Genomic DNA, 66485 nt, shown 5'->3' with positions numbered 1-66485 from the left:
CCCCCCCCCCCCCCCGCAATAGCTTCCCTGAGCTACAGGCTGGAGGGACAAGCTGAGCCTGGTTGCAGTGTTCTGCCTGGCTAGAATCCAGCTGTCTGAAGTTACTGTAATAGTCACTCTGTTTTAGAGTGGTGATGTTGGTGGTTATGTGCCATGGAGTCAGTTCTGACTCACAGCAACCTATACAGGGTTTCCGAGCCTGTAAATCTTTACGGGAGCAGAAAGCCTCATCTTTCTCCCGCAGAACAGCTGGTAGTTTCCAACTGCTGACCTTGAGGTTCACAGTCTGATTCATAACCACTACGCTACCAGAGCTCCTTTAGAGTGGTAGGCATTGGCTAAGTGCTTGGCTGCTAACCAAATAGTCATCAGCTTGAACCCAACCAGCAGCTCCATGGGAAAAAAGACCTGGTGATCTGCTCCTGTAGAGATTGTTGTTGTTGTTGTTGTTAAGTGCCGTAGAGTCGGTTCCGACTCATAGAGACCCTGTACAGGGTTTCCGGACCTGTAAATCTTTACGGGAGCAGAAAGCCTCATCTTTCTCCTGCAGAACAGCTGACCTTAAAGTTCGCAGCCTGATTTGTAACCACTACGCTACCAGAGCTCCTATAGAGAATACAGCCTAGGAAACCATGCAGGCCAGCTCTGCTCAGTTATAGGGAGTTCAAATGAATCGGAATCGACTTGATGGTACTCAATGACAACAACAGACTTTGGAAGGGAGGTAGTCAGTTGTTCAAGGGGCTAAGCATACAAGGCAACCTGTTTCAGAGATTGGCACCCCATTTCAGAGGTTCAAACCCCCTTGGCCAGTGTTTCTCAAATGCCCCTCCCCCCCTTTTTTCCTGCCAAGTTAAACTCAGATGCAAAGAAAGAAGAGAGTATGCTCTGAAGCAGAAAGCCTGCAAAACACAAAGGGCAAGAAGCAGAAAGTGCCTCTTGACATAAAATGTCAACAATTGTGACTTGGAGAAGAGAAAGACCCCTAGTCCAATGTGGGCCATGCTGAGCTGGAAGATGGTGTGCCTATCTAGCTGGTGATGTCCAAGGACAGGTTGGCTATGATAATAGCCAATGTATATGATGTGATTAACATGTGCCCAATATTTAAACATATGAGCTCATTTCAATAGTCTCAGAGCATATCAAAGGTAAAGCAAGGGATCTCCCTCCACAACAAGTCCAACGTTGTCAGGACAGCAAGACTGAAAACGGAATTAGCCACAAGGTCAGTGGGGATTTTGGTGAAAGACTTTTTTAATTGAAGGCCTCTGGGGCATCTGAGGAAGTTCCTGAATTGAAAGAGGGACACAGTAGATGTTTTTTCAAGGTCATATATATTGCTGGTTTGGAGTTCCTGGGTGTTGAAAATGGCTAATGCACTCAGCTGCTAACCAAAATGTTGATAGTTCAAGTCCATCTACAGGCTCCTTGAAAGACAAATTAAATGGCTGATTACTTCTGGAAAATCAGCCATTGAAAACCCTGTGGAAATAGGTTAGCTTCAGATTTTTAAAAAAAAAGCATGTCCTGAACATTATGTTGTTTGAAAGAACTAGAATCAGTATGGGATCAAATTGACAATAGCAGCTTCCAATAGTAGACTGGAAGCTCCTAGGGGGCAGAAACTTTGTGTTGATGGAGGAGGAACAATTCAGAAAAGGAGTGTGAGAATGATTGCACACTTGAAGAATGCCAACAATGTCACTGAATTGTACAAGTAGACATCAATGAATCGGTGTATAGTGGCTGTATATATTTTCAACAACAACAACAAAAATCAAATTGATTTTAAAAAAGGAATCTCTCAATAAAGTGTTTATTTAAAATAATAATCTTAATAAAGAATACCTTATGGAGAACAGTTCTATTATGACACACCTGGGGACACCATGAGTTCGAATCCGTTTAGTTTGCTATTATTGTTAGTTTAAATGTTCAGAATCAGTTCAGGATTCAAATCAATTAGGTGGCCCCTTACATACTGGTGGATTACCCTAATAAACTACTGTGAATAAAAAGGCTACACATACACACACACACACACACAAAGGCTATACCCTACAGGCTAAATGAAATTTACTGAAGTTGCTTAAGCAGTTGTTGTTGTTAGGTGCTGTTGAGTCAGTTCTGACTGTTGACCTTACGTACAACAAAACAAAATGGTACCCAGTCCTGTGCCATCCTCACAATCATTGTTACACTTGAGCCCATGGCTGCTGTCACCGTGCCAGTCCACACTGGGGGTCTTCCTCTTTTTCACTGACCCTCCACTTTACCAAGCATGATGTCCTTTTCCAAGAACTGGTCCCTCCTGATAATATGCCCAAGTATGAGAGACAAAGTCTCACCATCCTGGCTTCTAACAAGCACTCTGGCTGCACTTCTTCCGACACAGATTTGCTTGTTTTTCTGGCAGTCCATGATACTTTTAATATTCTTCTCCAACACCATAACTCAAATGCATCAATTCTTCTACGGTCTTCCTTATTCATTGTCCAACTTTCACATGCATATGAGGTTGTTGAATAAAACATGGTTTAAGTCAAGTGCACCTTACTCCTCAAAATGACATCTTTGCTTTAGAACACTTCAAAGAGGTCTTGTACAGAAGATTTGCCTAATGCAATGCGTCATTTGATTTCTTGACTACTGCTTCCATGAGTGTTGATGGTTGACCCAGCAAAATGAAGTCTTTAAAAATTTCAATATTTTCTCCATTTGTCAGGATGTTATTTATTGGTCCACTAGTGAGAATTTTTGTTTTCTTTACAACCCATATCGTAGGCTGTGTTCTTTGATCTTCATCAGTAAGTATTTTAAGCCCTCTTTGATTTCAGCAAGCAAGGCTACATCATCTGCATATTGCAAGTTGTTAATGAGTCTTCCTCCAATCCTGATACAATGTTCTACATGTAATTCAGTTTCTCAGATTATTTGCTCAGCATACAGATTGAATAACTATGGTGAAAGCATACAACCCTGGCACATACCTTTCCTGATTTTAAACCATTCAGTATCCCTTGTTCTGTTCGAATAACTGCCTCTTGCTCTATGTATACGTTCTTATGGGCACTAGCAAGTGTTCTAGAATATTCATTCTCCTTGATGTGCACCATATAGTTTGAACAGTCATTACATAATATTTAGAATGTACTTGCTATTATAACTTCTGAGGAAATAGTTATTAGGGTCATTAACTATTAGCAGAAAAGTTGGCAGTTTGAACTCACCCAGGGGTACCCTGGAAGTCATAACCTTGAAAACCCCATGGAGTGGTTCTTCTCTGCAGACATGGGGTCTCCATTAGCCAGAATCCTGGTGTGGTACTGTAGGTTCAGCACTGGACTTCAAACCAAAAGGTTGGCAGTTGAAACCCACCAGCTTCTCCTCAAAAACCCTATACAGGGTCACTATGAGTTGGAACCAACTCGATGGCATATGACAAAAACAACATGGCAACTAACAACAACAGGAAATCATGTGTATATTTTGTAGGATCTAGCTTTCTTTTTTGCAAATTATATATGTAGTCCTTTATTAATAGCTTTGTAACATAGTAGAGAGGTTAATGATTGCTTGCAGGCAGAGAACGAAGTACATGCTAATTTCAGTTTGTATAAGGAAAACGCAACCGAAAGAATTAAAGTGATGTCAAGGTGGATCATATAGAAGAAAGAGTGATGCTCTCTCGTCTTCATTTATCAACTATCTTGTTATCTGACATTTTGAGCATTAACGACATGCATCCCGCAGCGTGTGATGGTTACGATGGTTGGCGGGGCCATGGTCCTCAGTGGTTTGGTAGTTATGGAATGATGTAGTCACCCTCCATTTTGTGATCTCCACTTTTGCATAATGCGGATTTTTGCACAATCAGCTGTTCTCTGGAAACTAACCATGTTAATAAGTAAGGAGTGGGTGTGATAAATCACACCATCTTCATCTCTCTTCCAGGATTATTTAGTAGTTACTAAGAGTAATTTATTAGTCACATTTACTGACCTGTAGGGTCATTATGAATCAGAACGGACTCGATGACACCGAACAACAACAACATATAAATGAAGCATGGCAACAGTAGTGAGGTTGGCCCAGGATCGGGCAGTGTTTTGTTCTGCTGTGCATAAGGTCGCTATAAGTCAGTACCAACTCAATAGCACCTAACGACAACAACAAAATATGTATGTTGTTGTTGTTGTTGGGTGCCATCGAGGCCATTCTGACTCATAGCACCTTATACACAACAGAACGAAACACTGTCTGGTCCTGTGCCATTCTCACAATTGTTTGAGCCCAATTCTGTTGCCATCTCGTAGGGGGTATTCCTTTTTTAAATTCCATATGATTTATCATCCTCACTTGTCAAAGAATTGAAATATCAAAACGATAAATATTTCATCACTTTATGGTCCTTTGGGGAGGTCTGTTGGTCTCAAGTTTATAAAGAATAATAGTTTTCAAAAATCATGTGGAAAATGCTATTAAGCTAAAAAAGGAGAATTAATATTTCGGTCTAGATGAAGTGGACACAGTTTAAACAATGAGTTTGTGCCACATGCTGTTTTACAAGCTCAGTTTATGATAATTGTAAAAACTGTTTTTAAACAATGTTGCATGAAAATTATTCAAGATTTCCAAAAAAGGGAAGTCTGATAGCACAAATGTGTCTGCTTGGAAACACTGTCTTTATAGGGAGTCTAGTAGCGTTCTGTTTATCAGATGAATCCAGTATTATTTGCATGTTTTCCTTTGGGATATAAACAAGGAAAAAAATGGCAAAGAAAAGTCTATCCAAGAAATGATAAAGTTAGGTTTAATCTATTCACCTCAATGAGTAGATCCAAAGTATGTTTATAAGATTAAGGATATATATCAGCCACAATCCAGTATAAGGATTTACGATGGGAAAGGTTTGAGGACATTTTTTCCATTTTCAACTGTGATCTAAAAGGCACATTGAGCATTAAGCAAGCAATTCCTGAGGCCCCTTTTGATACGTGCCATGGCAGTCTTTGTCTGTGTCTTCCCAATCTTTGCACACACTCTGTCCGTCTAGCTCCCTAACTAACTAGTCTTTGCCAACTGCTGCTTCACTTTTCTGAAGGATAATTCTTCCTTCCGAAAACCCTTCTGTGACCTGCAGACATGAAATTACTTTGTGATTCTCTAGCATTCTGTATTTCTCTTCACATGATGTTTTCCATCACTGATAGATGAGAAGTTTGTCTATCTACCCAACCAGACTCTACTTCCAAGAGGCCAGGGGCCGTGCTTTTGTTGTGAGTTGCTACCGAGTGGACACTGACTCATAACAGCCTTATGTACTTCCATCTATTCCCTTTTACCCTTTTTATTCTTGTTAAAACTTTTGTATTATGAAATACTTTAATCACATCATGCCAACACTAGGGGTTTCATTTTATGTTTAGTAGGTTTCCCTAGAAACCCATACTAGGTTGCTATGCGCCATGGTTGCTGGGTGATGCAAATGATTGAGTGATCACCTACTAACTGAAATGTCGAAGGTTCAAGTCCACCAAAAAGAGACTCACAAGAAGGGTCTAGTAATCTGCTTGGAGGGGGGAAACAGCCACTGAGAGTCCTATGGAGCACAACTCCTCTATGAGTTCAAGTCACCTCAATGGCAACGGGCCATACGGCTCTTCTTGTAGGAGAATGTTTTTGTTGTATGAAAAAGGGTACTGGGGAAATTAAGGCTGGAGCACACCTTATCAGTTTCCTTTGAAGGAGTTCAGAAACAGACCAAGAGAATGGAGTGGTAGACTGAGGCCAAAGGGGGTGGAGTACATGAGGTAACACTGTAAAGAGTTGGGGCATTTGAGTCAGGAAGCTATGGAATTTTTTGTATTACTCTTAAAATATTTTTACGTTTTTAAAATGATTTCAAATCACTCATTTTCAACATTAACATTAATTCTCTGGCATTGCATTTCTTTGCTTTTAAAAATGAAACGGATCGTTTCAATGTCCTGGGAGGTCAGATTGCCATCAGTGATCAGACATGGCACCTGGACATGGACATGAACAGGGCCATCATTCAACAGAACTTCCAGATTACGAACAGTGGAAGATAGAAGGAACGTGATAGAAAGAGTTCAGGAGAAGCTGGCTCAGGGGAACTAAGGGACACACCGGAGCAATGAAGCCTGGGTGAATTTGCAAACAATGCTCCCTTTGTTGGTGCAATATTAAAAGAATTCAAATGGGGATTTGCTGCGTTTGTGGTAGCTGGCAGGGGCTGAATATTTACTGGAGTCCTAAAGGTAAGAAGCATCTCTGAAGCTAGAATCTGGAAATGTTTTAGTGGCTTCTTAACTGTCTTATAAAAATAACACTTCTAGACCATAACCTAAGGTGTGGTTTCAAGTTCGGCTGCTAATCTCATGGTTAACAGAGAAAGACAAGCATTTCTGCTCCCGCAAAGATTCACAGCCTCGGAAACCCTATACAGAGTTGCTATGAGTCAGAACCAACTCCACGACACATAACCACCACCATGCCATAACCTACTTCTCTGTTCATTAAACAATACTAATAAAATATAACCTACTTCTCTGTGTGTTTGTCTATTAAATAATGCTAGTAAGATTTAATAAAATTAGGAAATTTGAAAAAAAAAATAAAATGGAAATACCTAAATAAGTTTTTACCATTTGCTTTTTCTGAGTAAATTTTAACCATCTGCTTATAATCTTATATTACAATTTTCAATTGCATTCTGGCTATTTTAATTGCATTGTATTACCATTTAAATTTTAATGTATTTTGTCCAGTTTGCCAGGAAAAAATATTTCAAACACATAGAAAGTTATAAAGAATAATATAACAAATACCTTTTAAATTAAGGTAAGAAATTTCTAGATATATACCCCAAAAATGGGCAAATTGCTTTCCAAAGTGACTCTACCCTGTTTCATTCCCACTAATAGCATATAGGCATTCAAATTGTGGTGTTGGCAAAGAATATTGAATCTACTTTGGACAGCCAGAAGAATAAACAAATTAGTCTTTGAAGCAGTACAACCAGAATGTTCTTTAGAAGCAAAAATGGTTAAACTTTGACTTGCTTATTTTGGACACATCATCAGAAAAGACAAATCGTTAGAAAAGGATATCATGTTTGGTAAAGTCAGCAAAAACTAGGAAAACCCTCAATGAAATGGAATGACACAATAGCCTTAGCAAAGATTCAAACAGACCAGTAATCATGAAGACGACACTGAGTCTAACAGAAGTTAGGATTTCGTGGAAGAGGCAAGTAATTCAACAACCATACAAGCAACTCAACAACCAATGAATGGATAATCAGAACCTGAGATGAATGTTATAAAATGTAGGGACAAGTGATCATGGACCACTCAACCTGACCCTACTGCTAGGGTCTGGGCAGGTCAACCTGAGGAATGATTGGATGTTGGGGTTGAGAAAGAGAAGTGAACAGGTGGTATCTAGGTATATGGCTTGAACATGTATCTAGATAATATAGCCACTGAGAGTCATAGAGATACAACAAGAGGTTTAGGAAGAAAGATGAGTTCCATTTTGGACTTGTTGCATTGGAGACATTTTGAGAATTCCATGGGTACAAAGCAAGCAGGCAGGCAGTTTAGAGATACAAGTCTGACACATGGAAAATGTGTGGAGCCATCATTGTTTTACAGTTTACAGTCAACCCACAAAATAACCCAGAGGATACTGTGGAAAACACCATCGAGGACTAGAGTTGTCGGCTCTCACTGACATTAATTAGAGTCCAACATCTTTCCAGTTATATGTTTGTATGTTGCTTGTGCTAGATGCCATTCAGTTGATTCTAACTCATGTCAACTGCAAGTTTATAGGGTAGAACTGCTCCATAAGGTTTTTAAGGCTGTGAATAAAAGTAGATCATGAGGCCTGTCTTCTGAGGTACCTCTGAGTGGGTTCAAACCATCAACTTTTTGGGTAGTAGCCCAACACTTAACCATGTGCACACCCAGGGACTCCTCTATGATGTGTCCTAATTCTATAAACAGTACAGCTCTGAAACCAAACCAAACATGTTGCTGTCACATGAATTCCAAGTTACAATGACCCTGCAGGGCAGAATACAACAGATCCATAGGAACTTCAGGTGTGGCACTGTAGGAGAAGCACTCGACCGCAAGGTTGTTTTGAACCACAAGGTCGGCAGTTCAAACTCACCAGCTGTTCCTTGGAAGTCTATACAGGGTCACTATGGGTCAGAAATGACTCAACAGCACTTAACAACAACAACTGTTACAGCAGCTTTAGATCCGTTGCCAAAGAAACCGAGGCCACTCGGAGAGGTGAAGCAGAGTTTCAGACTTTATGAAGCCGGGTGGCTCAGAGGAGCTAACTTCTCCAGATTCTGAGCCCCGAGTGCAGGGCAGTGCAGGTTTATATGGGGTCAGAGTCGGAGAGGGGCTAGGTTGCAGACCTGTTTGAAGGCAGGAGGGAAACCAGAAGATTGGTCCCACTTGGTAACCTGATTCGCATTCTAGCTTGGCTCCTGGGCGGGGAGGATTGATCCCAGTCAGTATCTTGATTAACATTCCAGCTTGTCTTCCGGGAGGAGAAAGCAGTTAATATTTTTACCTTTTCCTATTTACAACAACAATAGGGTTTCCTAGGTCCTGATGTGGCACTGTAGGATAATCACTGGACCACAGGGTCAGTTTGATTTGCAAAGTTGGCAGTTCAAACCCACCAGTTGCTCCTTGGAAACCAGACACAGACTCAACAGCACTTTACAACAACAACAATCTTCACTTCAGAAGCAGACTTTCATATCTTTCTCCTATGGAGCAGCTGATGAGTTTGAACTGTCAACTTTTCAGTTACCAGTCTAGCACTCACCCATGGCACACCCAGAGCTCCTTTTGTATGTTGTTAAGTGCCATCGAGTCGGTTCTGACCCATAGTGATCCTGTACAGGGTTTCCGAGGTTGTAAATCTTTACATGAGCAGAAAGCCTCATCTTTCTCCCGCGGAGCAGCTGGTAGTTTCGAACTGCGGACCTTAAGGTTCACAGCCCGATTCTTAACCACTGCGCTACCAGGGCTCCTTTTGTATAGCCTGAAAATAATTCTATGCATTCTGCATGGCCAGGCTCAACTACTACCCTTCCTGGGTTGCTAGCTATTGTAATGGAGCTCTGGTAGCGTAGTGGTTACGAATCGGGCTGTGAACCAGAAGGTCAGCAGTTCGAAACTACCAGCTGCTCCGCGGGAGAAAGATGAGGCGATCTGCTCCCGTAAAGATTTACAGCCTCGGAAACCCTATTCAGGGTCGCTATGGGTCGAAACCGACTCGACGGCACTTAACAACAACAACAACAGGTGTCACTGAGTCCGTTTCTATTCATTTCAACCTTACGTACAACAGAACAAAACACTGTGCCATCCTCAAAATCATTCCTATGTTTGAGCCCATTGTTACAGTCACTATCTCAGTCTAAGAGGGTGAGTCAAAAATTATCTGCACTCCGACTGCAAAATTTATTTTCATCATCTTTTAGAAAAGACTAATACATCATTTTTATATAATCTCCTTGCTTTTCAATACACTTTGTCCATCTGTTAATAAGCTTTTGCTTTTGTGTGGTTTTTTTTTTGGTGAAACCTTTTGATGCACATAAGTGTCTAATTTTTAGGAAGGTCTGTCATCTAGATTGTCTTCTGCTGCTTGTATGTTTTTCAGTTATGTTTGATCGTGTATGTATGCCATGCATCAGCGCCCCTAAGTTTGTCCCTATCTTTTAATGAACAATCTTTTTCTTTCTAGGTTTTACATTTAGGTTTTTAATCCATGTTGAGTTTGTTTGTGTATCTGGTCTGAGATTCTTCTGCAAATGGGTTTCCAGTTTTCCCAGCACCATTTGTTGAAGACACTATCTCGTCCCCATTTAATGTGTTTTGGGCCTTTGTCAAAGATCAGCTGACTGTATGTGGATGGATTTACTTCTGGGTTCTCAATTCTGTTCCAGTGATCTATGGATCTTTCTTTGTACCACGTTGTTTTGATTACTGTGGCTGTATAGTAGGTTTTGAGATCTTAGTTGTTGTTGTTGCTAAGTGCCGTCGAGTCGGTTCCGACCCATAGCGACCCTGTACAGGGTTTCCGAGGCTGTAAATCTTTACGGGAGCAGAACGCCTCATCTTTCTCCCGTGGAGCAGCTGGTAGTTTCGAACTGCTGGCCTTAAGGTTCGCAGCCCGATTCGTAACCACTACGCTACCAGAGATCTTAGTTAGTTCTTCCTTTTTTAGTAATGTTTTGCTTATCTGGTATCTCATTAATTGTCTAGCTTTTGCATGCATATGACGCAACTGAAAATATATCCAGGTTTGAGTCAGGTACACCTTAGTCTTCAAAGTGACATTTTTGCTTTTTAAACACTTTCAAGAGATTGTTTTCAGATTTGCCTACTGCGATACGTTGTTTTATTTCCTGACTACTTGCTTCCATAGGCATTAGTTACTAGTTTCCTCCAACAGAGTGAGACCAAGTATTGAGTAATGAAGATCAGAAGTTACTTTCATGACTCCCAAGGAGATGAATTGGCACCGTGGCAGCAACAATTGTGAGGATGATGCAGTAGCGGGCCATGTTTCGTTCTGTTGCGCATAGAGTCTTTATGAGCTGAAGGCACCTACCAACAACAGCAACATTGACCACACACACATGCAAAAACTTCACTTCAAACATCAGTTATGCTCAGGAGAGTCCAGTTCCTGGAAAAGGACATCACGTTTGGCAAAGTGGAGAGTCAGAGAAAAATGGGAAGATCTCTAAGGGGATGGAGTGGCACAGTGGCTGCAACAAGGGGTTCACAAACAACAAGTGCAGGACAAGGCCGTGGTTCTTTCTGTTATGCATCTGGGGTCACTCTGAATGTATAGCACCTAACAATAACAACTACTTTATCCAGTGAGTGGGCAATTATGGATATGGAGTGTATCCTCCCTCAAAGGGGACCACTAGGCAACCTTCAGGAAGCTGGGACACCCTGACTTGTACTCTGCTCCCAGCTGAGGTATAGGCAGTTTGGGGCCATTAAGAATAAAAGGTACTATAGGTTCTGGGTAGATATCAGTTTTCAAGTCAGTTTGGTAAATTCCTAGAGTGTGGTTATTGTTGGGTCATGTGGTAAAAACGTATTTAGATCTGTAAGAAACTGCAAGCTGTCTTCCACGGTCTTATACCATATTGCAATCCCATCAGCAATGAGTCCATGAAAGTTCTTACTGCTCTGCACCCTTTCCTGCAATTGATAATGTCATTTTTTCTGAATCTTAACCATTTTGATAGGTGGGCAATGGTTTCACACTTTTAATTGTCAATTCTCTAATGAAAATTGTTCTGAGCATTTTATAATATGCAAATTTGACATCTGCATGTCTTCTTTAGCTAAGTGACTTGTTTAGAATAGATTCTTTGCCAATTTTTTAATTGGGTTAACTTTCTTAATGTTGAGTTTTAAGATCTTTTCAATACATTCATTACAAGTCCTTTAAATACTGAATCTAACTTACTAATTTTTCTTTTGATATAGTATTGTAAAAACTCATCACCAAACCCAGGGCCACATGAATTTTTCTTCTAGAAATTATATCATTTTACATTTAGGTCTATGATCTAATTTAATGAATTTCTGAGAAGATGTAATTTTTGAGGAAGGTCTGTGTCTAGATTTACTTATTTATTTATTGACATAGCTATTGCCCAGTGTCATTTGTTGCGAAGACCACTATTTTCTTCTTTGTGAAACATCAGTTGACTATATGAGGGGACTCCAAAAACTTCATTAAAAAAATGAAATTGAAAGCTAATGTAATATTTCCACACACACACATATACACAAAATCCATCAGTTATGTTTTACTATTTCACAGGCCTTCGCATTTGGAGACTCTCATTAATAATATTATTTAAGTCAAATTAAAATGAAAAAAAAAAATGGTTTGATACCTTTTACCAAACAATTTTCTGTAAATGTCTCAGGAATTCTAACTGTAAGGATAATCTTTGAATATAGCTATTGTAGCTGGTTGTTGTTAAGTGCCGCTGAGTCGGTTCTGAACCATAGTGACCCTGTATAGGGTTTCCGAGGAGCAACTGTTGAGCTTGAACTGCCGACATTGCAGTTCAAACAGCTTTGCAGTCTGGCGCATTAACCCACAGCACCACACCAGGACTCCTTTGTATCTGGTTGTTGTTGTTGTTGTTAAGTGCCCTTGAGTCGGTTCCGACCCATAGCGACCCTGTGAAGACCAAACTGATTGTGTGACTCCAAGTTCAATATCAATTTGTGATGTAACTCTGTTCCACTGCTAATTTGATATGCCACAGGTGCAAAGAGCATGGATTGCTTAGTAGTATAAAGACACAGATATTTGAAACCATTTTTACGGTTCCGCATGCCTTTTTCAGACCTTGTAAAACTCTTTGGGCTGTTAACAAACTGGGAATTGGAATCAGCTTGAAAAACCTGTTGCTGTTCTGACGTGTATATTTGTTTGTTTGTTTCAGTGTTTCTTGGTATGCTAATTTGGGCAAGACCCTTATCCAATCTGAACCTTAGGTTTTGAGTTTCTCAGGGGAGATTATCTCTCAGGATTTTTTTGGTAGGAATAAGTGAAATAGAAAAGGAAAAACTTGGCATGTCACTCCTGACATGAAACAAAGTGTGTATTAACTGTTAAACGGAAAATTGATTTTGCTTTGTAAACTTTCACCCAAATCACAATTAAAAAGTTAAAACAAAAACAAAAAACCTGGCATGTAGCCATTTGATAATTTTTGTAATCATTAGCCAATTCTTGTACATGGAGTAAGATTTGTCTTCAAACATCTAATTTTTTTTTTTTAACTTTTTTTTTTGTGAATTGAGTGCAGGTGTACAGAATAGACCATCAGTTTTGCATTCAAAAAACACGCAACAAATCATACACTTAGTTTCATCTCAGTGACTGCAGTCGCCTCAATGTAACATCATTTATTCCACAAAACTCGAACTCCTAACCCCAGTAAAACTAAACTCATGGCCACTGAGTTGATTCTGATTCATAGTATTCCCAAGACTAGGTGTCTTTTACAGGAGCAGATAGCCTTGTCTTTCTCCCTCGGAGCAGCTAATGGGTTTGACCCACTGCCAGTCTTTTGGTTAGCAGCCCAACACTTACCACACAGCATCACCTGTGAATGAATATGCCCTTGTTTGGAAATCGGGGCTGTAAAGACATTATCCATTAGATTAATAGAGGGTCAAACTGGAGTAAGGTAGGGCCTAATCCAATCTGAGTTGTGGCCTCATAAAAGACACCAAACCCAGAGAAACACAGGAGACGCCACGTGGAAATGCATTCTAACCAAAGTTACCTGCGGTCACCAGAAGCTGAAGGAGACAGAAAGGGTTTTCCCCTTGAGTCTTCAGAGAAAGCAAAGCTCTGCCAACATCCTGGGTTCAAACTCCTAGCCTCCAGAACTGGGAGACACTGTATTTCTGTCACTGTCACCCAACATTTGTGTCTTCTGTGGTTATTTTGTTGCAGCAATCTATGAAAGCAAATAGTTTCCATAAATATCTATCTACAACGTGATCCTAAATAACATCATAATATAGCTGTGCTGCTACAAGTTGACTCAGACTCAATTGGCTTCTAGTCCTAAATAGACATCACAGATATTAAAACCCTTGCTATTCATAAAGTGACTGTGACTTGAATCTAGAACGTGAAGGTCCAACCACTGCCATCTGGTGCTGTAGAAAGGAGCGAGTAAGGGCATCTGGAAAGTAAGGATTATCATATCAGTACCTCCTACGGTTGTTATTGTTGTTCTTGTTAGGTGCCATCGCATCAGTACTGACTCATAGCAATCCTCTGCACAACAGAATGAATGAAACACTGCCCGATCCTGCGCTAACCTCACAATCGTTGCTATGCCTGAATCCATTGCTGCTGTCATTGTACCAATCCAACTCTTTAGGGGTCTTCCTCTTTTTCTCTGACCCTCCACTTTACCAAACATGATATCCTTCTCTGGGGATTGGACCCTCCTGATAATATGTCTGAAATATGAGAGACAAAGTCTGACAATTCTGGCTTCCAGGGAGCACTCTGGCTGCACTTCTTCCAACACAGTTCATTTGGCAGCCCATGGTACTTTCAGTATTCTTCTCCAACACCATAACTCAAATGCATCGATTCTTCTATGGTCTTCCTTATTCACTATCCAACTTGCACATGCATATGAGGTTACTGAAAATACCATATGAGGTTACTGAAAATACCTTAATCTTCAAACTGACATCTTTGCTCTTCAACACTTTAAAGAAGTCTTGTGCAACAGATTTGCCTAATGCAATACATCCTTTGATTTCTTGAGTGCTGCTTCCCTAAGTGTTGATGGTTGATCCAAGCAAAATGAAGTCCTTGACAACTTCAATTTTTTTCTCCATTAATATGGATGTTACTGGTCCAGTGGCGAGTATTTGTGTTTTCTTTATATTGAGGTGCAATCCATATCGAAGGATGTGGTCTTTGTTCTTCATCAGTAAGTATTTCAAGTCCTCTTCGATTTTAGCAAGCAAGGTCATATCAACTGCAAATATCAGTTTGTTAATGAGTCTTTCCACAAATCTGATGTCACATTTTTCTTCATATAATCCAGCTTCTCGAATTACATGCTCAGCATACACATTGAATAAGTATGGTGAAAGAATACAACCCTGGCACACACCTTTCCTAATTTTAAACAATCCAATGTTCCCTTGTGCTGTTTCAACAACTGCTTCTTGGTCTATGTACAGTTTCCTCATGAGCACAATTAAGTGTTCCAGAATACTCATTCTCCACAATGTTGTCCATAGCATGTCATACTCCACATAATCAAAATGCCTTTGCATAGTCAATAAAGTGCAGATAAACATCTTGCTGGTATTCTCTGCTTTCAGCCAAGATCCACCTGATGTCAGCAATGATATCCCTTGTTCCACATCATCTTCTGAATCTGGCTTGGACCTTGGATCTGGCAGACATTTTAAAATTATCTTTAGCAAAATTTTACTTACATGCGAGATTAATGATTTCTGATGATTTCCACATTCTGTTGGGTCACCTCTCTTTGGAATAAGCACAAATGTGAATTTCTTCCAGTCAGTTGGTCAGGTAGTTAGTTGTCTTCTAGATTTCTTGGCATAGATGAGTGTGTGCCTCCAGTGCTGCATCAGTTTGTTGAAAGATTCCGTTTGTTGAAAGATTTCAGTTTGTATTCCATCACTTCAGGCATCCTGTTCTTTGCCAATGCCTTCAACGCTCCTTGGACATTTTCCTTCAGTATCATTGGCTCTTTGATCATATGCTATCTCTTGAAATGGTTGGACACTGGCGATTTCCTTTTGGTACAGTGACTCTGCGTATTCCTTCCATCTTCTTTTGATGCTTTCGGCATCATTCAATATTTGCCCATCGAGTCCTTCAATATTGTAGGCCGAGGCTTCAATTCTGCCTTCATTTCCCTAAGCTTGACAAATGCTGAGCATGTTCTTCCCTTTGGGTTTTCTAACTCCAGGTCTTTGCACGTTTCTTACAATACTTGACTTTGTCTTCTCGAGCTGCCCTTTGAAATTTTCTGTTCAGCTCTTTTGCCGCCTCATTTCTTCCATTTGCTTTAGCATCTCTATGCTGGAGAGAAAGTTTCAGAGTCTCTTTTGACATCCATTTTGGCCTTTTCCTTCTATTTTGTTTTCTTAATGACCTTTTGCTTTCTTTTGTATGATATTCTTGATGGCACCCCACAAGTCTTCTGATCTTTGGTCTTTAGTGTCTAATGCATCAAATCTGTTCTTCAGATGATCTCTAAATTTAGGTGGGATATGTTCAATGTCATATTTTTGCTTTTGTGAACTTGTTTTAATTTTCTTCAGCTTCAGCCTGAACTTGCATATGAGTGATTGATGATCTGTTCCACACTCTGTCCCTGGCCTTGTTTTCACTGATGATATGAAGCTTTTCCTCTCTTTCTACAGATGTAATTAATTTGATTTCTGTGTATTTCATCTTGTGAGGTCGATGTATATAGTCATTTTTTTATGTTGTTTAAAAAAGGTATTTGCAAAAAAAAAAAAATGGTATTTGTAATGAAGAAGTCACTGTTCTTGCAAAATTCTATCATACAATTTCTAGCTTCATTTTAAGGCCATATGTTCCAACTACTGATCCTCCCTCTTTGTTTCCAACCTTTGCATTCCAATCACCAGTAATTATCAATACATTTTGATTGTATGTTTGATCAAATTCATAATAGACAAATTGGTATAATTCTTCAATGGCATCATCACAGACTTCAGTGGTTGGTGTGTCAATTTGAATGATAGTGTTATTAACTGGTCTTCCTTATAGGCATATGGACACCATCCTATCACAGACAGCATTATACTTCAAGACAGATCTTGGTATGTTCTTTTGGATGATGAATGTGACATCATTCCTCTTCAATTTGTCATTCCCAGCCTAGTAAACCATGGGATTGTCAGATTCAGAATGGATTATACCAGTCCATTTCAGCTCACTAATGCCTACGATATCGAGGTTCATGTGTTCCATTTCATTTCTGACTCTTTCCAATTTTCCTAGATTCATACTTTTTGCATCCCATGTTACAATTAGCAATGGACGTTTACAGCTGTTTCTCTTCATTTTGAGTTGTGTCCTATTAGCAAATGAAGGTCCTGAGGGCTTTACTCCATTCGGGTCAACTCTACTTTGAGGAGGCAGGTCTTCCCCAGTCACATTTTGAGTGCTTTGAAATCTGAGGGGCTCATCCTTCAGAACTGTATTTGACAATAGTCTCTTCATCATGTGTCGATATTCAATATTCTGGTGCTGACAGTGTTCCTTCCACTGCTGTTCATAAGGTTTTCAGTGACGAAATATTCAGAAGTAGTCTGTCTCTCCTTCTTCCTAGTCTGTCTTTGTCTGGAAGCTCAGCTGAAACCTGTCTACCGTGGGTGACCCTGCTGGTATTTAAAATACCCATGGCATAGCTTCCAGAATCACAGCAACATGCAAGCCACCACAGTATGGCAAACAGACAGATGAGTGGTGGATACATGTGATGTTGTTGTTAAGTGCTGTTGAGCCAGTACTGACCCATAGTGACCCTGTATAGAGTTTCCGAGGATGAGCTTGAACCGCCGACCTTTCAGTTCAAAGGGCATTGCAGTCTGGCGCATTAGCTACTGCTTTATCAATAATTTCAGGTTCAGTCTAGTCTTGTTTCCTCCTAGATAAAATGTATCGATCACATGACAATGCCCAATACAGTTCTGGTTCCACCACCAACCCCCAAATCCCTTAACACTCACAGCTCCCCACAGTGTGGGTTCTCCCTCCCTGCCATGAACAAAACGTCCAACTCTGACTATGCCAGATGTGTTTCTGTGGTCTTTGGTGGAGGGCATTGGCAGTATTACTGTGGAAACCTTTCTTTAAAATGCAACCCAATGTTGAGGGCTTGGTTTGACCTTAGAACCACATCCTTGTATCATTTGCAAAGTTCAGTCATCCCACTTGAATTGTTGTTGTTGTTAAGTGCCGTGGAGTCGGGTCCGACCCATAGCGACCCTGTACAGGGTTTCCGAGGGTGTAAATCTTTACGGGAGTAGAAAGCCTCATCTTTCTCCCGCGGAGTGGCTGGTAGTTTCGAACCGCTGACCTTAAGGTTCGCAGCCCGATTTGTAACCACTACGCTACCAGAGCCCACTTGAATTAGAGGCAGCAAAATCCAAACCCAAACTGCCATCAAGTCAGTTCCGACTCACAGTGACCCCGTATATACGGTTTCTAAGGCTGTACATTTTTATGGGAGCAGACAGCCTCACTTTTCTCCCTTGGACCAGCTGGTGGCTTTGAGCTGCTGACCCTGTGGTTAGCAGTCCAGTGTTTATCCCACAGTGCCACCAGGACTCTTGTAAGCCTCCTTAAAAGTACCAACAAGGATTAGAGATCGAGAAACATTGCAACTTTGGTGAAAGTAGGTATGGCTTTTTATCAGAATATTCGTTAACCACAAAATACCATCTTAGAAGATAGTAGGAAAACATTCTTAGAACGTAGTAGGTCTGCATCTTACCTAAGACCAAAATGATAATAATATTAGTAAAATCAATCTCATAAAAGTTGCAAGTCCATTGCTTCTGTTGTTAAGTACCATCGAGTGGGTTCCGACCCATAGAAACCCTGTGTAGGATTTCTAAGGAGCAGCTGGTGAGCTTGAACCACTGACCTTGCAGTTCAAACGGTTTTGCAGTCTGACACATTAACCCACAGCACCACACCAGGGCTCCAAATTTGGTGGTGGTGGTAGTGTGCCGTGGAGTTGGTTCTGACTCATAGCGACCCTATATAGGGTTCTGAGGCTGTAAATCTTTACGGGAGCAGAAATCTTCATCTTTATCCTGCAGAACGACTGGTAGTTTCAAACTGCTGACCATGATGAGATTAGCAGCCCGACTTGTAATCACTGAGCTACCAGAGCTCCTTGGACCCCAATTTAGTTGTTCCTAATACGTGGTTACGAATTGGGCTGTGAACCTTAAGGTCAGCAGTTTGAAACTACCAGCTGTTTCGCGGGAGAAAGATGAGGCTTTCTGATCCCATAAAGATTTACAGCCTTGGAAACCCTGTACCGGGTCGATATGGGTCGGAACTGACTCCATGGCACTTAACAACAACAACAACAATATGTAAATGGACTGTGTCAGAAGTTCCTTGAATGCTTGTCTAGAACTTAAAATATGGATTCCAGTAGAAACTACATCAGAAGCAGGGATTAGGGTTAGCCTACTTTCACTAAAGACTATTTCATCTTGAATGTGTACTACTGGTTCAAAGGCACCCAACCACCAATCGTGACACAAGACCCATAGAAAAACCAATCTGTAGTCCAGCTCCAGCTTGTAAAATATCACCATCATCAGCCATAAACATCATTCTAACTGCTGATAACTCAGCTCTACAACTGCAGATGAGGTATGAGCAGGATGTTTGTGGTTGTTAATCACTGTGTGTATATGCAAGTATTAAGTGCCTTCGAGTCAGTTCCAACTCCGAGCGACCTTGTATGGGGTTTCCAAGGCTTCTTAAATATTTACAGGAGCAAAAAGTCTAATTTTTTTCCTGTGGGGTGGCTGGTGGGCTCGAACCTCCAGTCTTGTAGTTCACTTGTTGTAATTGTGATTAAGTGCCGTTGAGTCTGTTCTGACTCATAACAACCTTGTATAGGGTATCCAAGGAGCTGATGGTGGGTTTGAACCAGTGGTTCACTGTCCCGTGCTTATCCTACAGAGCCACCATGTTCCCTGTGAATCACTAGACGTGACAATGCAGGAAGGAAAACGGCCAGGATTGTGGACGGTTACTAGAAAACAGAGGCAATTCAGCCAGCCAGCACCTGAATCCAGTCTCTTCGCTTCCACAACCGTGAGTCTGCAGTCTGCTCTTTAAAACTAGCTCCTTTGTGGCATTTTGTTACGGCAGCCCCAGGAAATAAAGAAAGCAAGTCTCCAACAGATTTTTCGATTCCTTTTTTCTGCATGCTTTTCAGGGGGACAGGGAGAAGACATGAAAAGAAACAAAAAGAAAGCATCTGGAACCTTGCCCATGAAAATCTGTTGTTGTTATATGCCGTGGGGTCAGTTCTGACTCATAGAGATCCTGTACAGGGTTTCCGAGGCTGTAAATCTTTATGGGAGCAGAAAGCCTCATCTTTCTCCCGCAGAACAGCTGGGAGTTTTGAACTGCTGACCGTGAGATTAGCAGCCCGATTTGTAATCACTATGCTACCAGAGCTCCTGAAGAGGAACCTGCTATTCATGGGCCAGAAAAATGAAAACAGGCCAGTCTCTAGTTAGGGTTTATAGCACACACACACACCCCTGAGCCCCCCAGCTCCCTGGCCATCTATGGGAACACTGCCATCAGCTCCTCTCCTGGTCCTTGAGAAAGCCCATCTCTGTGAAGAGTCTCTGGGAGGAATTCTGCTTTGAGCCCTGGCTTCCCAGATCTGTCCCTCCTCTGATGACCTTTATTCTGGACAATGCAGCCACCACTCACTCAAATCCTTCCCCGAGAACCTGGGTGCCAGACATCTCCCTTCTGTGAAAGAGGAGGGAGACAAGACATCTCTCTCTCCTTCTCCCCCTTCACAAGCAATTGAATTATTGTGATTCCGGTTCATTAATCTGTAATCTGTTCATTCACTCATTATACAAATATTGGGATGGCTGGGAGGGAGGGGGGAAGGAAGACACAACACTTTGGGAACTGTTACCCATGATGGAAACATTCAGGAATGGTGATGGCTGAATAACATGATGAACACATTTAATTAATGTCACTGAACTGTACATGTGAAGATTGTTGAAATGGCAAATATTTTGTTCCCTATGTTTACCACAATAAGAGCAACAAAAAATGTGTGCCAACCATATACAATAATGAACTAAATTACATGCCCCAGCTTCTTGGAGCTTACCATTTTGGGAAAAGACTATCAATTTTATTACAGAGCAAGCAGTAAATGCAAGGACGGAGGAAGCAGTGTTCTGAGGATTTTCTCTTGGTAAGGTGTCCCAGGAATCTTCGTGCAGGGGAATGGACAGGGTGAGGCTAGTGCCAATTTCTGGAGGCAAGAAAGGAGTAGGGAATGTGAACTGGCTACAGCTTGGACTTTAGAAAAGGGTTACCATCTTAATCTAGTAACTCCACTGTCCACAGATTTTTCTTGTGCTCAATAAGAAACAAACAAACAAAACTAACCAACCAGTCCTGGTGTGGCGTTCTAGGATAAGCAATGGACTGCTAACCCCTAGGTCGTAGGTTCAAATCCACCAGGTGCTCATCAGAATCTCTATACAGAGGTCGCTATGAGTAGGAACCCACTGGACAGCCCTTAACAAGTATGCTTCTGGAGCGTCTCTTATCTCTCGCCATTCGTTTAGAAATAGTTACTAGGCACCGCCTATGTGCAGCTAGTCCCGGGCTCCCACAGTGTTGCCGCTGTGCGGGAGTTTTGGATCTACTGCAGAAGACAAACCCTGAAGGAGGAGGTCTTGGATATTAACTACTCACAGGCCTCTCTCGCACTGTTCCCAGGGGCTGCCACCTGACCTCTCCCCAAACCTACCTCTGGGCTCTCTGTTCTGCCCAGAGTACCCTTCTTCCCTCGCCCAAGGCTCCAGTGCATCTACACACAACGACCTCCCGGATTGGTCACTCCGGCGGCGCTCAGCCTTCTCCCAGCTCTCAGGGAGCTGAGAGAGGGCAGACTCCGACTACCCAGTCAGCCTCAGCGAGGCAGAAGAGGGCAAGTTTCAGGGCTGGGCTTACTTCCCGCGGGCTGCAGATTGCCCGGTCCTTGGGCCTGAGAGTGCGCGCTTTCCGGAGGAAGGGCACCCTTTGCGGCTGCACGCCGAACCCCTTGGAACAGGGGGCGATCCCCTGGCCGGAGAATGTGTCGGTGAATGCCCCCTCGCACACGTGGACGCAGCCTGGAGGCCCAGGGGACTCTTGCTCCGCAGCCCCGCCTCCGCCACCTTTCCCAGGCGCGGGCGGAGGCGACCGCCGGCCGGAAGCCCCGGTCCAGGCGCAGCCCCCCGCCGCAGTCCGTCTTGACCCCGAGGACACTACGGGCGCTCCCCGCCGCCGCCCGCCCTGAACTCGGGGCACACTGCGCGCGCGTCCGCCACAGCCCGCCCAGATGCCGGGACACTATGGGTTCTCCCCGCTGTGAACCGCCCAGAACTTGGGGGACGCTGCACGCGCCCCCGTCGCAGCCCGCACTGACTCCAAGGACACTGTGGGAGTTTCCTGCTGCTGTACGCCCGGACCGGGAAGGGACCGGGGGTGGAGGACACTGCGCGATGCCACTGTAGCACTCCCTACCCCCGACCCCAGGGACACTGCGGGAGCTCCCTGCCGCAGCCCTCCCTGACCACTGGGGATATTACGCGAGCCCCCCACTGCAGCCCGCCTGGACCACCCGGGCCACCGCGGGCACGCGCTCCGGTCGCAGCGAGGGGGGCGGCCCGGTGGCGGGGAGGCGGGCGGGACGAGGAGAGGGCGGGGCGCCCGGGACTCCGCGTGTCCCCGCCCTTGCGGCTGCCCCACCCCCACCATCCCCTCCCCCCCGCGCCGCGCGCTCCTCCCGCCCGGAGTCTCTCTCTCCGCCACGATGAGCAAATGAGCTCGAGTGAGGGCATGAAATTTAAATTCCACTCAGGGGAGAAAGTGCTGTGCTTCGAGCCTGACCCCACCAAGGCGCGAGTCCTTTATGATGCCAAGGTGCTGCCGCGGGGCGGGGGGGCAGGGAGGAGGCGCGGGCGGGGACCGGGCTGGGCGGCGGGCGCAGGAGGCGGCCCCTCGGCCATGGGACAGCAGCGGGGCCCCGGGCGCCGCTGGCCGGCGGCTCTTCAGCCTGCAGTGCGCGGAAGGGCGGCAGGTGGCGCTCGCGGGCCTCTGCCTGGGACTAGGGGCTGGGACACTTCCGCTGACGTTCAGCGCGGGACTGCGCAGGCGCGTGATACGTTGCTAGGCTAGGGTCTAGCGCGTGTTCTATGCTCGCGACAACGGCGCTGGCCGTACGTTGTGGCGGCCTTTCGCCGGCCGGCCTCTCCCTCAGGTTAAGGCTCTCCTTTCTGCATGGCCCGGCGCGGCTTGGCTTCCTGTGGGACGTCCTGACCGACGGACCCAGGTCCTAATCCACAGCACTTCACCGCTGGGCCCCCACTCGCTACGTCACCCACCCCAGTCTAGTGGAGGACCCGACCTCTCCCTCCGCCCCGAGGGCCAGGTTGCTCCTTGCCTTTCAGGGCCTTCCACCATTTCCGCCTTCAGTTCCTGAAGGCTTTTCTGAGTCGAGTCCAGCCCCAGGCTGTCCACCTGAGAGTTTTCGCTCGGCTGAACCCCATTCGGCGCTCCTGGTCCTGCTACTGGGAGGAACGAGTGTACGCCATAGACAGAGCAGGCCCAGAACCCGAAGGAGAGCCATCTTAGCGCCCGGGGGGTGGGACTGCCAGTGACAGGTGCGGCCCTCCGGTGGCCTTGTCCCTAGGGACCACCTCAGGGTCTGCAGTCAGTGCTTATTTGACTTTCAGGTCACATCCCTGCAACCTCTTTCTCGAGGTCTCCCTCCTCTCCCAACCCCCAAATCGCCACCCCCACCCCGAGTCGCGAAGCGTGGCTCTGAGGATACAGCAGGTTGGGATGGAGGCATCTCTAGCCAGCCTTGCCCTGCACACCACAGTCACAGGACTACAATTCCCTAAAGCCCCAGAGCTACAGCCCTTTTGTGTGGCTAGGACTCTCGTTAGTGGCAGATTCGCTAGCCAATGGCTTCTAAAGCTTTGCCCTATCTCAAGCTCAGCTACCAATCACAAGGATGTTGGTCCGATGCTTCCTATTTTGAGGCATCCACTCAGAAAAAAAAAAAAAAAAAAAAATGGAATTGAAAGGGAAAATGTTTCAACCCAGCTCTCAGGCTAAAAAAGGAGAGAAAGCTTTTCTTTTTTTGGACAAATGGAGTACGGCCTCGTTTTCCTGATCTAGTTTCTACTATCCTGTATGTTCTGTCACTTGGGGGTAATTTTTCCTGGTTTCAGATTGTCGATGTTATTGTTGGCAAAGACGAAAAAGGAAGAAAGATCCCAGAATATCTGATCCATTTTAATGGTTGGAACAGAAGGTAAGTGTGCATGTTAAGCTGAAATAGAGACAAATCATCATGGGCACACAGGGACAGTGCACGTTTGAGGATGCTTGAGAAGCACTTGGGGAAAAATTTGTTTGTTTTGCTTTGTTATCAAGTTTTGCCGGGTTCTAAGGAATGATTATTTTGAAGACGATTATATTTGTATCTCTCTGAGTCATTTTGGAAGGCCCACTTTCTTTTTGTGTCTGAAGGACTGACTTTTTCCACTTTGAATTGTGCCTTGTTTGTGATTTTAAAGTGTTGGACCCTATTCAAATACTGATTTTGCCATTTTCTGCCTTTTCCTGCTCCATCAGCTGGGATAGGTGGGCAGGTGAAGATCATGTGCTTCGAGACACCGATGAAAACCGAAGATTACAGCGTAAATTGGCAAGAAAGGCTGTAGCGCGTCTGTAAGAAAACAACAGTCCTGTCATAAATGTTACTGAGTGTGTTTCCTCTTAGTGGTTGGAATTGTAGGGCACAGAGTTAACAAAACAATATGTTGTTGTTGTTAAGTGCCATCGAGTCGGTTCCGACCCATAGCGACCCTGTACAGGGTTTCCGAGGGTGTAAATCTTTACGGTAGTAGAAAGCCTCATCTTTCTCCCGCAGAGCGGCTGCTAGTTTCGAACCGCTGACCTTAAGGTTCGCAGCCCGATTCGTAACCACTGTGGTTTATTAAATGATGTAACTTATATATTTAAAATGAGTGAGTGAAGAGTTGCTTGTGTTCTAAAGAATTACAGTATGTTCAGCATCATCTGCCAAGTGTTCAAGATTCATTGTTGAATTTATCTTGTGTTTTATATCAAGACCCATGCTGGTCAGGGTCAAAATTCCTTTCAGGTGGGCTTATTTATGCATTTATTTATTTTTAACAGAAGAAAGGGAAGAAAGAAGAAGCGCTGCAGGCTCCCTGGTGTCGACTCAGTTTTAAAAAGCCTCCCTGTTGAAGAAAAAGATGAAAATGCTGAAAACTGTACGGTGTCTTGCCTAATGGTTTTCTTTGGCTAAAGGAAGGTTCTCTTGTCTTTTGATTCTCCAGGGCTGATGGGAAAATTCATGGGCGTTAGAGATTGGGAAACAAATTAAGCTCATTATGTATATATACATTTGCCCCTTTTGAATTTGGCCGATGAAAGTAGCAATCACTGTCATTTTGAGATCCTGTCAGGACCCATCTCAGAGTGGCTGCTTTCACAGCTAGTATCTTTATTCTGCCCCCTCATGGGGACTTCTTGTGTTTTCTCTTGGGGACACTTCCTGGACTGTGGTCCCACTTATGAATGAGGCAGAAAACACTAAGATCCTAGTTGACAAAGCACTTTGTGATCATGAGCTTGTGTGGGTTTTTTACGTCCATTGAAGTGGATGTTAGATTTCCAGAAGAAATTGATTGGGGTTGGGCAAGGTTTAGAATCTGTTTTGTTTACTGTAGGCTGCCTGCTATATTGCTCCCAGTTACAGCCTGTCAGGTGAAGTCTGATGGAGGCTGCCTTGTTTTCCTCAGCAATAAGCAGTTCCTCTGATGACAGCAGTGAGGAGACAGATGAGGAAATAAGTGAAGAAAGTGACACCGAAGAAAAGAACGAAGCGGTACAAAGCCATTTATTGTCAAAATGCTCTCTCTTTGATGTGTGTTTTAGTAGTGAAGTCAGTATTCTCCAGTTGTGAAGTATTTTCTAAAAATACCATGTTTTGCCAAATCTACACTGTTACTTGATCTTTAAAGAAAAGCAGCTCTTTAGGGTCCTGGTGTAGCCCTGTAGGATAAACATTGGACTACTAATGGCAAGGTTGGTGGTTCAAACCCATCAGCCACTCCTCAGAAACTATATAGCATCGCTATGAGTTAGAACCCACTGGGCGGAATTTAACAACAAGAAGTTGTAGTCTTTCAGTGGCTGTTCCCACAGAATGTTTTTGCAAATGATAAAATTTCCTTTCCTTTCTCACGAAATATCCAACTTCATTTTCATAATAATAGTTCCTTTTTTTAAATGGCATGATGTATCAGAATTAAGTGTTTTACTGCTAACAGAAAGGTCAGTGGTTTGAACCCACCAGCCACTCCATGGGAGAAAGATTAGGCTGTCTGCTTCCATGACGAGTCACAGCCCCGGAAACCCCAGGGGGCAGTGCTACTGTGTCCTGCGTGTCCTTCAGTGTCGGAATCCACTTGATAGCAGAGCAGTTGTCCAGGCGTCTTCTGCTGCCCTTCAGTTACCATCAAGCCTGAGCCTGAGCTTAAATGGGGCAGAAAAGCGAAGCATTTGCAATACAGCAATGCTTGTTGTTGATGTGAAATGCCATCTAGTCAATTCCGACTCGTAACAAGCCTGTATAGGATTTCTGAGGAGTGGTTGGTGCATTGAAAGTGCAGACCTAGCCCTTGTGCCTCTCGTACAGTGCCCACCAGGACGCCCATCTAGCGCTAAGTGCTTTTCCTTTAGAACACGTGGCACCGTCTGTTTGGTGTGGCCTGAGAATCCCTGGGTCTGTGTCAGAGGCGGTGCCCATGGGACGGTTCTTTGGGGCTGTAGCCTCGGTTGCAGTTTGAAACAGTGAAGCCTGGCCTTGTGATGTTGCAGAAAGAAGAGCCGGAGCTGCACACCAGAAGGGAAATGGACGAAAGGCCGATAAGTATCGACATTCCTGAGGTTTTGAAGAAGAAGCTGGAGGACGATTGCTACTATATTAACAGGAGGAAGCGGGTTTGTGAGGCAAACCCAGTCAGACCAAGAGGCTTCCTGAGACGGGTTGCTTAGCCATAGTTTACAGGCACAGGCTGGAAAGCAGTTGTGATGCTTTGAGGAATGAACTGTTTGTCGTTGGTGTGCTTAGGCCGGGTTGACAGTCCTCTGTCCCTGGTGCTGTTGCAGCGGCTTAAACGCCACACCAGCACAGTCCTCGCCAGCACTCCCCTGCCCCAGCTACCTAGGGCAAGTCCCCAAATTCCTATCCCTGGACTCCCATCAAGAAGTTATGACTCTAATGACCAGGGTGGGGGCTGGCCAGGGTATTTTTTAGAAGCTCCACACACTCTAACGGGTCTCTAACAAAGAGAACCCCTGCATCTATATACTTGAAAGATGAATGAAGTTATAATCAGGAGAAGAAATATAAACCGTGTACTTGACCGTATTGCCTTTAAGAAACTGGACTTCTTAGAGGAGCCCTTCTGGTGCAATGGTTAAGTCATCAGCTGCTCATCAAAAGGCTGATGGTTCAAATCAACCGGCCACTTGGCTGGAGCTAGATGAGGCAGTCTGTTTCCACAAAGACTTCCAGCCTCAGAGGCCCTACGTGGCAGTTCTCTCTCCTGGAGAGGTACCTTGAGTCAGAATCAACCTGACAGCAGTGGGTTACAGGTTATTTGAACAGAATTGGCTCGATTCCTTTATTTTTGTGTTAAAGAAGCAACATAGACATGATTGCTTTTTCTTGGAATGATCTAGACAATGAAATGTTTACATCACATGTGTCTGATTTTGTTAACAGTTAGTGAAACTTCCATGCCAGACCAACATCATCACCATTTTGGAATCCTACGTGAAGCATTTTGCTATCAATGCAGCCTTTTCAGCCAATGAAAGACCTCGTCACCACCATGTCATACCACACGTCAACATGAACGTGCATTACATCCCTGCAGAAAAGAAGTGAGTCTTTGGCGTGACCTGGTCCTCGCTTTGTGTCCTTTTTTAAATGACTTTTTATTGTGAATTGGGTGAAGGTTTGCAGAGCAGCTCAGTCATCCACTCACTAGTCTATGCCTGTGTCGTTTCATGTCATTGATTGCAATCCCCACAATGTAACATCACTTACTGCATTTCCTCTCCATGTTTCCTGTTTCTATTCCTCCTTGTTTCCTAACCCTTGTGAACTTTGTCCTCGGGTAATCTCTCCTAGTGTCTTAGAGAAGTGACTTCAATTAGACCAATTGCTCCATTTCATTTATTTTGTTTACTTTCTCTTCACGGTCACTTGCTCTGTTTTCTTCTTTTCGCTTGTAAGCTAGGGGATAGGAAAAATAGAGCTGCAAGAGATCCTTGGGGTCATTGAGACACACTGCTCTTATAAGTGGGAGGAAGCTGTGGCAGTCTGTGTTTGTGAAGATCACAATCTTACACATCGTGTGGAGCAATTCAACGCTACCCTATAGGGGCATTGTCAGGTGGCATGGACTCAACAGCAGTGTGATTGAGTTTTTTGGTTCTTTATAAATGGGAAAATGAGAGCATAAGGCGTTGGTAATTTCCAACACTCAAGTCTAGCTTTAACCTGATCAATTTTAGAGAGACAGCCCACCACAATAGATTTTTTTCTATTTTTTTTTTCCTATTTATTGTTATTGCAGACATTCTTCAAAATCCCAGCCATCCTAGTAAAAATTGCCCATAGACCTGACCTGTAGTCAAATCAGAATATTAAAATTCTTCTTTATCTTTGTTCCCTTCTCAGCCTTTATGTGTATGTTTAATTTTTACATGGCATATTGTACAACCTGCAAAAGCAGGAACCTGTGGAAGGCAGAAACTTGTCATAGAAGGAAAATTCCAGTGTTTTCCACTAAAACGAGTGATAGAAAAGTGGAAAGCCTGCACCCTGTCAAAGGTGGAAAATTTGTGAGACCCAGAAAAACAAGGCAGTCCCGACAAGGTCCGGCTCTCAGATATTTCACTGTAATATAAGATAGTATGATGTGTTCCGTGGTCGATTAGGATAATGCGCTACTTATCCTTTCGCTTTTAGTTCAGCTTTAGTTGGTTTTCCTTTCCTTACTCTCCCTGTAACTAATTTTGTACAATCATGTAATTTGAAACGTCAGTGTGGTTAAGTGCCATGAAGTGTCGGCTCCAGCTCATGGTGCACTTGTATAGGATTTCCAAAGCTATGCATCTCCGTGGGAGCAAAAAGCCTCATCTTTCTCCTCTGGAGTGGCTGGTGGGCTTGAACCGATGCCCTGTGGTCCACAGTCTAGTACTTTATCATACAGAGCCACTGTGCTCCCAATCCAAATGTTCTTGTTAAGTGGCATCAAGTCAGTCCTGACTCATAGTGACCCTGTATAGCATTTCCGAGACGGCACATCTTTCTCCCGTGGAGTGGCTACTATCAAACCATTGACCTGGTGGTTTTCAGTCCAATGCTTATCCTTGGAGCCACCACACTCCCAATCTAAATATGGAGGTTATTTTATTGTTTGTTTGTTTTTTTTAATGTATGAGGTATCACTTACATCAGTAGATTTATACTGGACTCATATTTGTCTGCGAGTGTTTACTTCATAGGGCAGAGAAAGAACTCTGCATTATGGTGTGGCTCTGTTTTGTTTTTACGTCATGATACGCCCTGTTTTATGGCTAGCCCATGAGTTAGTCCAAGGGAATGGTAAACTCCAGCAAAAGTTGGACCTGTTATCTGTTCTTGTCTTACAGGGTGTCCATGACTGCTTTTACCACGTGACAGCAGAGTTGAGTAGTTGTGAGAGAGACTGTGGCCTGCCAAACCCAGCCCCATCTGCTAGTCTGATGTCTTCCAAGAGGACATTGACAAATCAGGCAGTGCCAGACCTCTTTTATAAAGGGCCAGCTAGCACAAGGGAACTTGCAAAAGTTCATGGAAAAATTCCATTCATTTTCTTAAATTTTTTTTATTGTGAGTTGAGTGAAGGTTTACAGAGCAGATCATCAGTTTTACAGTCAATAAATCATATACTTTGTATTATGGCAGTGATTGCAATCCCCTCGTTGTAACCTCACTTAGCTGACTTGCTTCCTATACTACTTGTTTCTATTCCTCCTCCTTTCCCAATCCCTCTGAATTTTGTCCTTCGGTAAATACTGTCCTTTTGATCTCAATTGGTTGACCATTCTGTGGTGTACGTACCTCCCTAGTGTGGTTAGACCCCCTATATACCTATGTACTGTTTGACTCAATGGAAAATTGAGCCACGAGGGTAAGTTTAGTTTCAGACTTGAAGAGTGGCCAAAGGCCATAATCTCAGGTCTCCTTCAGTTCTGACCACAAAGCCTGGTCTTTTTTTTTATGATTTTGAGTTTTGTTCCCCATTTTCTCGCACTCTATCCAGGACCTTCTAATGTGACCCCTTTCAGAGTAGTTGGTTGTGGGAGCCGGGCCCCAGCTAGTTCTGAGACTGAGATTCATGTGGTCCCATTGTTTCCAACTAACTTCAGTTTTCCTCACTTGTCTTTCCTCCACACAGGAAAGGATCAAGAGATGACTTTAGTTGGCCGCTCACAAGCTTTTAAGATCCCAGTTGCTCCTCACCAAAGTAGGATGTAGAAGATTATCTTTGTAAACCGTGTTATATATAATATCAGCCTTTTTTATAGGACAGTGTCTGAGTCTTTCTTTCTTGATAGCTTCTAGGTTGTTTTCTCTCTCTCTTTTCATCTGCTGCTGTCGTCAGTGTTGATTCAGAGCAGCTTTCTAGGACAGAGTAGAACAACTCCATAAAGTTGATTTTTATTGTGAATTGAGTAGTAGTTTACATGGGAGAACATCGGTTTTACACTCATCCTATTATATTTCATTCATTGCAATGACTGCATCATCTATACATCATCATTCAACAGTATTTGCTTCTATTCCCTCTGCTGGTTTTGTTTTGTTTGCGGGGGCGGGGGGATGTACACAAAAACACTCAGACAAATATAATAATTTACACTATCAAAGGACACATTCTGCGAGCCTGCCTCCTGGCTGCTAGCACACAGCCTTTCTCTTTCTATGAGTCTAGAGTCCTCAGATGCTCTCTCTCTCCATGTCCTCATCTCTGCTTCCATCTCTGGTGTCGCTGCTTCTCTGGATAGGCTCCCAAATTCTGCTCATGCTTTTCTCCCTTGATGGTCCTAGGGTCATCTGTTCCTGAATTGTAAGATTAACTGCTCCCCCCTTGTTTTGTCATAAAACTTCTACCTTCGTAGTTGTGGCAGTCACAATTCATCATGACAACAATTACTGTTGAATCATAAAACTCTTATCCCCACCGTTTCACCAGACCTGTGTAAGTAACTTTTTACGAGAGCAGATGACCTCACCTTTCTTCAGGGTTGAACTACTGACCTTACAGTTAGTAGTCCAATGTCTAACCAAGGGCCCCTTTGCTCTCTTTGAGGTTAATTTAAAAAAAAAAAAAAAGTCATTTAGATCATTGGTTCATTGGGAACTTTCCTATACGTGCGAGAGGGGTCCGATTTGTGTTTACGGCTAAGGTGGGTCAGTGTTGTGGACAGGGTTTTTGAAAACCATATGCTCCCTTCCCATTGAATTGCCATCTTTCCCTTTTCCAGTTCACTTGGTTCATTGGAGTGCGTTTTTATGTGGGGGATACTGTTTGCATCACACTTGCTTCCCAGCACCTTGTCATACCTCATAAGGAAGTGCCCCTCCTCTTTTTAGTGAGGTCCTTGGCTGTCTTTGAACCTTCTGCGTACCTTTGTTGTGGTTGTTGAGTGCCTTCGAGTCTCTTTCTGCTCATGGTGACCCTGTCCAGGGTTTTTGAGGAGCAGCTGGTGGGTTTGCATTATTCTGCAGTGCCACACCAGGACTTCCTTATGACTTAAAACGTGTCCTTTTATCATCCAAAATCTCACTGAGATTCTGACTGAACTCATACTAACTGGAGATACTGATTCTCCTAGAAGATTGCGCGTAAGCTGTGCCTTCCCATCTCTGATGTGCTTGACTTTTCCCTTCCATTCCAGGCTTCTTTATGCCTTCAGCTGGTCTTTTAGGGTCTTCTCCCCAGTTAGGCCCTCTGACTTCTGGACCTTTATTCTTAAGTAGTTTCCCCCTGTAGTTGTCATAATGGATTGTTACTCAAGGGCCATTCTTTGCCGACTCGGTAACCACTGGCATGTGTTTGGGTGATAGCTATCAGTGGTGGGAATATTCTTTTCGCTCCAATACAATCACATCTTGACCCTGGTGGCTCCAGAAGGTAAAACTGGTTGTCCTTAAAAGCACTATTCATATTTCTCAAAATATGGCTACTTTTCTAAGATCTTTGGACCACATTTAGGTTTCTGGTCTGGATGCACTGAGAGTGTGCACTGCCTCCCACATGGCCTAGCTGTAATCGAGGGTTCAAACTCTTTTCTTTAGAAATATCACAATGACCCATGACAATTGTATCAAAGCTTGCTTTACAAGCAGCTGCTTCTTGTGGTCAGAGAAATCATTCCTAACATGCTGCCTTGCAGCAAATCTGAAAGTGCGGTTCTTGGAATGGAAAGATATCCCATAGTTCACAGAGGCAGCCAGCTGTCAGCTCCCAGTGGTTGGGGCCTCCCCATCTCTGGCTGCACATCTGGCCCAGCCGCATCATCTCATCGGCATTGAACGCTTTCCTTTGTGTGAAGGGTGGGAAACAAAAAAAAAAAGTACTATGTACTTTCTATAGCAGGTCCACTTTGATATCTGACTATTTTCTCGTTGGCATCTGCACACCCATTCCATGCTGTATGCGGGTCTGGGTAAGGTTTAACACCGTGCCTTATTAAAGGTGTGGGACTTTATGGTGAAGATGGAGTGCATACATCAGTATTACAGTATTGTCTTGTTGTTTCCCCTCAGTGTGGACCTTTGTAAGGAGATGGTGGATGGATTAAGAATAACCTTCGATTACACGCTCCCATTGGTTTTGCTCTATCCATATGAGCAAGCTCAGTATAAAAAGGTGACTTCATCCAAGTTTTTCCTTCCGATTAAGGAAAGTGCCACAAGCACCGCCAGGTAAGTTAGAGAGCCTGCTGTCTGCCCCTGATTGCAGCAAACACGTAGTTCAGTCTTGTTTGGAAGATGACAGTCTGATGCTGTGTAGCTGGAAAGAGTGAAAGGTGCTGACACCAGGGGCCAGGGGTCTTCCTTCTTCCTCACTCTGTGAAGACATCATTCACTTTTCAGTGGCTTTGAGAAATTTTCTCAGTGAAGCATGGAGCATGTAGTGGGACCCTGTTTCTCTGAGGTAGACGGAGGGAGGTGGGGTGCAGAAGGGTGGAAGATGGTGTGAACTGAGCTCCTTCACATATTGGGGTGCCTCAGAGAAGTTATTTTGAGCCCCCATGTGCACACTGGAATGAGCATCTGCTGTGTGGGGCAAGTCTTGTGAAATGAGAGTTCCTCCAGGGCTGGTCACAGCTGGCTTGCAGTGAAGGTCATTTCCCTTCTCCCTCTAGGGCATCCTACTTCCTTCCCTTAGTGAATAAACTAGTGGAAATCACTAGTCTTTGGGGGTGGGGAAACCCCAACCCAACTTAAGACTTTATCTTAACCTTCTAGAAGCTAGTACCATTATCTTCCTCCTTCATTATCTCTTGCTGAGAACAGTTTATTCTCAGTGTTTCTATTCATCCATCTCCTCTGTTCTTACCATCTGGCTTCATACTGCCCTGACCACTTGACCAAACTCATATCTGCAAGTGCGCAGATCACCTTCCTTCTGATCATCCACTGTTGACACACACCAACACTTCTCTGTGCTTTGCTTCCATCTCTTTTCCACCTACTTTGGTTGCCTTCTTTCTTCCTTTCCTACATGTGGGCTCCACCCCAGGTTGCAGGTCTGTGAGAATTGCTGGGGAGCTATGTTGAAGTCCAGAGCTTGAGAGTCCAAATGTCTAGGGAGGACTCTGTTTCCACAGCTGCCCGACACTTGTGGTTTCTTCTTGCACTGCTGGGTGTTACTGTCTGATGGAATCTGCTCTTCTTCTCTAGACCATCGCTTCTCAGGCTCTACCCTAGTGACATTTTGGGGCTGGATAGTACTTTTTGGTAGATGCTGTCCTATGCATTGTAGGATGTAGAGCAGTATGCCTGACCTCTGCCTGCCAGCTGCCAGTAGCCGCCCGCCCCCACCAACACACACACAAAAAACTTCTCAGCTGTGGCAACCAGAAAGACCTCAATATTGCCAGATGTCCCTGAGCCAATAATGACTGCTGTCAAACAAGCAGAATGGGACTTGCCTTCTCTTAGGGCAGCGTACCTCTCTGAGGTAGTGAAGAAATGAAAAGTGATTGTGTGTATTTAGTTACTCTCTTAGAAAAAAGATTTGTGTTGGCACACATTTGAATTGAAGACATGTCATCCTCTTGGAGTTAAGAGTTTGGTAACTGTTCTGTTACGAGAGCCGTGTGAGAACGTGTCCACGTTTTGGAAGAATTCTATGGTTGTGGTCATGGGTGAAAACTCTCCCCTGTTCTCCTTAGGAGCCAGGAGGAGCTGTCTCCGAGCCCGCCCTTGTTGAATCCATCCACTCCACAGTCCACCGAGAGCCAGCCGACTGCAGGGGAAGCAGCCACACCCAAGAGGCGCAAAGCTGAGCCGGAAGCTTTGCAATCTCTGAGGCGCTCCACACGCCACAGCTCCAACTGTGACCGGCTATCTGAGAGTAGTGCGTCACCTCAGCCAAAGCGCCGGCCACAGGACTCATCTGCCACCATGCCCAAGCTGTTCCTGCACCTGGAAAAGAGTAGGTAGACTCCCAGGTGGGGCAGCACCCTGCCAGGATGAGCAGATCTCTGTATTGTGCTCTTGTCTGTGCCAGGCTTTGTGCCCAGTTCACACGCACATGAGTACAACAGGGTGATTCTGTTAACGTGGTCAGAGTGCTGGGGGGGGGGGGGGGGGGAACTGTACTCTCGGGGTAAAGGGAGGGGCTTGGAAAGATTGCCCGCTGGAGAAATGGTGGGGCCGGGATTGAGCTGTGTCCTGGTGTGGAGCTGTAGCATCAGCACTAGACTGGTAACCACAAGGTTGGCCATTCAAACCCACCAGCTGCTCTTTGAAAACCGTATGTAGGATCTCTATGAACCAGAACTGAATCCATGGCACTTAACAATAACAACCACAGGAGTCCTGGTGGTGCTGTGGTGAAGCTCTTGGCTGCTAACCAAAGAGTGTGTGGATTGAGCCCACCAACTGCTTTGTGGGAGAAAGATAATGCAGTCTGCTTCTGTAACGATTTACAGCCTTGGAAACTCTATGAGTAGTTCTACAGGGTTGCTGAGTTGGGATCATCTCAGCAGTGAGTTTGGTTTTGGCCTCTACCCTTTCTTTTGCGCAGATGGAATTACTGAAATCCATTGTTTTGTATGACCCCAAATCAAACTCTGTGCCATCAAGTGGTTTCTGACTCAGCGACTCTGTATAGGGCTCCTGAGACTGTAAGTCTTTGTGGCGGTCTTTGCAAAGCTTCCAGGAAGAGCTGTTCTCCAGGATTGGTTTTGTTTTTTGTTTTGTTGTGTTTGCATCAGTTGTCTCCATTCTGAAATTTAATTTTGAAAGTTGCATTTTGCCATACAGCGAGAGCTGTCAGGATGACAGGGTCCTTTCCCACCTTATCTCAGCCCCAACCCAACCCATCAGGTTTGCTCGCCCTGATTCCCAGCTGCAGTTGAAATAGAACAGATTATGGAAGAGTTGACAATTTTTTGCAAAATGTATGTAATTTTGGGTCTGCCCCTGGCTCCAGAAGAGGGAGGAGTATTGCGAGTTTACCTGAAGCGTAGTCCTCACAGACTCCAAGCCTAGTTGACATTTCTTGTAAAGCGAAACCATAGTGCTTGGGCATGGGACATGGCTAAGAACCTTTCAGAGTTCTGTCATTTTCAAAAAGCTCCTCATGGATGGATGGTCAGAAGTCACCCAAGAAACTAACTCTTAGTTTCAATGAAAGACGCTTAATATATTCCCTAGACTTAACATTAAAACCTATTCATGTTAAAACAATAAATCATTAGATTGGATACATTTAGGCTGAAAGCTAAAATTAGGTCTCAAAGCACACACTAACCAAGCATTTCCCCAAGTAAATTAAAGTATGGCTGTTCAACCTACACAGCAAATACTGTATTGTTTTGCTATAATATGCCCACCTATATAATGTGTATGCATGTATAATGTGCATTGCACTCCTAGGAAAAGTGTATAAGGGGTTGCCTGGTTTGCAAAAATGCAAAACACAGAAAACACTTACTTACTGCTAGTTATTTGTGTAAAAACCTTAGAAGCCCTCTCCCTAAGTGTTCTGCCACTAATGCAGTGTGATGTGTGTTTGGCCTCTGCCTCTTGTAGCCCTGCCATTCCATTTAGAGCCACAGTCCCAGTAGAGGACCGGCGCTCAGGGTGGGTCTGCCCTGTAGGGCTGCTGTGAGCTGGGGTCAAGTCCCCAGCAGGAAATCAGGGTTTGGAGTTTGGCCCATCTTAGGACTTGGAGGCTCACAGATGAAATCTGGAGTATTCTCCCAGCGACAGTTCTCCCTCACCCTAGTCTTCCTGACTAACCCCTTCAAGACCCTTCCGGCCTGTCAGTGGTATTGGCAGTGAAGGGTTCCGGGGCATGAAGTCTTGCCCCACATTCACTGATGTCTCACCGCCATCTCCAGTTAGGAGTTTGCCATGGAGGCAGAGGTGCTTGACAAGTTCCTGTGGATTGAAACAAACCACAAAGATGTATTTAAAAAAGAGACAATATGCTTTATAGAATCCTTTTTAATAATCAGGTGCTTTTCATTTTTCAGTTTTGTTTGACTATAATCCACAGACCAGACAATGAACCTGTTTGAAGTATACAATTCAGTGGTTTTGAGTATGTTCAAAGTTGTGTAACCATCACCACAGTCAATTCTAGAGCATCATCTTTTCCCCCTCCATCCCCCTAACAATGAGCAAGCACTCCCCATTCTTCCCTCTTCCCAACCATGGGCAGCCACAAATCTGTCCATGTGGCCATTTCCTGTGGATGGAGCCCTAACAGCTGACTTCTTTACCTCAGTGCTCATTCATGTCATGTTGTTGTTGTTGTTAGTGTCATCGAATCAGTTCTGACTCATAGCAACCCTGTACAGGGTTTCCGAGGAGCGACTGATGGATTTGCCTTACCAGTCTTTCAGTGCTGAGCCTACAGTGTCACACCAGGACTCCCGTCCATGTCAGAGTATTCCTTTTTTTCTGTCTAAATAACAGTCTAGATTCTGTCTTTTATCATTTTGTTAAAAATTATTTTCTCTGAACTGCTTTGTGCTGTGTGCTCAGCTTGTGACCAGGGTCTCGATGGTGGGCTTGGGTTCAGCCGACATGGGTTACAGATGAGTGAGTGCATCGTTCTTGTTTGCAGAAACGCCGGTGCATAGCGGGTCATCGTCCCCCATTCCTGTGACCCCCAGCAAGGAAGCAAGTGCTGCGTTTGCTGGCTTTGAAGGGAGACGGAATAATGAAATAAATGAGGTAATCAACTCTGGCCTGATGTTCCTCCCTGATGATCCTGTCTCACTGAAAACATTTTTTAAAAACTTACCTTGTGATTTGACGGTAAGATCTGCCACTGTTTTGTGGTGAATTCCCATGGGAGGACATCACAGTGTCCTGAAGAGTTGTAAGGTGGTGGCTAGTCACAACATTGTTGCCATGATTCTTTGGAACATTTGAGTTTTTAGTTCTTCAGATATGAAAATGATTAAGGGTTCAACCGTAAGTAAAATCATCTGTTACTTTAATTTAGGGGTGTGGAATGTGCGGCCCACGGCCGTATAAGGCCCGTGAAATCATTTGGTTTAACCTTGCCAAGGCAACCACAGTTCCAGCCATCACATTTGGGTTGAGTTTAAAAATGTAACAGCTGTTTGCAGAACTTGAGTTGGATTTAGCCCCCACGTAGGCTGTACTTGGCCATCTGCTTATAGAAGCTAGAAGGCGTCCCAGTTGTGGTACAGTGGGTCTAGAGGGGAAGTTAGGAACGCTAGCACCTAATAGCCCAATTCACCAGCTATGAAGGTACTGCTGCAGGATTTACTAGGGGGCTTCAAAAAATTCATGGAGAAATGGATGAAAAGAGAATGAAATTTTCCATGAGCATTTTTGAAGCCCCATTGTATTCGATTATTTAAGGAAAATCTTGACATTTGAAATTTCACGTAACTTGGGTCTCGCCTAATACAGTCAGCAGTGCTTGGGCGCCATCTCGTGGTTGAGGGTATAGCTGCAAGCTGAAAAAAAAAAAAGGTGATTTTGCTAAATATTTTAAATTCATGAGATCCTGATGACCCCACTCCCCTCTGTGCCGCCTTCATAGCTATGGTGCCTAACTAGGCTTTGGCACCCAGGTGACCCTGTCACTTTATTTCCAGGGTCTGGACCTAGATATTTCTAGTTAGTATCCATAGGGCATTCCCAGGAATACCCCAGGTGGGAAGCCCATTGTATTAAAGACCTATAATAAACCACTGAAGAGATCAGGTACTGCATTGAAATGTAAAATGGAGGGAGGGAGGGAGGGGGTTTCACTTAATAACTAGTTGTTGTTAAGTGCCAATGAGACCCTATATAGGGTTTCTGAGGAGTGGTTGGTAGTTTTGAACCATTGACCTTGTTGTTAGCAGTCCAGTGCTTATCCTACAGTGTCACACCAGGACTCTGAGTGACCTGCTTTTGTGTCCAGGCATCCAGTGAACTGCACGTTCACTGTGGTTCCCAAGCGTCAGCACAGAAGGCTGGGTGGGGACACAGCAGTCCATGCCAGAGTCCAGAGGTGGCAAGGAAAGGAACATTCGCTCCTAACACTGTGTTTTATAAATTCATCCCCAGGATCTAGCTGACTTTTGATTTGGTTCTGATTTTGCATCTTCCTGATGCGTCTGACAGAGGGTTTCCTCAGGCCCTCCTGTTTTTAAACTTGGCAAGTCCCGCAAAGCACAGGCTGCGACTATAGTCAGGTAGACTTTGGATCCAGTCGACAGATAGTTGATGCGTCTCTAGGGAAAGCTCCCACTTTACCCATGGCCAGAGTTAGGTCTGAAACTCAACCTGAAGGACAAGAAAAATCGGCTCTGAGGTGTGAAGGCGAGTTCGTCAATTCAACAGGTTAAAGACGTCCACTTAGTGCCCATAGCAAATCTCACTTCACAGGAACGATAGCAGTACAGTGGTACCTGGCTGAGCCGGAGTTGCCATGTTTTTCCCGATCTGGCAAGTCGCCTTCCACCTTTGATGAAGGACAGTCTTAGTACTTTCCTATCACAATTTTTAGTGGGAAATATTTACATTTTCAGTCTCTGACAGGTTTCCACGATACACGGGTTCTGGCTTTCATGGACTTTACTGTATTACTAGAACCATCTTTGGGTTCCTTTATTTGGGAACATTTGTGTTTTAGATGAAAGTTTACATAGCAAATTAGATTCCGCTTCAACAATTCAGACACATTGTTCCTTGGCATTGGGTTGGGTTACTTTTCATTGTTTCATTCTTTGAATGTGGCCAGTTTTTCAAGGGAGAAGGTGCTAAAGGACCCAAGCAGCTATTGATAGTGCATCGTTGTTCAGAATTGGGAAAGCATTGATTTCCATAATCTATGTTCTATTTTCCTCAGACTTGCATTATTTTTATAAGTTGGTGTGATTCTGATATAGTGACATAGCTTCCCCTCTACATCCATGTATTGTCCTCATATTTAGCTGCTTAGCAGTGTCCCACGTTGGTGAGCAAGAGGGATCTGGCTAGAATTGGTTTAGAAGGCAAAATGGATTTTGTAAACAAAATTATAGTGGAAAACTCAAATATATATAGAAATATAAACTACATGGAAGACAAATACTTATTTTTGCACTTTAAGAATTGAGCCTCAATTTGATGACCTTGACCTATGAATCCTTACAGCAAGAATCATTCCCACCCCCTCCATACACAGAGTAGACAGGGATGGGCAACTTGGACATTAGCTACCCAAAATGGGGGGGGCCTACAAAGGCAAGGAATGATTGGCTTACAAGCTTTCAAGAGGGAACCTAGATCCAGAGGGTGTGGAGGAAGGTAGAATCTCCAGTGAGTAGTATCCAATCTGTCTAGGCGGGGCTGATGAAATGAAATGCGGATAGGTCTCTTGTGATCCAATAGTGAATAATTGTTATCAGGACTGATTGTGAGGGTTGGAAATGTAAAGGTAGACGTTTTGTAGCAAGGAGGGGAGTGATTAACTTTTCAGCCTAAGAGCAGAGGTCCCTGGGACCATTAAGGGAGAAGAGCGAGAGCGGGACCCTGCCCAGAGAAGCAGTGATGCCTGAGATGGAGGCAGAGACGATGACGTGGAGAGATGGAGCAGTTGGGGACTTTAGACACAGAGAGGGAGAGGGGCTGTGTGCTGACGACCGGGGGGCAGGCTTGTAGTGTATGTTCTTTTGCTTGGTTGATGATGCATGGAGGGGATTGTAACCATGGCAATGAAACGATATATGATAGGATGAATGTAAACCTAATGTTCTCCCATATAAATGATCACAGAATTCACAATAAAACATAAAAAAAAAAAAAAAAAAGATTTGAGCATGTAACATTTTTGCTGTATTTATATGAGGGGGGCTTTGAAAAGTTTGTGTTTGTGGAAAATGTAGTGAAAAGATCTGGAAAATTTTCCCTGAACTTTGTGAAGCCCCTCATATAATAATATTGTACCCATGTGACAAGTGTCAATTGTACTTCCCTGTCCAGTAGCCCTAATCTTGTCCTGTGGTCCCATATCTGTAGATGGCCCACATAGGAAGTCAGTGGTGGCTTAGTAACTCCCATCTTGAATGTTGCCAGTTACCTCCCATTTCTTGGTTCAACCATGAAGTCCTCCCAGGGTGTCTGGGGTGGGAGCTGGGGGTGGGAACATGACCTTCCACATCTGTCTGCCAACTTGAGGTCATCCAAGCCTAACCCCACTGCCGTGGAGTCGATTCTGACAGGAGAGAGTGCAGTGCTCCCTGGAGTTTCCAAGGCTGCCCTCTGTCGTCTGCACAGAAGCTGGCTGTCCATCTTTTTCCTGCAGAGTGGCTGGTGGGTTCAAACTGCGGACTAGTTGATTAGTATCTGGGCACTTCATCACAACACTGGTTGTCGTGACATGTTCAGGATGCACTAATGAAAGCATCAATCTGTACTTTTCACAGGTCCTCTCCTGGAAACTGGTCCCCGACAATTTCCCCCCAGGTGACCAGCCGCCTCCACCCTCTTACATTTATGGCTCACAGCATCTGCTGCGATTATTCGGTAAGATGTTCTGGCTCCTTTTTCCTGTCATCCTGTCTTGTGCATTGAATGTCCTCATCAGTGTCTGCGCATTTTGTGAGTTTGGCTGCAGGTATCCACCTGATGGGTCATTTGTGGGCCTAAGACCACGGAAAGGAGGTCTCTTCAGAGAACAGGCACTGAGTGAATCATGTTCCACACAGAGTGGGCTTTTGTTATATGTACCACTAGTCTAGGGGGCCCTGGTGTTGCAGTGACCAGGCACTCAGCTGGTAACTGAAAGACTGGCAGTTTGAACCCACCAGCCCCTCTGAGGGAGAAAGCTGTGGCCATCTGCTTCAGTAAAGATTTACAGCCTTGGAAACTCTCTGGGGCAGTTGTAATCTGCCCTGCAGAGTTAGTTGCTATGTGTGGTACCGACTACTCAATGGCAGTGGGTACCACTCCTGCCTTCCCTGACTGAGCGGTTTTGTTTGGTAATGAGAATGTTTATTTCTGTCACTGGGTGGTTAAAGCAGCAACAGATAGCTTCTGAGTGGGTGCTGCACTGGTTAGAAGTTGTGAAACTGTAATTCTTTTGCCCTGTTTTTGTTCCCCAATGCAGTAAAACTTCCAGAAATCCTTGGAAAGATGTCTTTTTCTGAGAAGAATTTGAAGGCTTTACTGAAGCACTTTGATCTTTTTCTGAGGTAATGTTAGAACTGTCTCAGATATGCCTTTGGCCACCTCCCGTGTGACTTGGATAACCTTCAGCAGTGGACTTTTATTTGTTGTCCATCCATGAGCTGGCATCACTGCTAGCACCTCCAGGCTGGATTTTGGGTTTACTATCATGTGAAGAAAAATGTCTGCTGGTCTGTGCTGAGGTGTTTTTTTTAATGTTTTATTGTGAATGATGTGATAGTTTACATGGGAGAACATTAGCTTTACATTCATCCTATCATATATCATTTTATTGCCATGGTTACAGTCCCCCTCCGTGCATCATCAACCAATCAAAGGTAAGTAATTAATAGATTAGATGTTGCCTGTTTTGAGCATGTTTGTGCTAATTGCAGTAGTGCAACAGTGAAGTAGGAGAAAAGAGCTGGTGATCTGCTCCCATAAACATAACAGCTGGGAAACCCAGTGGGGTGCTTAGTTTGATATTGTTACATGGGGTTGCTGCTATGACTTGACGGTACACAGAAATGACAATTTTCTTCAAACACATTTGTTTTCCTCTAGACAGAGGTGGTGGTGGTTGTTGTTAGGTGCCATTAAGTCGGTACCGAGTCATTGTGACCCTATGCACAGCAGAGCGAAACACTGCCTGGTCCTGGACCAACCTCACAATGGTTGCCACACTTGAGCCCATTGATGCTGCCACTTTGCCAATCCTTCTTGCTGGGGGTCTTCCTCTTTTTCTCTGACACTCCAGCTTACCGAACATGATATCCTTCTCCAGTGACTGGTCCCTCCTGACAATATGTCCGAACTATGAGAGACGAAGTTTGGCCATCCTGGCCTCCAAGGAGCACTCTGACCGAGATTAGATCTGTTGGTTCTTTTGGCAGCCCATGGTACATTCAATATTCTCCTCCAACACCATAATCCAAAGGCATCAATTCTTCTACAGCCTTCCTTATTCACTGTCCAGCTTTCGCATGCGTATGAGTTTATTGACAATGCCTTGGTTTGGTTCGGTGCACTTTAGTCCTCAAGCTGACATCTTTGCTCTTCAATACTTGAAAAGGGTCTTGTGCAGCAGATTTGCCTAATGCAGTATGTCATTTGATCTCTTGACTGCTGCTTCCATGAGTGTTGATAGTTGATCCAAGAAGAATGAAGTCCTTGACAACTTCAGTCTTTTCCCCGTTGATAAGAATGTTGTTTGTTGGTCCAGTGGTGAGGATTTTTGTTTTCTTGACATTGAAATGCAATCCATAATGAAGGCTATGGTCGTTGATCTTCATCAGTAAATGTTTTAAATCCTCTTCACTTTCAGCAAGCAAGGTTGTATTATCTGCATATCACAGGTTGTTAATGAGTCTTCCTCCAATCCTTATGCCATGTTTTTTTTCATAGAACCCAGCTTCTCAATTATTTGCTCAGCATACAGGTTGAATAAGTATGGTGAAAGAATACAACCCTGTCGCACACCTTTCTTAATTTTAAACCATTGAGACCAGAGGTGGGGAACCTTTATTCTGTCAAGATTTTTAACATCATGAGCCATACAAAATTATCAACTTAAATATTAGCCTGCTGTGTTTGGTCAAACATTTAATTAACTCACCACTAATGTGATGGCTTTGGAAACCCTATCCAGGGTTGCTAGGAGTCGGAATCGACTTGACGACACTCAACAGGAACAGCAATATGAAGGCTGGGACTGCGGTTGCCTTGGCAGGGCCAGACCAAATGATTTCGCAGGTCTTATATGGCCTATGGTCCAGACGTTGCTTGCCCGTGCTCTAGACTTTGCTGTTTCTCATGACAAAAGCATCTTGGCTCTTACCCCACGTGAGGAGTGTGGGGACAGGAGAGAGGAAGCTGTGTCTGTCTCTCTGGCTTCCTCTCCTTATTCTCCAGGGCCAGGAGGAAGAGGGAGCCACACAGCTTTGCCAGTCTTTGGTTCTGATATAAACCCTTGCGGGTGACCGTAGACCAAAACAGTTTGTAGCAGTGACTTTTAAGACTCGTGCTGCCATTTTCAGCCTGTGGGGATCGCACATCAAATGGTATTAATGTCTCACGTTTGATTTTAAAAGAGGTGGAACTGTCGTTTTGTAAGTACCTCTAGGGGGCCAGCCATCTTGCCGAGCTGTCTCAAATTGTGTGTGGCCCATCGGACAGCACAGTTCCAGGGTCTTGGTTGTAGAGTTGTGCTAAATCCTTTGTACGCTGCCTTCCCAGTGGCATATGGGTTTATACACAAAGGAATAAATGCTTTCTTCCAAAGTGGTTGGTGATCTTGAGCCTACAGTGCCCTGAAATGCTGTCCTCATCGGCCTGGTAGCAATGAGATACATTGCCTACTCTGACTGCTGTTGCTCGGCCAGTGCCATGGTCTCAATGGCTGGCTTCCTAGGACATCTGTCATCTCACAGGCATTTGTATTCGTGGGCTCCCAGGTCGTCTTTGACACCCACTTTTGCCAGCCACCTTTAGAAACCTGTCTTGTGTGACTTGACCCCCCTCAGCCCACATTCTGCCCCTGGCTTGCTGGTTGGGCCTCTCGAGGCTTGCTGACTTGAGGTGCCTCCCTCCTACCCAGTCTGTGTGCCCCAAGGGTGCTTTTGGATCAGTTTCCTCACCTCTTCCATCCCAGGTGTCTAGGTGACTGATTCTCTCTTGCTCTTTCCTGGTCCTGCAAGTGTATATCAAGTAGGAGTCACCAGAGAGGGGAGAATGCCACCCCAGACTAGGAAATCCGTCTTGGCATTTTAAAAAGATGCTTTCATGGAAGCATTCATAGAGTGGTGATGAATGGACTTAGTCTTTAAAACATTTTCTTGGAAACACATTCCAGAAGTAGCAGGTACTTCTCAGCTTTCCCCTCAAACAAAGCCATGCCTTTGTTTGCGATACAATCTTGTACACAGTCGTGCTGAGAGACTATGAAGGGACAACTCCCAGTTAGAAGAAAAGCTCGTTCTGTCAAATTGGTGGAAATCCCAGTCAAGTGGCCTTGTAGGCATCTTAGTCTTGAGAGCCTGGCCACGTTTCAACGTCTTTCTTCTTTTTATTTCAGTCATCCTTTTATGTGGTTGGCTACTGTAAGTTGGGACTAGAACATCTTTTAGCAGGACAAATTAGGATACAGAAGAGTATTGCTAGTTACTACATTCAATTTGGAGTCCTGGGGTGGCTCTGTGGGTTAATGCTCCAGACTGCAAAGCCGTTTGAACTGCAAGGTCGGTGGTTCAAGCTCACCAGCTGCTCTTCGGAAACAGGGTCACTATGGGTCAGAACCGACTCGATGGCACTTAACAACAACATTCAATTTGGGTTAAACTTGGTTTGCATCAACCTTGTGGGTTTCTCAAGTGGCATTTATTAAGTTCATAATCTGTGACTTTGGATAGTTTGCTTTAATAACAGGAAACCAGAAGTATTCACAGACATTTCTAAGGGGGCTTCAGAAAGTTAATGGGAAATGAAATTAACCGATGATGGAATTTTCCAGGAACATTTTGAAGTCTCCTGGTATTTGTTCATTGTTCCACAGAAATGTTTCTGTACTCAAGACAGTTAACACACAGAGTTTAGGCTCTGTTTATAATTGGATACCTTATGATAAGTGAGGGATTTGGATGAAATAATCGCCTAGAAGCTGTGTCTGGACTGAAAGCAATTGGTATCTAGAAATCAAGGTTATGGTCACTTTTCTTCCTAATAACAAAACAAGTTGCACCATTTGCGTGGTTGAAGATTTCTCTTTGACTCTGTGACGTGTGGTGGTCATCAGGGCCATTTTTTCTTGCAGGTTTCTAGCGGAGTACCACGATGATTTCTTCCCAGAGTCTGCGTATGTCGCTGCCTGCGAGGCACACTACAGCACCAAGAACCCCCGGGCTGTGTACTAAAGGTGGTGGAAGATGAAGAGGGGACAGCCTCAGGGCTTCTTTGGAGGCCGCCCCCACTGGGCCTGGGGGCAGTGGGCCCTATGATTTGAGGTGCCCACACGTTTTAGTTGTTTCTGTTAAGAGTGACTGCTCCGGTGCTGACCCAGGCTCTGCTGTTGCATGCTTGGAACTGTGCATCATCCTTTGACGATGAGCAGAGAGCAGCTTCGTCAGCAGAGCAGCATGGCAACATCTGGGAAAAGCTTGGAGTTGCCGGGTTTTTTTAGCAATAAGCACCTGTTTTTAGTTCTTTGTTCACGTTAAGCAAAGTTGTTTTGCAGCCTTTCATTTCTGTGACGAAACTGAATGCCTTTGCCCAACAAACTTCAGTTTACTCTGAGTACCTGCCGATACATCAGTATCTAAGAGGGAATTGTACTGACGGCAAAAGAAAAGATCCAGCTATCCGTTGGTCTGTTAGGGTTTCCTTTCTGTAAAACATTATTCTTGGTGATATAAATAAAGTGTTTCCTGTCTTGTTCCAGAGAAATTTGGCTCCCAGGTGTGTTTTCTCTGCCCTCATTTCCTCTTTCCATACTGTTTCTCCTCTTTGTTAATCTTTTTGTCTTACCTGTGTGTGAGTTTTGCTTCTTTTTGCTACTTAGCTCTTTTTGTTCTACGTTTGTGTCTTTTTGTTGTTGTGAAGATGTTTTGTTTTTCTGCCCTTCTTTGATTTTTGTCTCACTTAGGGGCACTCTTAGGAGTTTGGGGCCTGCTGTGACCTCCTGCTTGCTCATCTTCTTCCCACCTTGCAGTGGGTCTGGGGCCAAGTCCAGTGTATCCTCCTCCCTCATTAGCAGCTAACTGTCCCTGAAGTGACTCTTTGACTCTTCATCTGCTGCCTTCTCCCCCACTTCCTTCCCTTGCAGGGTATTCCAACGTTTCAGATCCAGTGTACTTTGAACTGTTGAACATGTTTATAGTCAGTCATTATTCATGGCCTGAAGTGGGACACTGGGAGGGAATGTTTCCTTTTTAAGAATCTGCTTGTTAACTGGCCCCAATAAAATGAGTCCACATTTCCTCTTGTAACATCCATATGGTTGTATATCTTAGAGTTAAAATGAATTCATGTTCTACTCCAAATAAAAGTATTTTCTGCCCCTATAGACATTTTTTTTAGTGTTTTATTGTGAATTATATGATAGTTTGCATGGGAGAACATTAGTTTTACATCCATTCTATTGTACATCGTATCATTGCCATGGTTACAATCCCCTCCATGCATCATTAACCAACCAAAAGGTATACCCTGCAAGCTTGCCACCTACACGATCCCCTCCCCACCATCCAGTCTTCAGCACACAGCCCCTCTCCCTCTCTATATCTAAAGTCCCCAGCTGCTTCATCGCTCCACGTCATTGTCTCTGCCTCCATCTCAGGCATCACTGTTTCTCTGGGTAGGGTCCCGCTCTCAGCTCTTCTCTGTTGGTGGTCCTAGGGACCTCTGCTCCTAGACTGAAAAGTTAATCACTTCCTTCCTTGCTATAAAATGTCTACCTTTACATTTCCAACCTTCACAATCGGTCCTGATAACAATTATTCGCCATTGTATCACAAGAGACCCATCTGCATTTCATTTCATCAACTCTGCCTAGGCAGATTGGATGCTACTCACTGGAGAGTCTGCCTTCCTCCAGGCCCCCTGTCTCTAGGTTCCCTCTTGAAAGCTTGTAAGCCAGTCACTTCTTGCCTTTGTAGCCCCTCACCCTCCATTTTGGGTAGCCAATGTCCAAGTTGCCCGTCCCTGTCTACTCTGTGTGTGGAGGGGGTGGGAATGAGTCTTGCTGTAAGAATTTGTTCCCTCTTTTGACCTACTGCTTCCATAGGTGTAGGTCAAGTCCATAGACATTTCTTATTAAAACTTCCCTTAGAAATTGAAATGCCTGTAACTTTGATTGACTTACATAAAGACATTTCTTCAAAACATTATTATCCTTTTAGTTTTAGTTGTTAAATTCTCTGAATAATTACTCAGAACATTTTAAGTTTTATAGAAAATTCTTGTTTTTCTCCCCCTTTGGGCTTCGCTCAGATGATAGAGTTGACACAGTGCTTCACACTTGGGCTCCATGAGGTCTGAAGCCCCTCCACTGCCTTCCCCATCTCGCTCCGCCTTCTTGACCACCCCATCGAAGTAGGAGCATTTGGCAGGCTATGTGGGGACTACAGCTGGCCGAATGCCTTGTGATTTCCAGAAAATATGGGTTCCCATCTTAGGGTTATTCCTGCTGGGGCGGCAGGTATGTAAGGGGAAGAATGTCTCTTTCCCCACACCCACCCCAAGTTTTAATTCTTTCAGATCTTAAGTCTGCATTCGCTTCCTGTTGCTGCTTGGAGAAACTGCCATGAACTTGATAGCTCTAAGACAACATCTATTTTATAGTTCTGTAGCTTACAAGTCTTACAGGCTAAGAACCAGGTATTGGCTGGGGCCACCTTCCTTCTGGAGGCTCCACCAGAAAGAGCTGGAGCGCGCCCAGGAGTCCATTGAAGGCAATGGTATGCAGGGGCTAAGGTGTCCACCACAGTGTGACTTTCTTTCCTCAAGGGAGATGTGTACAAGAAGGGTGGGAAGGAGGTGGATGGTGGCCTGAGATTTCTGAGGTGGCAAGGAAGCATGAGGGAGGGATCTGCTTCAGAAACAGTGGAAGAAACCACAGGAGTGGGGGCCTTCCTACTGAATGAGGTGCTTTCTAAGCCTCCCATCATGTCGCTGAGTTAAGTCTGCAAGTTCTAACCATTCCCACATCCAGGTGGAGATGGCTTTGTGCTTTGCAGCTTTTGTGGGTAATGGGCCACCAGGCTTAAAGTGGCCTCCAGATGAATGGGGAAAGAGCAAAGGAAACCCCTCAGAGTCCTGATAAGAATGTCAGCTATTCTTAGTCTCATCAAAAGAGATCCGAAAGAAGCCAACACCAAAGACTACGTACTATCTGGTCCCATTTCTGTGAGAAGTTCAGGCTAGGTAAATTTCTGTGAGAAGTTCAGGCTAGGTAAATCCATAGAGACAGCAAATGAGTTTTTGTCAGAGGTTAGGAATTGACTACTGACAGGTACAAGGTTTCTTCTGGGAGTGATGGAAATATTCTGGAATGATACAGTCAGTGGTGATGAGTGAATTACTATGAGTGAATTAGAAATCACTGAATTGCACAACTTTTAAAGGGTAAATTTTATGGTATATGAATTACATCACAAGGCATTTGTAGATAGGGAGATTGGCTGTGTGTTAAACCCCAAAAAATATATTCTAGAAAAACCCACTTTCAAGGCCAAACTGCCTATTCATATTCCTCTCAAGTGAAGGCCAGAAAATCTAGTGCTAGGCCTTTATACAATTTCCTTTGAAAACAAGTATGGGGTTGATGGGTCTGTATACACTTCTTTGCCTCCTGAGAGGCATGCAGGACATAAGGAATAAGTGTGTAACAATATTGTGATCTAAGCAAAAGTGGCTAGTAAGCAGAAACCAGAGACAGCAGAGAGAAAACGATGTTAAGAAGAAAGCAAACCAGAGCCAGGTCGTCTGTACAAAACTTCACATTCTGGAATTTTTTTGCTATGTCAATCTTCACCTTTCCAGATGGTAGTGAAAAATCATAGGTTGTAAAGTACGTAGCCCTGTTTTTCTCTTGGTGTGTATGTACCCTTTTCACTTAGATTTACTACTTTCAGTGGAATGATTTAATAAGTCATTTTGGAGATCAACTTGAGTGCAGGGGGAGTTCCACCAGCCAGCAGATTCTGTTTACTGTTTGCTTTCCTTGGTAAAAGTGACTTCTGACAATTTCAGGTCGTCAGCCTTCATTAGTTGTTTGGTATCCAGAAAAGAATTGGGTGTGAGATGGTTGTTTGTGAGCCATATAGGAATAGAACCTGTTAGTATCCAAGGAACCTATTAATATCCAAACCCTGGTGTGGCACTGAGGCCTGGTGTGACACTATAGGATAGGCATCCAGACTGGTAACCATGAAGTCGGCAGTTCAAACCCACCAGCCACTCCTCAGAAACAATAACAACTTTGTTGTAGAGGATCCGTGTAGTGAGTCGACCTAGTCTGCCATCTTATTGGAAGTCTGGTGTCCTCAAATGCTTCTTGTTAGAGTTGTGTGCTGGTGGGGCGGTTCTGACTTACAGCAACCCTGTATGGGGTTTCTGAGGAGTGGTTGGTGAGTTTGAACTGCTGAACATATGGTTCAAACTGACCTTGTGGTCCAGTGCTTATCCTACTGTGCCACACCTGAACTCCACAACAAAGAGACGAGAGACCAAATAAATAGACAGATGAAAATTCTGGAACTCTAAACTTCAGAAGAAAGGTTAGAGGAGTAGATTGATTGAGTGCCTGTTGGGAGAAGACGCTGAGCAGGAACAGTGAGAGAGGGAGATGACCAGTGAATGGCCATGCACACGTGCACGACTATCTTGAACATTTGTGAGCACTCTGGTAACAGAAGGTGACCTGGCAAAGCAGAGTGACCCAGGCAATGAGAAAGGCACAGTTCCTTCTTTCCCCGCATGCTCCCCTGGTGACCAGAGGTGTGGCCAGCTCCCAATCTCATCCATCCCCAGCAAAGACCCTGTCATCTGGGAGATCTGAGCCACGTGGATGGGAACCATGCCAGTGTGAGGCAGGGCCTGGCAGTGCCGCTTTGGTGAGCCATTTTGATGCCTGGATTCAGGTGAGCTCGGCTTAGGATCCACAGAACTCACAGAGTCACCAGACCAGCATTCACCAGTCACCCTGCCCCCAGCTCTCCTGTGGTCCTAACAGATGCTGAAAGCAGCTCCATCAAGGAGTTCCTTGAACTACTGGAATGCATGCCCTGAACACAGATACCGCCAAGATTGATAGGAATCCCATCGAGGGCCAGGAACTCCGCTGTCACGTCCCTCCCACACCTGCCTCATGAGATCCTTGGTTTGCAGGAGCCCCATAAAGTGTTCTCTCCAGGTCCAACAGCTGCACTGACTTTTTTTGTTGTTTTTGGGGGGTTTGTTTTTCCTTTTGTGGTTTCATTGTCTTTTGCTTGTTTATTCTCTCTCCTCCTCCTTCTCTTTCCATTCCCTTAAATGTTATCCTTTCTGTCTCTGGTTTTGTTTTTCCCACTTATCCTCTCGTTTTCCCTTCTTTCCATTGTTTTCTTTCCTTTTGATTGTCTTTACTACTCTCTACTCTTCTCTTTTCATCTTCCCTCTCCTTGGTTTTTCTAAATGTTATTTTTATTTTTTCCTTTTATTTTCCCTCTGTATTTATTCTATATTCTATGTAATATTTTCCTGTCCCTTTTTCTCTTTGTAGGTATTGTTGTTTTTTTTCCTGATCCCTGACTGTCTTTAATTTCTTATCCTTTATTATTTTCTCTCTTCATTGTTGGTTGCTTGTTGTTTATTCTGTTTTGACTCTTGGTGTGTGTGAAGCAGGATGGGGAGGAATTTCTCCTCTTTCCCACCCAACAGGAGACAGAAACCATGTCCATACAGACCAGTCACAATTGTACCCTTTGCAGCTCCACCCATTGGGAAAGAGCCAATACCAGCATCTATACCACCTGACCAGTGATAGACCGCTGTCAACACCAGCCAAACCCATCCTAAATGGAGGTGTAATACTGGTGAACAGACAATGGTGCACACACCTCCATTCTCTAACTACACCCACAGGAAACAGTAAGAGCCTAAGAACGCACCAACATACAATTATCAATGAAATACAAATATGGAAATACCACAATGTTCCACAGATAACTATTTTAGCTTACACAAAAAAACAAGAGAGAATGACAAACAAATGACTCAGATGCAGATACAAAAAACATTTGTGAGGAAGAAAAGGTAATGAAACTAACTGAAAAATAATTTAAAAGAATGATATTTAGGTACCTACGAAATACTGACAGATCGATGAAAGCAAGGAAAACACAGAACAAAATTTAGAAGTATTCAGGAATACACTATACGAACAAACAGACAAAACAAATGCAAAATTTGAAACAATACAAAACCTGCAATTAGAAATCCAGAAGTTTTCAGAAATAGACAATACGTTGTTGTTGTTGCTGTTAAGTACCAGGGAGTCGGTTCCGACTCATAGTGACCCTGCACAGGGTTTTCGAGGCTGTACATCTTTACGGGAGGAGAACGCCTGATCTTTCTCCTGCGTAACAGCTGGTACTTTCCAGCCCAACTCGTAACCTCTACACTACCAGAGCTCCTCAGGCAATACGTTAAAAGGGGGAAATAATAGGTTCAAAGCAATGGAAGCCAAATTAGTGAGCTTAAAGACAAATCTCTTAATACTAGTAAGTTAGAAGAACAACTTCAGAAAAAAAAGAATTAATAAATTTGAAGAAAGTCTAAGAGTTATGTGGGACACCATGAAGAGGAATAACTTTCTGGTGATTGGAATTCTAGAACAGGAAGAGACAATAAAAAACACAGAAAATTAGTTGTCAAAGAGTTGTTGGAAGAAAACTTCCCTAACACGAACGAAAAGAAGATAAGCATACAAGAAGCTAAATGAATCTCAAACAGTATAGATCCCAAAAGAAAATCACCAAGACTATATCATAAACTTTCCAAAACCAAAGACAAGGAAAGAATCCTGAGAGCCACTCGAGAAAAATGAAAAATTACCTATAAAGGAGAACTAGTAAGACTAAACTCTGATTTCTCAGTAGAAACTATACAGGCGAGAAGGCAATGGGATGGTATATACAAATCTCTGAAAGAAAAAAAATGCCAACCAAGAAACATACCCAGCAAAGCTATCCCTCAAATACAAATGGCAAAATTAGGGCTTTTCCATGTAAACAGAAATGAAAAGAATGTGTAATAAGACCAACTTTATACAAATGATTGTAAGATGTTCTTTGGACTGAGAACCAGCAATAACAGACAACAACCTGAGATCACCATACATGACAATCCACCCAGAACTGAATCCAGATATAAAGGGATTTAAAGTGAAACAAACTCGCCAAGACTGAATATAGGGAGCCAGAGATATCAATTTATAATATAGTCAACTACAATGCAAAAGAGGAAATAGTCTAGATACAGAACTTTTGAATGGTAAGGAAGTCAAGTAGATTTCAAGGTAAAATAGACCGTTTTGAATGGGGAAAACATTTAATAAATTACAGGACAACCTCAAAGAAAATGAATACATCTTTACATCAAAATAAAAAAATCAGAAAGCTTTAGTAGACATTAATAACAGAAATGAAGAAAATGAAAAGAAACCCCACAAACAAACAAATTCAGCACCAAAAATTATGTGGAACAAAGAAACCGACAGTATCCCAAAAATCACTCTGCTAAATGAAAGCAATCTATTCATACCTATCGGTAATTGCATTGAATATAAATGGATTAAATATACCCATCAAGAGACAGAGAGTAAAAGAATGAATAAGAGAACTGGATCCTTCAATATATTGTTTACAAGAGACATCTTACACACAAAGAAAGGAATAGAGTAAACAAAGGATGGAAAAAATTATATCATATCAAACTATGGCGCTCCAAAACAAAGAAGAGTGACCATTTTAACCTCTGATAAAATAGACCTTAAGACAAAAATCAGCAGAAGAAACAAAAGGAGGTCATTACCTCCTGATTAAGGAGTCAATTGAACAAGAGGACATAGTCATAATAAATATCTATGCTCCCAATGAAGAGCCTCAAAATACATAATTCCACCTCTAATAGAACTGAAGAAGCACAGAGACAACATCAGTAGCAGGAGATTTTAATACCTACTTTTGGTGAAAGGCAGAAGTCAACAAGACACAGAAGAACAACACAATCAACCAATTTGACCTTCTGACACCTGCAGAGCACTCAACCCAACAACAGCACAGTGTACATGGAACATTCTCCAGAATAGACCATATGTTAGGCCACAAAGCAGAACTCATCAAAATACTACTACAAAACATCTTTCAGACCACAATGCTATAAAATCAACAATAGGAAGATCAAGAGAAAAAAAAAAAATCAAATACATGGAAATTGAGCAACCCCCTGCTTAAAAGCTACTGGATAATAGATCAAATTTTTAAAAACATTCCTTGAGTCAAATAAGAACAAAAACACAACCTCCAAAAATTTGGGCCTCAGCAAAAACAGCACTAAGAGGACAATTTATAGCAATAAATTCACACATTCAAAAGGAAGAAAGGACCCAAATCAACACCTTAAGCAAGCATCTTCAACAATGAGTCACCAGAACAAAAGGAATAATACAGGTTAGAGCAGAAATAAATATCATCGAAACTGGAAAAACAATAGAATCAACAAGACAAGAAGTTGTTTCTTTAAAAGGATTAATCGGCAAACCATTGTCAAATCTAACAGAAGAAGGAGAAGGCACAAATCAACACAAATAATTAATGATATGGGCAACATCACGACAGAACCCATGGAAATAAAAAGTAACAGAATACTATGAAGAATTGTACTTCCACAATTTGAAAGCCAAGAAGAAACGGACACATTTCTAGAAACACATGACTAGCTAAACAAACACAGGCTGAAGTAGAAAACTTGAACAGATGTATCACAAAAGACAATGATCAAGTCATTAAAAAACTCCCAAGTTTAAAAAGCCCAGGCTCAGATGACTTTACTGGTGAATTCTATTAAACGTTCAGAGAAGTGCTGATACCAATTCTGCTGAAATGATTCCATTATGAAGAAAAAGATGGAAAACTCCTGAATTCATTTTATGAAGCAAGCGTAACTCTGATACTCAAACCAGGGAAAGACATCATGAAGAAAGGAAATTAGAGACCAATATCCTTCATGAACATAGATGCAAAAATTCTCCACATAATCTTAGCATATATATATATATATATATATATACACGTATACATATACATTATGACCAAGTGAGATTCATACCAGTATGCAGATTCAATATTAGAAAAAGAATCAACATAATCCATCACATAATAAAGGGGAAAAATCACATGATCATATCAAATAATGCAGACAAGGTATTCGACAAAATCCAACACTCATTGTTGATAAAAACACTCAACAAAATAAGACTATAAGGGAAATTCCTCAATATTAATTAAGGGCATGTATACAAAACTAACAGGCAACATCACACTTAATAGTGAGAAACTTGTGAACAGAAACCAGACAAGCATGCCATTTCTCACCACTCCTATTCAGTACTGTGCTGGAAGCCTTAGCCAGACTGTAAGGTAAGAAAGGGAAAATAAAGGCACCTAAATTGCCAAAGAAGAAGTAAAACTCTATTTGCAGGTAATATGATCCCATAGAAAATCCCGAAGAGTCCACAATAAAATTATTGATAGATTTGGCAAAGTGGCAAGGTACCAGTCACCATACAAATAATCAGTTGGATTCCTTTACACTTATAAAGAGAGGTCTGAAAAGGAAATCAGGAAGACAATACCATTTATAGTTGTTGTTAAGTGCCATCGAGTTGGTTCTGACTCATAGCAACCCTGTGTAGTGTTTCTGAGGAGCAGGTGGTGAGTTTGAACCTCCAGCCAAAAGATGAAATACTTGGCAATAAATCTAATCAGAGACACAAAAGACATATACAAAGAAAACTACAAGAAACTACTACAAAACCCTAAAAAAAGACCTGCAGAAATAGAGAAATATACCCTATTCTGGGATAGGAAGACAATGTTGTGAAAATGTCAACATTACCCAAAGCAATCTATAGATATAATGCTATCCCAATTCAGATTCCAACATCATTCTTTAAAGAGATGGAAAAACCAGTCACTAACTTTATTTGGAAAGGAAAGAGACCCCAGATAAGCAAAGCATTATTAAAAAATAGGAGGCCTCTAACTTCCCGATCTCAAAACCCAGTAGTCAAAACAGCCTGGTACCGGTACAACAAAAGACATCAACGGAACAGAACTAAGAACCCAGACGTAAATCCATCCACCTATATGGTCAGTCGATCTTCAATAAAGGGACAAAATGCATTAAATGAGGAAGACATAGTCTCTTTAGCAAATGGTGCTGGTAAAATTTGCATAAAAATGCAACAAACCCAGTTCTTATGCCATATACAAAAATGACCACAACTTGGTTGAAAGACCTAAATATAAAACCTAGTAGTATATGGAGTCCAGCTGTGGCGCTGTAGAGTAAGCATTGAACTACAAGGTTGATATGAACCGTAAGGTTCGTGGTTCAAATCCACCAGCTACTCCTCAGACACCCTAAACAGGGTTGCTGTGAGTTGGAACTGACTAGACAGCACTAAACAACAACAACTATACTATAGAGATCATCACTGAAAACATAGGGACAAGTTTGGAGCTATGATACACTATCACATACACACACAGAAGACAAAATAGATGACTGGTACCTCCTAAAAGTTAGATACTTATGTGCATCAAAGGATTTCACCAAAAGAGTAAAAAGGGAACTCTTTACAGACTGGGAAAAAATGTTTGGCAATGACATATTAGACAAAGGACTACTCTCCACAATTTATAGAACACTCAATGCCTCAGCAAGAAGATAAAAAATCCAATTTACAGACGGGTAGAGGATATGAGCAGACATTTCACCAAAGAAGACATTCAGGTAGGCAACAAACATATGACGAAATGCTCATGATCATTAACCATTGTCATTGTTGTTAAGTGCTGTCAAGTTGGTGCCGACTCATAGTGATCCTGTATAGGGTTTCCAAGGAGCAGCTGGTGGGTTCGAACTGACTACTTTTGTGGTTTTCTGTCCAGTGCAGATTCTACAGTGCTATACAAGGAGTCCTGTTAGCTATTGTTGTTGTTATTAAATGTCTTTGAGTCTGTTACGACTCATAACAACCCTGTCTAGGGTTTCCAAGGAGCTGCTGGTGAGTTTGAAATATCGATCTTGTGGTTCAAACTAACCTTGTGGTACAGTGCTTTACCCCACAGTGCATGCATGCCAAGGCTCCATTCGATAGATGCAAATCTAAACAACAATGAGTATCACCTTACTCCACCATTAATAGCAAACTTCCAAACCACAGAAAGCAAACTGCTGAGGAGGATGTGGAGAGACCGGGCCCTCTTACATTGCTGGTGGGATGTAAAATGGTGCAACCACTGTGGAAAACAGTATGGTGCTCTCTCCAAATGTTTGAAATAGAAATACCATATGACCCAGCAGTCTCTCCTTGGCATATCTCCTCCAGAAATAAGAACTGTAGCACGATTAGACATATGCACACCCATGTTCACTACAGCACTATTCACAACAGCCAAAAGATGGAGACAGCCTAAGTGCCCAACAATGGAAGACTGGATAAGCAAACTTTGGTACATACACACAATGGAGTATTATGCTACCTTGAAGAATAACAAGGAAGCTGCAAGCCACCGCATAACATGCATGAACCTGGAGGACATTTTGCCTAGTGAAACTAGTCAGTCACAAAAGGACAAATATTGCATAAGATTACTGTTGTAAAAGTTAAGAAAAGATTTTCTTGCTAAATGAAACGTTCTATGATGGTTGCAGGGCGGGGAGAAGGGAAATGAATAAAGTGAATAGAGGTAAATAACGTTAGGAAAAAAAAGATGTATTTGGGAATGAAGGTGTGACCAAGCAGTCCAGGAAACAATGGCTGAGAACCAAAAATGCTCCATGGGAAGGAAAACCTGGTAAGATTTTCTTTTGTTAAATGTGATTTCATCCATTATACAGAAAGTATAATTATACAGAAAGTATAATTAATTATAGCACTGAAACTCGATGTTAATTGTGTGGCTTACAAGATGCCACGATGTGTAAAGGATGAAAGATGCCATGGTGTGGTAGGTAGACTGACAAAATGTTTCTAAAACTTACTTCCACCCCCAAACCTCAGTCTCCTTAGCCTCTGAAATGTGAGTTTGCAGCTCCTCTTATCAAATGGTAGGGTCTATTTTCCTTCCCCTTGAACTTGGTCTGGCCGTGTGACTTGCTTTTGTCAAGAGAATGTGCTAGAAATGACTCACGTCCACTCTCTGCCTTGGAACCCTGCCACCATGTTAACATGCTGAACCTGCTGGGTGAGAAGAGACCAGGCCTAGTGCTTCTCCTAACCCTAGCCAATAGATGTATGTGAGTGGAGCCGTTTTGTTGTATCCTCAAGTTGGTTCCAACTTATAGTGCCTTGTATAGATTTTCCAAGGAATGACCGGTGTATTTGAACCACCAACCTTGTGGTTAGCTGTCCAATGTTTATCCTATAGCGCTACAACAGGAAGCCATTCTGGACCACCCAAAATTCACTCTTACCTACCAGCTCCCTGCAACTGACCAGCCAAGATCAGCCATGCCTAACCTAGCTAGCAGAACCACCCAGCTGATCCATATACTTCTATTGCTCAATATGAAATGCTTTTTAAAGAAAACACTGAGTTGTGGGGGATTTTGTTTTGCAGCAACAGCTCACATGGCAATCTGCCTTTTGTGGTGCTTTCTTTATCTACTGAATAGGAGAATGTGGTGGCATTGTGGGATAATCCTTAGCTTGCTAATCACAAGGTTGGTGGTTTGAGCCCATCAGCCACTCCTAGGGAGAAAGTTGAGGCTTCCTGCTCCAGCCACGATGTCCAGCCTTGGGAAGTCTACACAGGGTTGTTATGAGTCGGAACTGATTTGACAGCACTTGACAACCACAATCCATTGAATAATTTAAACTTCACTGCCTTGGCTGAAATTGCTGAAACACAGGCATATTCAGAAGCCATCGGGGCCTGCAGAGAATTTCTACCTGATCTTGGCTTCTGCTCAGGTAACAAGACAGGGGATGGACAGAGATGACAACACACTTTTGGGATCTTGTAACTAGTGGGATGTTTCCCACTTTGGAAAGAAATGTAACGTTTGTACACAAGCAGAGAGGGTAATGTTATTGTTAAGTGCCGTTGAGTCAGAGACCGACTCATAGCGACCCTGTGTAGGGTTTGTGAGGATCGGCAGGTGGGTTTGAGGAGCTGACCTTGAAGTTCAAGCCGGCCTTGCAGTCCAGTGCTTTATCGTGCAGCGCCACACCAGGACCCAGAGAAAGGGAACTATGTCATACAGATTCACCATAAATGTAGCTATTACTATTTAGTAGTGTTTGTTTCCAGCCACAGATTTTTAGGTTTTGTTAAAGAAACAGAAAATTGTGGATCTGGTGAAAATTCCCTTTCACCATTACCTAGGTCCTCATCCCCTGATCTTCTCCCAGACATAGTACTACCCGAGCCTGGTGTCATGTGAACTTGGACTGTGTCCATAATTCTGCTTGTTCTCTTACTCATCATCACGTTTTTTACATACTGACCAGTATTTATTTATGTACCCAACCATATATGTTACACATACACACATGCCTTCTAATATATCTATGAGGGGCCTTCAAAAAGTTCCTGGAAAAATGGAATGGAAAATGACTGGAGTTTGTTTTTGTTTTTTTAATGTTTTATTGTGAAATATGTGATAGTTTATATGGGAGAACATTAGCTTTACATTCATCCTATCTTATATTGTTTCATTGCCATGGTTACAATCCTCTCCGTACATCATGAACCAACCAAAGGGTTATACCCTGCAAGCCTGCCCCCCCGGGCATCAGCACACAGCCGTGACTGGAGTTTTTGCACGGCTTTGAGTTTGTTCCAACTCATAGCTACCCTGTCTAGAGTTTCCAATGAGCTGCTGGTGAGTTTGAAGCACCAATCTTGTGATTTAAACTGACCTTGTGGTCTACTGCTTTTCCCTACAGTGCACGCTAAGGCTCCATTAGATAGATGCAAATCTAAACAACAATGAATATCACCTTACCAAAGGGTATACCCTGCAAGCCTGGCCCCCGGTCATCAGCACAATGTCATGACTGGAGTTTTGTATTAACTTTTTCTAGCCCCCTAGTACACGAATACCTATATATGTATATGTTTAAGCAGAGGCAATATTTTAATGCTTTTAGCTGCTGTGTAACTACCTACCATAGAATACCCTTTATGAATGTGTTTGCCATTGTTGACCATTCAGATGACTTCCAGGTTTTCCGTTTCCTCTAGTGCTCCTTGGGCCAGCCTTTCTCTAGATCATACCCTCAGAATCACTGGATGGGGGAGCACCTGCTTTTCAACATTTTTGGAGTCTAAAGTTGCCCCATCAGAGGCCTGGCTTAGCAAGTTTCCAGGTGGTGGTGTTATGGGATGGATTTATAACATGGGGAGAAAACGATGAAAACTGGAAATCTCTAAGAAACATTCCCCACATTTCTGTATTTGACCCTCCCTCACCCCAGTGCTTTTGTGTACTACTAAGTGTGGTGATTTGGTCGTCTCACAGAAATGAGAATTGTTTTTTAAGTTTTTGGCGTGCCCATTTTGTTGACATTTTTGAGTAACTATGTATAAATGCAGCATACAGTCTACCAAGTTTTTTTTGAAGCCAAACAATAAGTATTTAAGAATATACTGTGTCCTTATCTAAATCCTGATCCAGAAGAACACTTCAGTAACTTCCAGTCCTTCAAGTCATTAACGTCATCACTGTACAGAACTGAAGGGAAATTGACTCGTGCAATGTACAAATGGTAACTTCCAGTACTACACAAGCAAACCTTATAATTTAGGCCTTTTAGTTTTCTTTCTATACAATTTAAAAGAAAATGAGCATTAGTAGGGTTTTTACAAATATTTTTTGTTTATTTTCATGAAGCTGGTAGAGTCAATGTCCTTTTGAAGCCCACGTCCCAGGCCAAAAAGTACAAATGAAATCAAACACAGCAGTGTTCTGTTGTAAATCCTTCTGCATGAATATTGCTGTTAACTGCGAATGGAATTTTGAACTTTGCTGGAATCTTCTGGCAAGGATTTTATTTATCTTAAAATGCTTCGTCTCTCAGTTCAGCCATCTTGAGAGTTAGTCATGCTCTCATCATGACTCCATCCTGATTTTTCTTCTTTTATGCAGACCCTCAGATTTCCAACATAGCGTCACGTTAAGGAAAGGTCATTTTTCCACAATTCAGTTCTCGGCTAACTTCCATTTCCCACTGAAAGTCCAGGAATTTCATGCTAGAATTTCGCTTAAGTGTTAGAAATGCAGGGCCAATTGGGAAGTCATTGTGAAGAGTTGCATTGGTGAATCTTTTTTATTCCACAGGCCTGAAAACGTGACTTCTCTGCGCACTTAGGTGATGTTAAGAAGAAGAGTTCTCTATGAGGACGGCTGACGCTTAATCGCCAACAATTGGCACAATGAAAATAAACAATAGTGACTAATGAGCAAAAGGATTAAGGGAAAAGGGGGATAAATGAAAAGAATAATCTAATTTGATGAATGACCCCCTGTTTGTACTACATAAACGTCAATGACATCATCTTCCTTCATTCCTAATTCTTCAGGAGTTTGATTATCAGCAATTCTCTGTCCTTCAAAGAGGAACCTGAGTGAATTCTTTTGAATTCCCTCTCTTTCACAGTATAATTCTTTAAGTCTCTTGAGATGTGCTGTCATCTTTGCCTTGAAGCGAATCTCCCTGCTGTTCTGCCCAATAACTTTGAGTTGAATATATTTTCCTGGCTTCTTACCCCTCCAGCCCGCAGTTGAAGGTCTTGCCTCCTGGTCAGACATGGCGGCGACGGTGGCTTCACCTCGGAGGTCTCGGTACTGCTCCCAACTCACCCAGGCGGAATCTTGCTCCATGGTTTACAAATCTGTCTGTCTTTCTCCACAGCACAACCCCACGGCTGGAGGGCGAGAATTACTTTTTTGTAAGTTAACTTTACTGTGGTAAAAGGGAAGTGGGAACGGAAGGTCTGTGACTTTGCTCACTAACTGGTTTCCAGGGTAACTGTTAATATGGACTGTTAGTAGTGGAAAGGAGCTGATTGGTCATCCAAGGCTCTAAACAATGTTTCAAATCACCCAAGAATGTTGTCAATGGATTGCAGTACATCATTTTGGAGGGTTCCGGATTCGTCACTCAATAAGACAAACTAGTCCTTTTGTGTTGCCTTTGTTTCCTCTGTTAAGATGTCAACTTTAGCAGCCTGCACTGTGCCATGCCACACAATATATACTTCACATATAATCCTTCTGTAAAATGGAGGAAATTACTCTTGGTGCTTAAGTAATAAGTTAGCTAAGTGCTCTTAGATTTTACACATCCTCTGTCAAAAGTGAATTCGCTCACAAGAAGCTTGGTCTCATAATCAATGCTCTTCTCTACAAACTGTGTGAACCCTTCCTTTGTCCTTTAGCTTCAGTCCAGAGCAGCTGATCATAATAGGGTGATGTCAACATCACTGTATTGCTTTCCATTTGTCACCAGATCTGAGAGCTGTCTGAGGTTTTTCCATTTATTTCAAGTTCCACCACAGCTGTCCTATAATGTAGACGCTATTAGCTTTAAGTTAGCTGATCATAAGAATTGCAAATTATATAGAACATTGAAGAATGGATATAAAACGATTGGGGGGAAATGACATCCTTGGCTTCAATATACTAGTCAGACCCATCACAAAATCATGATGAAACTAGGCTATAAAATAGTATCAATCACGCCAAAATCCTACATATTTCCAGAAAGCACTCTAAAGGACCATGTGATGCTAGTGTGTTTTTGTTCTGTCCTTGGAGAATTTGAGTATCTAGTCTCAGGTTTTTGAAGTATCCAGCATAGTTTGTATGTTGCTTTTGTTAAGCACCATAGAGTCAGTTCAGAGTCATAGCAACCCTGTATAGGGTTTCCACGGGGCAGCTGGTGAGTTTGAACTGCTGACCTTGCACAGATTATCCTATAGTGTCACACCAGGACTCCATATTTTGTATACTGGGGGTAAATTTTAGAAAGAGATTTAAGGTGTTGTAAATTTTAAGCTGTTGTCTGCCAGCTCTAAATCCACTGCTCTGTTGTTTTTCAAAGGATGGGATTCGGCAAATCACTTTTCTCTTACTTGGCCTAGTGTTCTGTTCTGATTGTCCAGTCGGGGGCAGTGGAGAGTAATGCCGGATTGAAGGAGGAGACTGCACCTCCTTCTAATTGGCTGGTGGAATCAAAGGCTCCACCCTCTGGTCGCTTCACCTTCTTCCTGGCTTCCCAGACAAGCCTCTGCCATCTGTCCTCCCAACCAGCCTGGGTGGCACCCTCCCCAGTATGGCCTGAGTTCTGGGGGCTCCTTTATGAAAAGTTCCAGCAGCAGTCCAGCCAAAGATCTTCTCCACTATAGGTATCAGCATTTATAAACAGTTTAAAGTTCTTGATAAAACCAGTTGCGATTGAGTTGACCCAGACTCCTGGTGAATTGTTGTTGTTGTTGTTTAGGGTTCTGCCTTATGAAGACCCTGTATAGGGTTCTCCAAGATTGACTGGTGGGTTTAAGCCCCCTGGCCTTGCGATTACCAGTCCAGTACTTATCGTGTAGCGCGAGTTTAGGCCGCATATCAGAGAGTTGTTGTGAAGTCGATTCTGACTCGTAGCAACCCTGTATAGGGTTTCCGAGGAGCGGCTGTTGAGTTTGAACTGCCGACCTTGGGGTTCAAACTGACGTTACAGTTGAGTGCTTATCTTATAGCATCACACCAAGATTCTGTATCAAAGAGTAGCCCTGGTTTATGCTTTGTTCTCTCTTGAGCTCTGCGTGGAGTACCCTATTCTCATTTATACTATCTCCAAGGCTTGACTCTCTTGCTTAATAACTTTCATTGCGCCAATTCCCCATGTTTGTGTCTTCCTTATCTGCTGCAGTGGGCCTACAGATAGTGCCTGGCAATCGACTCTGTTAGTACACATGCTGTTTGTACTTCCCTGCTTACCTTTTCAGACTTCTGACACTTTCGTTGTTAAATATAAAATATGAAATGTTGAAAGCGATACCTAGGGATTCTGAGAATCCACACTCAAAGTGTTTGATTTGTCCTGTCGAATTAGAAAGATAAGAGCTCTGGCTCCTTATTACATGAACGAATATCATGGTGAGAGGGAGGCAAATTTTAAAAGGGGGTTAGAGACCATGAGGAGGATTGGGGAAAGACTTGCTGCTCTGCTCCTACTAAGATTCCAGTGTCGAAAGATGGCAGAGTAGGCAGATGCACTGAGCTGATCCGTGCACCAAGGACATGGGAAACCAAGTGTAACAGATATGGATGGTGATTCTAGAAACCTGAGCTTCAGGTGACAGGACAGCGAGGTGGATTGAATGTCAACTGGAAGAGAGAGAAGAAAGAGGGCTGGGCTGTCTGCTGGTCTGGAGCTGCGAGGTCAACTTGAGTGTTGCAGGCAGCTATGGCTGTATACAGCATCCTGGAAGCACGGTGTGTGACTAGGGATTGTGGGTCTCCCTGTTCCCTGCATCCTGGTAAGTAGGGGATGGCTAGTCCCTGTCTGGTCCCCAGTTACCAGTGCCTGTGGCCCAGTTCCCCCCTTCTGTGCAGCCTCTGCTCTGCCTGGTCTCAGGTCCTGAGCATCCCACCCCTGAGTCTGGAGTTGCGTGAACACACCCTGAACTACTCTACACAAGTAGTGAACAGAGAACTGCCTTCATGCTTCCAGTCTGTCTATTACATCCACCAGGAGACAGGTGGTGAGTGCCTGAAAACACACCAACACACATTCATCAATTAAATATGAACACACTGATATTACAAAGTCTCAGAAACAGCAGAGAATTGTAGTTTATGTGAAGAAACAAGACTGAGTGCCTCAAACAAGTAGCTATAATAGAGTTAGAAAATATAAAACCAGAAGCAGTATTGGAATTACTTGATAACGAATTTTAAAGAATGCAGTGATTTGTTTTGCTGTGCAAAATGTCACTATGGGTCGGTACCAACTCGATGGCACCTAACAACAAGAACATTTGGATACCTACAATGGATTAAAAATATGAGCCAGAAAACTAAAGATGAAATCAAAGAAAACATAGACAAAAATTTAGAAGTAAGGAAAACATGACAAGAACAAATTAATCAAATAAATGAAAATTGGGAGTCATACAAAAACAGCAATTAGAAAGCCAGAAGATTAATACTAAGACTTGAAAACCAGGTAATACATTGAAGGGGCAAAGAAGTATAGTTGAATCAATGGAAGGCTGATTTAGTGAGCTTGAAGACAAGTCTCTCATTATTCATCTGCTAGACGTACAATCAGAAAAAAAAGAACAAAAAATCCAAAGAAAGCCTGAGCTTTATGTAGGACATTATCAAGAGGAATGGAACATTACAGAAGGTGTGATACAGCTCTGGACTGCTCACCACAAGATCAGTGGTTCAAACTCACTGATCATTGAATTGGAACCCACTCAACTTAGCAACACAACAGCAATGAATAGGAATAATTTACATGTGATTGGAATTCCAGAACTGGAAGAGACAAAAAAAAAAAAAAAAAGGAAAATTGTTATTGTTGTTAAAAGAAAACTTCCCTAACATCATGAAACATGAGAAGATATGCATTCAAGAAGTTGAATGAACTCCAAACAGGATAGATCCTCAAAAGAAAATCACTAAGATATAATCAAACTTTTCATAACCAAAGACAAGGAAAGAATCCCGAAAGCTGCTTGGGAAAAATGAAGAGTTACCTACCAAGGAGAACCAAGATAACTAAGTTCTAATTTCTGAGTAGAAACCAAGCAGGTAAGAAGTTAATGGGATGACATATATAAACTTCAGGAAGAAAGAATTGCCAACCAAGAGTCATATACATAGCAGAATTGCCCATCAAATATGATGGCAAAATTAGGAAATTTCCAGATAAACAGAAATGAAAAGTCTTCACGAAAACCAGACCAACCTTACAAAAATACTAAAGGGACTTCTTTGTACAGTGAGCCAAGAACAGCAAACAACCACCTGAGATTAATATGCATGACAATATTATCCAGAACTCAACCCAGATGTAAAGTATTCAAAGTAAAACAAACCCACAAGACTGAAAATAGGAAACCAGAAATACCAGTTTACAAAGACTAAAGAAATTACAAAGTAACAGTAGAGAATAATGTAGTCACAGAACTTCCCAATGAGGAGGAAATCAAGTAGATTTCAAGAAAAAAAATATATATACCTAACTGTAATCCTAATACTAACTAAACCAAGTTTTACCCCTAATCCTAGGTCAATCCCTTCCCCTAACACTAAGCCTAGACCTAGCCATAACCCTAACACTAAACAAAGTCCTTGGCCTAGCCTAGACCTAGCCACCGAGTCAGCTCTTACTCATAGCTACTTGCCCTGTATAAGGTTTCTGAGAATGGCTGGTAGATTTGACCTTGTGGTTACCAGGCCAGTGCTTATCCTACAGCATCACACCAGGGCTTGTGGTTCCAGTAGATGTCTCAAAATGAATCGACTATCCTAATATTTAGAGTCCTGCTGTGGAGCCATAGGATAAGCACTCGACCTCAAGGTCAGTTTGAACCCCAAGGTTGACAGGTTCAAATTCACCAGCCACTCCTCAGAAACCCTACACAGTGTTGCTATGATTTGGTAACTGACTTAATGGGACTTGGCAACAACATGCTAATATTTGAGAGGTGGACTCACATCCATCTTCACTATGTTATTGTGTTACGGGGTCAAGTCTCAAAGAAGGATGACGACCACTATAATGTTCAATTAAGAGAAATTTTATTGGCACAATAGACAGCTATAGGCGGAGGGCAGGGCAACAACAGCTTCTCAGTCTGCCGTGCTGTGTGGAGAGCTGACTGCTAGTTTATATATACTATGATCCTAGCTCAAGGTCTAGGGGCTTAGCTAAAGGAATGTGCTGAAGTCGGGAGTACAAAAGCAGAAATAGCAGGTTAGTGCTAAAAGGGAGACTAGATAACAAGGCCACAACAATGAACTTGCAAATCAGTTTATGTAGGTAGAGAAACAAAACTACATATCAACTTATGTAGGCAGACTAGTAAAAACTGCAAATTAGTCACATTTGCCAGGGTCCCTGAAGTATATGGTTAAGTTGATTACCTTAAGGAATGCCTGGGGACCCTAAAGCAAATACAATAAACACCATTTGCAGAGGACCCTAAAGCAGATACTCTGGTAGCTTAGT

At 43.1% G+C, this 66485-nt stretch overlaps 1 protein-coding gene across 2 annotated transcripts; it reads left to right on the top strand.

The window, feature by feature from the left end:
• Positions 1-22269: 22269 nt before the first annotated feature.
• On the top strand, positions 22270-45384 carry MSL3 (male-specific lethal 3 homolog (Drosophila)). 2 transcript variants are annotated; one of them, XM_006835633.1, is made up of 13 exons: positions 22270-22371; positions 23688-23770; positions 24094-24189; positions 24661-24758; positions 25290-25375; positions 26371-26493; positions 27281-27441; positions 32384-32542; positions 34018-34280; positions 36927-37036; positions 40735-40834; positions 41418-41502; positions 45285-45384. In XM_006835633.1, exons 1-13 carry the CDS (start codon positions 22270-22272, stop codon positions 45382-45384), a joined length of 1566 nt encoding a protein of 521 aa, XP_006835696.1. The 2 variants fall into 2 exon arrangements, with proteins under 2 accessions (XP_006835696.1, XP_006835697.1); XM_006835634.1 differs by lacking the exons at positions 22270-22371; positions 23688-23770; positions 24094-24189; positions 25290-25375 and having other exon boundaries at positions 24741-24758.
• The last annotated feature ends 21101 nt before the right edge of the window (positions 45385-66485 follow it).

This window comes from Chrysochloris asiatica, unplaced genomic scaffold (assembly GCF_000296735.1).
Source record: "Chrysochloris asiatica unplaced genomic scaffold, ChrAsi1.0 scaffold00018, whole genome shotgun sequence".
NCBI lineage: Eukaryota > Metazoa > Chordata > Mammalia > Afrosoricida > Chrysochloridae > Chrysochloris > Chrysochloris asiatica.
Note: the sequence above shows the minus strand (reverse complement) of the source record. Positions and strands in the feature narration are given on the sequence as shown.

What these genes read in the sequence shown, in the direction of transcription:
- MSL3 (XM_006835633.1), top strand. Translation starts at nt 22,270, where the DNA reads ATGAGCTCGAGTGAGGGCATGAAATTTAAATTCCACTCAGGGGAGAAA. An exon ending in TACATCCCTGCAGAAAAGAA is followed by an intron (nt 27,442 to 32,383) that starts GTGAGTCTTTGG and finishes GTTTCCCCTCAG; the next exon opens with TGTGGACCTTTGTAAGGAGA. An exon ending in CACTTTGATCTTTTTCTGAG is followed by an intron (nt 41,503 to 45,284) that starts GTAATGTTAGAA and finishes TTTTTCTTGCAG; the next exon opens with GTTTCTAGCGGAGTACCACG.